Here is a 72,089-nt window from a genome sequence, read left to right on the forward strand (position 1 = left end):
AATAGTATCTGCTTCACTGTTGAATTAAGAGGAGACTCTTATCAAGAATGGATTATTAAAATGTAAACTCCTACAGACTGCCGATACCTGTAGTTGTTTTCTGCTGGAATAAAAAGGTATATGAACAATGCATATACAATCTCAGGCTACTTTCACACTAGCGTTCGATCGGATCCGTTCTGAACGGATCCGATCATATTAATGCAGACGGAGGCTCCGTTCAGAACGGATCCGTCTGCATTATATTGGCTAAAAAAAGCTAAGTGTGAAATTAGCCTGAGCGGATCCGTCCAGACTTTTACACTGAAAGTCAATGGGGGACGGATCCGCTTGAAGATTGAGCCATATTGTGGCATCTTCAAACGGATCCGTCCCCATTGACTTACATTGTAAGTCTGGACGGATCCGCACGCCTCCGCACGGCCAGGCGGACACCCGAACGCTGCAAGCAGCGTTCAGGTGTCCGCCTGCTGAGCGGAGCGGAGACTGAGCGCTGGCAGACGGATGCATTCTGAGCGGATCCGCATCCATTCAGACTGCATCAGGGCTGGACGGAAGCGCTCGGGTCCGCTCGTGAGCCCCTTCAAACGGAGATCACGAGCGGACAGCCGAACGCTAGTGTGAAAGTAGCCTTAGATCCACTTTGTTGGATTTTTCTGCAGACCTTTTGTTCTCACCTGGGATGAGTGACCTAAACCAATAATCCAACGATACAGTCACAGTAGGTAAATCTTTTTCCTATTGGATGGCATCAAGGGCATCCATCCTTCAGCAAAGGAATACTCTTAGCAGCTTAGGGTTGTATTACAGATTATCTGACCAATTTCTGTCCGATCAGACCAATAGTCGGTGTGTATAACAAATGATCTGTGTGTGTAAACGGCCATCTGACCAATGATTGGTCGCAAAATCTGTTTGTGTAATGCAGCCCTTAGGCTGGGTTCACACCTGAGCGATTTACAGCGCGTTCCTACGCGCTGTAAAAAACGCTCAACAGGCAAGAACCAATGATTCCCTTCTTGGAATGGTTCTCACCTGAGCGTTTTACAGCGCGTACGATCGCGCTGTAAAACGCCCGACGCCCCAAGAAGTACATGAGCTTCTTTGGGGCGTCTTGTCGCGCGTTCCCGTACATAGACTTCAGCGGGAACGCGCGACAATGGGCGTTCGCTTGTCTCTGTATGCGCGATTGCAAACGCCCGTACAATCGCGCATACAGAGCGCTCCATTGCGAACGGTCAGGTGTGAACCCAGCGTTAGGGTACGTTCACATGAGGGGTTGCCAGATCTGGCAGGGTGTTCTGGCTACAGGAAGAGCCTGGCAGATTTAGTAATGCTACTGTGAACATACCCTTAGACGGGTAATTGCATCACTAGCTTAAAGGGCATCTGCCAGCAGATTTGTACCTATGACACTGGCTGACCTGTTACATGTGCACTTGGCAGCTGAAGGCTTCTGTGTTGGTCCCATGTTCATATGTGCCAGCATTGCTGGGGAAAATTATGTTTTATTATATGCAAATGAGCCTCTAGGAGTAATAGGGGCGTGGCAGTTGTAGAGAGAGCAGAGTCTCTAGGTGTAACAGCTACGCCCCCGTTGTTCCTAGAAGCTCATTTGCATTTATTAAAACATAATTTTATCAGCAATGCAGGCACATATGAACATGGGACCAACACAGATGCCTTCAGCTGCCAAGCGGACATTGAACAGGTCAGTCTGTGTCATAGGTACAAGTCTGCTGACAGATGCTCCTCAATGGCGTTTGTCTGTAGCTGTTTTTTTGTACAGTCATAAAAGGCCTGCCATACGATGGTCTCTGTTGTACCATATGCCACTGATTTCACATGGAGGTATTTTTGCTCACATCCAGCAGAAAATAAAAATGTGGCTTTCTCCACTGAACTTCGTAAGTATCGCGCTATTCTTCCGTAGAAGCACATGCGTCAATAGGAGAATATCTCCGTACAGCAGAGTATAATAGAGCCAGAATGGCTCCGTAGCAGCTCCATGCACCGATGTACATCCTTGGTGCCATTGAGCAGGAGCCATCACAAAGTCAACAGATGGCAATTAAATAAATGTACAAATATTAAAGACTTAGTCTACTTTCATACCGGCGTTTGGCTTTCTGTTTGTGAGATCCGTTCAGGGCTCTCACAAGCGGTCCAAAACAGATCAGTTTTGCCGCAATGCATTCTGAATGGATAAGGATCCGCTCAGAATGCATCAGTTTGCCTCCGTTCCGCTTTAGAGGCGGACACCAAAACGCTGCTTGCAGCGTAAGTCAATGGGGACGGATCAGTTTTCACTGACACAATCTGGCACAATAGAAAACGGATCCGACCCCCATTGACTTTCAATGGTGTTCAAGACGGATCCGTTTTGGCTATGTTAACGATAATACAAACGGATCCGTTCTGAACGGATGCATGCTATTGTATTATCGGTGCGGATCCGTATGTGCAGATCCATGACGGATCCGCAAACGCGAGTTTGAAAGTAGCCTAAGAAATAAACGTCTTGAGACATAAGATGCATAGCACAGCATGTAACTTTATTAAGCACAGATTTGGTTTTGAGATTTACAACCCTCATTCATAACAATAAATCAATTCTATTACAGCAAATACAAAAAAACTTTTAATGGAAAACAAAATAGGCTCCCTTTATATAAACCAGTAGAGAACACGATTCTTAAAATGCAATGAAAAATAGATTACTATTCAAAGAAAGAGGCATATAAATATTTCAAAAATGCAACCCAACACAAAATAAGTACACATTTGCCTCATGTCTGCGAATAAAAAAATAGTTCATAAACTGACCTGCCGCTGTGGAATTCCACTTATGGTATAGGTTTTTCCAAAAAGGAATGTAACATAATATTCATTAATTGCTTTATTAACCAAGTAACAAGGGTCGAGTACAAGTAGTTAGTTACCCTGAGACAGAAAACTTTATTTAAAAGAAACTAATTCTTAAGATTGTAAAAAAACTAAAAAAATAATAAAATAACGGGCTTTAAAACAATTAAACACAGACAGGATGGGTATGACATGGTCCATGGCCATTATATGGTGGCACAGTTTTGTCTCCAAAACACTAGGCTACGTGATTATTAAGGACCGAGGACCTGTAACTTCCCATGACATGTCTGTTTTAGTAACTACTTGCATCCCCCCCATGTAATAACAATTCTGGATCATCTATTCTTATGACTATGTTGTGCCATCCCTCTGTAATTCCTGCAAGAAGTTTACAAATAAATTGCCAGCAGTCTGCAGAAAAGATACTGCTGGGTGTTACCATTAGCGCATGTATCTGACTCTGTCCAATCAGTGCTGCTGGTGTCAGACTGTGCACACACACCCAGACTGGTAACCCCCATCTGTACCTTTACTGCAGGCCGCTATTCAGAACTTTTGGCAGCAATAACAGAGGAATGTCATACCAGAGCCATAAGAATAGATGCTCCAGAATTACTATTACATGGAGAATGCAAGCAGTTCCTACAACAGTCATGTCAGGAGCGGTGACAGGTCCTCTTTAAAATACCTGGGTCAGGTGGTGTCAGACGACACCCAGGGAGCAGCACATGTTCCACCCCACACATGAAGTTTACTAGGCACAACATATAAATCAGTTTTGCGTGGTATATGCCTTTAATTGAAACTTTTAACCACAACAGAAACTGGTTCTTAGCCTCCACAGATTTTTACAATAATCTTGATGGATATAGCAGTTAGCGGAGTAACTGCATTACATTAACAGGTGAGGCAGACGATGGTCGGCTGCTCGTCAGTGGAGGAGACTGCTGCTATTACATGCAGCGATCTCCTCCACAGTATGCCATCGCTCGTCCCAATACAGAATCAGTATCTGCCGCCTGCAAACAATGTTTTTTTTAACCTGCGATTGCCGGGTGGACAAGCGTTTGCTCGTTCATTGGCAGCACTATTATGCCTCATTCACACATCAGTGTTCGGTCAGTGATTTCCATCAGTGATTTGTGAGCCAAAACCAGGTGCGGCTCTAAACACAGAACAGGAGCAGATCTTTCCCTTCTACCTCATGTCTGTGGAGGCTTCACTTCTGGTTTTGGCTCACAAATCACTGATGGAAATCACTGAAGTGTGAACGAGGCCTTACACAGGCTGTTCATCACTAACGAGTGTTCCTACAAACACTTGTCAGCTAAGATCTGCCTGACAAGCGCCTGGTGTAATACAGCCTTAAGACATACTTTCACTATAATGAAGACATGATGAGATCAGTGAAGGCGGAATAGGAACTTGGCAGCAGTACCAGTCTGTGGTAGGGTATTGGCAACAGCTTCCTATAAGTCTTTATTTTTTTAAACATATTGGTTGCATTTGAGGACTTAAACATCAGGATTCTTTGGTATCTTGTAATTCGAAACTGATCTGTAACGTTCATCATATGCTTAATGATAAACGGTCATAGCCATTAATGCGCAAAATTTTGTGTTTAAATAGATCTAGATAATAGTAATCAAGGCTACACTTTTCTGTTAGGAGCTCCAAATCCTATACATTGCTTAAAGGGGTTTTGCCAAGTTTTGAAGTGGATAATAAGCTGATTGACCAGGGGTCCGATAAGTACTTGGGTATATCAGACGCTCTCAAGGGGAACAGGACCCCCTTTCTCGTGATCGGTGGGGGTTCCAACAAGAAATAGGCGCCTGATCTATGGGAGTCCAACCGCTCGGTTCCCCACAGATTATGAAAATTGATTCCTGTGTGTGTGTGTGTATATATATATATATATATATATATATATAAATAATGTGCCCATATACACCCCTCCCCCCTTTCTTGCTTTAAAAATGGAGGGGTCAAACAAGGAAGGAGGAAAAACTAATCATAAGACATTCAAAATGGTTTTGATCTGAATGCCCATAATTCACAGCTTTGCTTTCCTAGAGGAGTTTAAATATAATTGACATTAAAAAAAAAAAAAAATATATATATATATATATATATATATATATATATATATATATATATATATATATATATATATATCTGTTAGGTGAATAAACAGACTTGAACCTAGGGATAGGTTCACATGGAGTTTTTTTGGAGGAGGTTTTAATACAGATTTTCCTGCAGGTTTTTCAGCCAAAGTGAAAAGTCAGGATCCAGCATACTTCCAATTCCTTTCCAATCCACTTCTCACTTTGGCTGAAAAACCTTCAGGAAAAGCTGCCTCCAAAAATCTCTGTGTGAACCTACCCTAACATTCACTGCATGGTATAAGGCTACTTTCACACTTGCGTTTTTACTGGATCCGGCAGGGTTCAGCAAAAACGCTTCTGTTACTGATAATACAACCGTCTGCATCTGTTATGAACGGATCCGGTTGTATTATCTTTAACAAAGCCAAGACGGATCCATCGGGAACGCAACTAAACGGAACGGAATGCATTCTGGAGAACTCCGTTCTGTTCAGTTTTGTCCCAATTGACAATGAATGGGGACAAAACTGAAGCGTTTTTTCCGGTATTGAGCCCCTAGGGCGGATCTCAATACCAGAAAACACTAGTGTGAAAGTAGCCTAAGAAGTATATTCACAAACAGAAGTGAGCCAGGTGGTCAGGAACACTGTACATACACCCAATACGACCTCTTAATGACAAATATAATGAAAAGGCGTCAATTCTGAGCTTAGAGTATAAAATAATAGGCAAAACACGTACAAAATAGAAAACGTTCTCCTTACTCCAAATGGCACAGTAAGTTACAGAAAATGTAGACTGCCTCTCCGAAACAAATACGGACAATGTACTCCCAGATCCTATGGCACATGAAGACAGATGTGAAGTTGGCTGCCCACTGCCCTTAGAAAAGAAAGGGAAAAAATGATGACATATTACCAGCCAGCATAACCAAGCTTGTTCAGGTCTGCAAGGACAGTTAATCTGTGCAGTACAGGGCAACAATCCATCACTCTACAAACCAAAGAAGAAAAGTCCAACCGGTAACGTATGGTAGCCTCCATCAAAACTAGCCGTATACATAGAGCTGAATAACTGGTATGAAAGCAGATACAAGCCACAGTTCGGACAGCTGGCAATTCACTTGTGTTAGAAGGTCTTTCAACCCAAGTAGGCCCCGTCAGTTAATGGTGAACCACAAGAGTTGTGTCCGTTTAGAATATCAACAAGGCAGAAATGATTTTCTGTTGACCGCATGGAAATCATAAGGATTAGCCGTATGCCTTCAAATATGCATTGGAAATCCCAAAACCTGCATTGTCTATATGCAGATTACATTTAGACTAGATAGAAGACATGGTAAGACCTGTAGTTAATTACAATAAGAGATTCTCCAACTTCTGTAGATGAACAAGATGACAAGGATGCTCGTTTCTCACTAATGCACCAATGCTGGTCAAAAACAAAACAATAAAAAAAAAATATTGTTGCATTACTGTACAATTCCTTTTAAAAAAATAAAATAATCTATGGGCCTCAGTTTTCAAAACAGCAATGCCACCTTAGTTGCCCATAGCAACTAATCAGAGGTCATTTTTTTCAGAACACTTTAGGCTACTTTCACACTAGCGTTCAGAGCGTATCCGTCTGAGACGGATCCGCTCATATAATGCAGACGGTGGCTCCGTTCAGAACGGATCCATCCGCATTATATTGTAAAAAAAATTCTAAGTGTGAAAGTAGCCTGAACGGATCAGTCCAGACTTTTACATTGAAATTCAATGGGGGACGGATCCGTTTGAAGATTGAGCCATAGTGCGTCATCTTCAAACGGATCCGTCCCCATTGACTTACATTGTAAGTCTGGACGGATCCGTACGCCTCCGCACAGCCAGGCGGACACCCGAACGCTGCAAGCAGCGTTCAGGTGTCCGCCTGCTGAGCGGAGCGGAGGACAGACGGTGCCAGACTGATGCATTCTGAGCGGATCCGCGTCCACTCAGAATGCATTAGGGCAGTACGGATCCGTTTGGGGCCGCTTGTGAGCCCCTTCAAACGGAACTCACAAGCGGACACCCGAACGCTAGTGTGAAAGTAGCCTTAGAGGGGTATTCCCATCTTGGACATTGGGGGCACATCGCTAGGCTTCAATTTCTGATAGGTGGGACTCACACCTATACTTAGAATCTAGCCTTCTCCACACATGCGCATTCGCCCTCAATTAATTTCTATGTGACTGCTAAAAATAGCTAGATAATGTGCTCAGCTATTTTCGGAAGTCCCATTGAAATGAACAGGCAATGCACAGCGCAAGCGCGGACAACGCTCCATTCACTTCTATGAGGCATAAATAGCTCAGCCAGCACTCAGCTATTTTTGGCAGTCCCATAGAAATTAATGGCTCTGCTCTAAGTAAAGGTGCGGACCGGCACCTATCAGAAAGTTTGGGTATATCCTAGCAAAATGCCCCCAATGTTCAAGATGGGAATACCCCTTTATGAAATTAAAGGGGATCTCTGATTGGCTGCTAGACACTTTTGATAAATGAGGCCCTCTATTTTAAGAGAGGTTATCTGATGTCTAAAAAAGAAAAAAATATTGCTGCAAATGTTATAAATTAAAAAAAGAAACTGTACTCACCTCTTCTTTCCCACGGCGATCCAGCGTCACTACTCCTGCAGTCCCGACGGTCTTCGTTAACAAGTAGCCAGTCGCCAGAGCAATCACATGCTGTACTATTCTGGAATCACTGCTCAGTGCTGCCTCTTAATGCCAGCAGTGTGGCATGTAATCACTGCAGCCACTGATTGGCTGCAGCAGTCATATGCTGGCCACTTGTAAACAAAGACTGGGAGGACTTCCAGTGCTGGATCATCAAGGGAAAAAAAAAACAAAAAAAAAACCGGTGAGTACAGTTTCTTTTTATTTTAGAATATTTGCACACATTTAGATTTTTTTTTTAAGTTGGTTAACCTCTGTTCGCACTGGCATTAAAAGGATTTTCCATAAGTTTAAAACTGATTGCTTATCCTCAGAATAGGTCATCGATATCTGTTCGGTGGGTATCTGATACTCGGTTCCCCCACCAATCAGTTTGCACTCCAGCCTCCTCACAGTGCCTGTGCTTGGCATTGGAGCCCAGGCACATTCACCTGAATGGGACTGGGCTGCACACAGGACATGTGACTGATGAACTTGACGTCACTGGCACTGGAGTGCCATGGCCTCTTCAAACAGCTTATCAATATTAAACTCTTGGAAAACCCCTTTAATATCTGTTTCCAGGATTCTGTTCCAAGCAGAATAATGAAGGCTTCAGAAAATATAGAAACCCGATGGATCCCATTAAGTCGGTGACCATCTTAAAGTAGAAGTCATGATGTCCAGACCAGAGGCCTAACATGGTTTGGAAATGAAAGACTTGCATACACATTCTCTCAATCTAACAACTACTATATAACTACGGTAATATTTACAACCCTGACCCAGTCATGTATATTTCATTCTAGCATGAAAGAAACAATGCAAAAAAAAATGACCAAGTGATACTGCCTGCGAGGAGACTTACATAACGCTAGACTGAAGAGGTGCAACATCAAGGGTTGGTGCTGACATAAGTGCTCTGGGGTATAGAATGGTAGGACACTCCTGACAAGTTCTGCACTACCACCACCACCATTTGGCCATGTAAAAGGTGATTCATGAAGAAAAAAAAAAAAAAGAAAGATAAATGGGCATCACAAAAACTACATATGAAAAAATAGTTTATTAAAAAGAAATCATGATGCCCTTTATTTCTCCAAGGTAATGTTCAGAAGGTGAAACCACCACTCTATATACTGCAACGTGAGTCATAGCCATATACTTCCACACCTTCTGTATGAAGCCAGTGTAGCAGATCTACCTCAATCTTGTGAACACTTAAGGGTATGGGTGGGTAAAGGCGCAGGGATTTTTAACCTTATACCAGACTGCTTTCTGGACTTTCCCTTAGCATAAAAAATTATATTCAAGACATTTAGACAAGACATAACCCTGCAAAAACTAGCTTAAAAACATAAACTGATGCAAAGAATGCCAATATAATAGACCTATGTATCTCAGCTCTTCGCACTTCTAAACAAACCATCAATTTAGCAGGTTTTTTTTTTTGAAGGCCACTTTGTCAGCTGACAGCTCTGTATCCACACTCCACAATTAACAGTCTTAGCCTATTGGAAGATGTTTACGCTGTATTAAGTCCCGAAAAGCTTCAGGGATGAATGTAAATATCCATTAAGGCAAGCTTCCAACAAAATATCCATCGGTAGTCCAGTAAAAATGCATTTCCACAGTGAAGAAGAACACCCTTTATGTCCTTATGTCTAAGAACTATTGGCGTTGGAGATTTCCTGATTCATTTTTCGAAGGTTGCCTTTGACTTTGAGAAACTCTGGCTTGTTCTCCTGTTCTTCATCCGTCTTATGCTTTTCCATTTCCATCTGTAATGAAAAGATAAGAAAAAAGTAATGATCCTAGGTATTCCACATTTACAAATTTATTTTTGCTACTCTGTCAAGAGGAAAGGTGCATTATAGTGATTGTATTAATTGGATTGTATGACAAGTTATTTACATAGGCTATGTCTGGACTAGGGCTGCAACGATTCATCGATGTAATCGATGCAAAAAAATTGTTTAAATCATGTGACCACGGAGCACGAGTGAAAAGAAGCCTCTCACTCGCCGCTCCGTGGCCTCCTGTCCACACCGCACTGCCAGGGACAGGGCCTTACATGCACATAAAGTCAGCGCGCTGGCTGGCGCTGTGTGTGACGTCAGGTCCCGCCCAGTGCATGCCGGGAAGTGGGAAGAAGATGTGGTCTGTCTCCTGCGGACTCCATGTCAGCGCACTGCCAGGATAGGTAAGTATGAGTTAGCAGGGGCCCGAATCTGCCAGGGGAATATGGATGGAAATGGCATAGAAGGGCTGATGGCACATGGGGGATGACATAGAGGCACTGGGGGAGGGGGACAGAAGGCATTGGATGGCATGGAGGCACTGGGGGAGGGGGACATGGCAATGGATGGCATGGAGGCACTGGGGGAGTGGGTGACATGGTAATGTATAGCATGGAGGGGCAGATGGCACTGGGGGAGTGGGTGACATGGTGGATGGCATGGAGGCACTGGTTGAGGGGTACAGATGGCAACGGATGGAACGGAGGCACCGGAGGTGGGGGCATGGCAATGGATGGTATGGAGGCACTGGGGGAGAGGGACATGGCAATAGATGGCATGGAGGGGGAAGATGGCACTGGGGGAGATGGTACTGGGGACATGCCATGGAGGGGCTGATCTGATGGCACTGGGGGGAACTGATGCACTTGGGATGAAAGCACAGGGGGGGAACAAAGCGTGTTGGGGGGGTCTGATGATTTTTTTTTATAAAAAGGAAAACAGTCTATTAATTCATTTTTTTCTTATTAGAGTACTCGATTAATCGTAAAAATAATCGGTAGAATACTTGATTGCTAAAATAATCGTTTGCTGCAGCCCTATTCTGGATCCTGGATGCCTTCTAATTTGGGAGAAAAGGTATCACCAAAGCATTTCAGAGCTTTCCTTAATGTGTACACAAGGGTTCTACGGAAGCAGCCATAGACTGGTCACATGGACTGCATGCTTCGCTTTTAGTTCCCAATACAAGTAAATATTTCAGAAAATCCTTAAAGGGGTTGTGCCACCATTAAAATGTTATTTTAATAAAATTTAGCATGAAAAACGAGTTACTTTTGTAACTTACATCTGTTACAAAAATACTCTGGTTTTAAGATATTTTTTTTTTACTTTATTATAATAGCACCCCTGGTGTTTATTCTGTATAGTAATGTACACGGCCTTTTACGGAGATGGATAAGCAAGGTCGCACATCCTCAGTTCCATCCTTCAATTTGCCAACAATCAGATCTTTTTTTTAGAAGCTGTGACAATTACAGGAAGAGAGCTGCAGCATAAAGGACATCCCCTGAGAGGTGACAGGAAGAGAGCTCCTGAAAAAAGGATGAGCCCCCTGAGCTGCCAGCTTGAAATAGGTGTAGCAAAGCAGTTGGCAGAATGAATGGGGAGATCTCTGGATCTATATGAGGTACAGGGCTGGTTCTAGCTTTGTTACAAAGAGGTTGTCATGTATTATATTGTAAATATGTCTGATTTAAAAAAAAAATTATAAGCCCTCTAAAGCAGGAACATTTATTGACAATACTGCCAATGACAACCGTCTTAACACCCAGTTCACCAAGTTATGTAAATGCAAGTCTCACCTCTTCCAGTTTCTGATGTCGCTTCTCAAGTTCCAGCTCAAAGTCTGTTTTTTTCTGTTCAGCTTCTGCTTTTTGCCTGTTTGACAATTTGATCTCTTTTCCTTTTTTCCATCACTTTCTGAAGCTCTGGTTTGTTCTGGGGTGAGAGACCTCTAGAAATACATATAATTATAGGAATTAGTAATAAAATGAAAATTAACAAAAAAAATAAAAAAAGTCATCTTAAAGTTAGCCTTACACCTAAGATTATGATCAGCCAGAATGCGACCGTTTATATGAAACAATAACTGACTGATTAGGGACATATAAAAAATAAATAAATAGGCTTGCGCAAAGTGACAATCATGCCATACACAAAGTTTTAGCAAACCATGGGCATGGGTTAAAAATCAGACAACTTTTATTAGTATGGGCAACTTAACTAAAAGTGGTGCTGTATCTAGTAACAGCTGAAAAGTCTTGTTGGGCGGACTGTAGTTTGTAGCCTCTTACAAGCTGATGATCGCTAATGAGCGTCCGTAGTGACGCTCATTAGCGATCATCTGGCAGTCTAATACTGCCGCTGATTGCCCGATGAACACGCAAACACTTGTTCATCGGGCAATCCAAATCTTTTGACAGGTTAAAAAAATATATAAATCATCGCTTGCAGGCGGCAGTTCATGGTGTCTAATCACAATCTGCTGCAGGAAACAATGATTCAGTATAGGGAAGAAGCCATGGTATAACGATTACTCCTCGCTATACTGAGGAGGAGATCGCTGTATGCAATATCAGTGGTCTTCTCCGCTAGCAAGCAGAAGATTGCCGGGAAGGAAGCATTCCTTCTCGACAATCGTCTGTTAAAAGCAGCACCTGCAGTTTTTCATTAAAATGTATCTGTATAGCGCCATATACAGTATGTTATTTTCCTTATTTCTCCATCCACCTCAGTGAACATTGCTGAGGTGGTCACACGTGCCCAGTTCCATCTTTCAACAGCTACCAGCGGCATCTACTGTAAAGCTACTTTTTTGCTGGATTCATCATGGATCAGCAAAAACGCTTCCGTAACGTAACGATAATACAACCGTCTGCATCCGTTATGAACGGATCCGGTTGTATTATCTTTAACATAGCCAAGACGGATCAATCGTGAACTCTACTGAAAGTCAATGGGGGACGTATACGTTTTCTATTGTGTCCGAGAAAACTGATCCGTCCCCGTTGACTTACGATGTGAGTCATGACGGATCTGTCTTGCTCCGTACCACATGGCGGACAGAAAAACGCTCCTCGCAGCGTTATTCTGTCAGTGATGGGGACGCAGCCAAATAGAACAGAATGCATTATGTTTTGTTCAGTTCAGTTTTGTTCCCATTGACAATGAATGGGGACAAAACGGAACAGTTTCCCCCGCAATTGAGATCCTATGATGGATCTCAATAGCGGAAAGGGAATGCGCAGATGTGAACGTAGCCTTAAATGTTAGAAGCTGTGAAAGTCCAGAGCTTCAGCAGAAAAGACACAACCCTTGAGTTGTGATACAGAGAGGGCTGCAGCAGAAGAGACAGTTATAAATAAATCTAACAGAGCAACATAGATCCATGTGAGGTACAGAGCTGGTTCTAGCTTTCTTAGAAAACAATAGTCAAGTACTATATTATGTAAGTTATATAGTTTTTCATTTTTACATCAATCACGGAATTACCTGATTGCTGCATTGGGTAAATGACTACAATGTGTTCAGATAAGATAATATCCAGCTACAATAAAGTAATGGCTACCTACATAATCATAAACAAAGTGACCCTCACCCTTATTTCAATCATTACCTTTTTTGGTTCATTAATAATTCTCTGTGAAGATCCTGGTGGTTTCTGGACCCCTTTACAGGGTTCACTAATTTATGGGGCTTTACTAATTCTGGATTATCCGATTCAATGTAGTCTGGCTCAGCCATTATGCTCTTCACAATTAGGCAAGTGTCCCCAAATTCCGAATCTGTCAGACAGTGACCTACAACAAAACCATAGTCACAAGTTATTCTTAGCAATCAACGTAAATATTTCAATGTTATCAGTTTCTCATGATACTTGGCCACTTCCCCAGAACAGTTATATCTTTAGGTTATGATAGTCCAACAATAGTTCTTTCATAAATACAAGTTAGCTATGCCGCCCTAGACAGGTTCCCTTTAATAGAATGACACAATAGCACATCTAGCAACAATATGCAGGCTAACCAAACGGTTAAACAGAATTCAATGTGACTATTTAAAACGTCCTACAAACAGGGTTTTTATTTAATGTTCATTAACACGTATTCAAATGGCTTTTCATCATAAGGTTCTGCACTAACACATACGTAACTTAGAACTAAGAACCACAGAGAGGTGGCCAAACATACTTGTAGATAGGTTATGATATCTACAAGTCCTTGGGCAGTGGAAATCTCAAGATAGTGCTGGAGGATCATCTTGTTCAAAATGGCCTGGTTCAGGGAGTTACCATTTTTAAACAAACTAATGGAAGAAGACACAAATCTAAGTCTGTGAGGAACCCAACATGTCAACTTTTTGGGATCTCCAATACAAGGGGCACATGTGCCAGCTAAAGATTATGTCGTGCTGACTATATGTCGCCTGTGTAGTGTTAAAGGTAATATGTCACCATGTTTGTCCTACACTATCTGAGGGCAGCATAACTGGTGAGAGAATTGACCCAATTGTTCTGTAAAATCTGTATCGAGCAGCTCCAGTACAAGCAGAACACTGGAGTCCACTCAATACAGAGCGTGCTAAGGAATCTTCATATCCTTGAGCTGCTGAACATGGGGATGCATTCGGCATAAAGCAGATTCCAGCACTCAGCTTGCAATGGAGCTGCTAAATACAGAGCAAAACAACTGGGTCAATGCAAGTGAGTAACCTAGCATTTTACGCAGGTTATCTGCCACCAGTTTTTGCTGCCCTTGGATAGAGCTGATGCATACTTTATGGGATGAAAGTAAGAATACAGGTACTTAAACACATGGTTAGCCCATGACTAGAGATGAGCGAACTTCTGTTTTGAATGCGGGGTCTAAAGTTCGGCTTCCGGTTAGCGGAGAATCCCGATCTGGAACCGGATATGGATTCCGACTTCCGTTGTGGTCCGTGGTAGCGGAATCAATAATCGGCCATTATTGATTCCGCTACCACGGACCACAACGGAAGTCGGAATCCATATCCGGTTCCAGATCGGGATTCTCCGCTAACCCGCCCCCGAACTTTAGACGCCGAACTTAAAACAGAAGTTCGCTCATCTCTACCCATGACAAATTATTCAGGGACATTGGAATAGCTTCCTCATATCAAGACACATGTTGGCTGCTAACAAGGATGTTTAGCTTAAAAGGGTTTTCCAAGATATTTTTACAGATCATCAGTATATGATCTGTGGACACCTGGGACCTCCGCCGATCAGCTGTTTGAGAAGGCATGAGCGGTCTAAGTAGTGCCGCAACCTTCTCCGTGCTTACCAAGCACAGTGCGTAAACTGTATAGCGGCTGACCTCGGCATCACAGCTCATCCCCATTCACTTCAATGGGGCTGAGCTGCGACTAGGCCATGTAATCAATGAGGTTATCAAGGAAATAATATTGATGACCTATCCACAGGATAGGTTATCAATATCACATCAGCAGGGGTCTGAGTCCTGCCCCCCCCCCCCCCCCCCACTGATCAGCTGTTTCGGTAATCTGGTGAGCGTGGTGGCCTCCCTGGCGCTTACCAAGCACAGCGCCCTATATATCGTATAGCTGCTGTGCTTGGTATTGCACTTCAGCCCCATTTACTTGAATTAACAAAGATTTTGGCGATTCTTGGGGTCATTTATCAAACTGGTGTAAGGTAGAACTGGCTTAGTTGCCCATAGCAACCAATAAAATTCCACCTTTCTTTTTCCAAAGGAGCTGTCAAAAATGAAAGGTGGAATCTGATTGGTTGCTAAGGACAACTAAGCTAGTTCTACTTTACACCAGTTTGATAAATGACCCCATCTGTTTTTACTTTGCAGGGTTATAATGCATTGTTTCCAATGGCTGAACATCTCTGCTTTGAGCAATTACAGTGCTGGCATGTTAAAGCTCCCTAATTGCCCAGGTACTAGAATAACACCCAATTTTTCGGCACTCTGCATACACACAGATAGCACTTCATCAGGAACACACCACTATAATACATTATCCTGCTAGCTGAAGTCTGAATGACCTTCAGTGTGCTGAGGGAAACTTCATATCATTGGACTTCAGATGACTCCGGGCTCATACTCAGGGCAGATACTTAAGGCTGGAAAGTTGAATAGCTGGATTCTTACTTTTTAAAAACAAAGGAAAATCTAGACCGGACACAAGCTCATAGCAATGAATCAGGGATATGGAATGTGTAGTGGCAATAGCAACACTTCTGCACACAGTAAGACAGAAGGAAGTTACATAATGACTGGGGAATGGCACCGACAATTACTAAAGTCCAATCAATTACGATCGTGAAGACAGTAAAGGAAAGCAAAGGAAATTGAATCAATACGGTAAATGCAATAAAACTTTGAATTATTTAACAAGAAGAACAGTAAACCCCAGAAAAATATAAGCCACTTAAAGTTAAAGGGAACCTGTCACCATGAAAATGCAGTGTAATCTGCAGAAAGCATTATAGAGCAGGAGGAGCTGAGCAGACTAATATATAGTTTTATTGGCATAGATTCAGTGTAACTTGTATTTCAGTCATTTAAATTCCTACTTATTCTGGCCTTTGAAGTCCAGGAGGCGGTCCTATCAGTGATTGACAGCTATCTGTGTATACAATCATAGAAAGAAGGCTATCAATCACTGATAGTATTGCCTCTTTGAATTCAATGCCCAGAATGAGCAGATATGTAATAGAAGTTTTGCTGAATCTTTCCCATAAAACTATATATCAATCAGCTCAGCTACTCCTGCTCTATAACATCATGCCTACATCTCAGACACCATCTTCAACATGTCAGGTTCCCTTTAAGGTCTTTTTGCACAGACCAATGCTTTAGGCAATTATTGGGAACGACCCAAACGTTTCTGATATTTGCCAGATTATCATGCAACATTCACCTCCTCTGTGTGGAAACAGCCAATAGACTCAACGATTGCTTGTCCTTCTAGAAAATAATTGCTCCTGAGCAGCAGATCCCATTTTACACAGCACCATTTGCTGCACAGCAACGGTGATTTTTGGTGCTGACAGAACAACAGGACCATCTGAAGAACAAGCATTTGCTTTTTCATCGGTAATCACCAGCACCTTTTACACAGGCCAATCATCGGGAGCAAGTATTTTGAGAAACACTCATCCCCGATAACCTGCCCGATTATCAGTCCATGTCAAAGGACCTTCACAACCGATATATACATGGTGAACACCCTGCTTTACTAGCAGACACATAATGGAAAATCTCAGTGTATGAAAAAGAAAATCATAGTGTTCACATCTCGTGTAGCTAGTAAAATATGTACGATTTCCTAGATGGTCCAAGCTTAGTCCTATGAGGTCCAATGGTACAATTTCCCTAGCTAGGGCTGTGATTGCCTGCTACTGGTGATTCAGATACTGTATTTGACACAGCCCGTTTAACTCCTCTTCTGTTCCTGTCCCTACTTTGCCACATACCAGATTCTGCTTGACTACCATTATCTGACCTTTGGCTCTAACAAATAAAGGCCCCCATATATATTCAATAGCTGTCGGACGAACAATAATTTGACTGACCGCCAACTCTCCCAACTTCTACATACACATACAGGTTCTGTTCGGCCCAAAATGTATTTGTATTCAATCAAGTGAGAACACAAAGCCACTGCCAGACACCTCTGGGGGCAGCTTGTCTTCTAGAAAAACAAAAGGATCGGGCGAAAATACCGATTTCACTTCATCCTTCTCTCCCCTGACAGATTAGGTTGGAAGCTCCCCATACACATTAGACAGTCGGACAAACTCGCCAACATTCCTGGCTGGTTAAGCTGACAATAAACTAAGAATACTTTCATGTCTCCATCTGTACTCTCCAGCAGGCTGTCCTGGCATCGCATGCCGGGAAATCGGCACGCAGTGGTTTCTGTCTGGCCAATTCCCGGCATATTTACCTGGTAGCGGCCAGATCCTATTATAGTCAATAGGGTCTGGTGGGCAGGTGGCAGTATTCAGCAATGCCAGATCCAGAGGACAGACTGAGATGTGAAACTAGCCTAATGTGTATGGGAGCCTTGAGGCTGGCTATACACATGCTGAATATATAGTCCATTTTCAGGTAATCAAAGAAATAGCAGCTCTCACCTGTTGCGAGCACGGACACCAGCCTGGACACGGCTGCTGCTGCAAACTAATGAAAAATACGATGAGAAAATCCAGCTCTTTAACAACAGGAGACACTTTACTGATGCGGTAAAAACTTTCCAATCCTCATTGCTTATGAGGATTGGAAAGTTTTTACCGCATCAATAAAGTGTCTCCTGTTAAAGAGCTGGATTTTCTCATCATATTTTTCACTAATTTCCAGGTAATGTCTATGACGACCCTTTATTTGTCCTACAGACTTCTGTGAAAGCTTGTTTTATTTATACTAATTAATCATTAAAAATACAAAAATAACAAACGTTCCCTGCATAAAATAGCCAAGAACAATATGTTCAGTAATGACTGTAGTCTGCCGATTTACAAGACGGAATAATTCTGTCTAGTGAACTACAATATGCCCGTTGGTAAAGGAAGCAATTTCCAATGGTGAATGTACAGTCTGTGTGAAATTAAAGAGCAGCTGTTAAAATAACAGCGGATTTTGTTATTGTACTAAATGTAGCCACAGCATATGTAACTACACATAGATAAGAAACCGGACAGGTTGGGCAGAGTCCAAAAGGAATCAAACCAAATTAAGCAAAGCCAACAAGCAGATGTCAGCAATTATAGAATCCGGAAGCGATAATGCTATAATGGCTCATAGTAAGGGTGCTGTCACACATGGCGGCCGCCGCAGGTCCCTGCTCATTGCTGATGAAAGAAGTGCTTACTTGTTGCAGTTTGCTAATGGCTGCGCAGTTTGCCCAAAAAAAGAAAAAAAAACACATGGCTATCAACAGCCAGCAGGTCTTTCATTAGCAAGCCGTGCAAACCAGCAGTTCCTGACCATATTGTGGTTGCGACTCGGTCATTTGGCGGACACTTCATCTGACGGTACACCATTATTTAAACTAAACAGATGATCTCAAACCAAGACAAACATTCACTAGCTGAAATTTAATAGAGAACGATCGTTGGAGCCAACTGATACCACACTATGAAAAGTGCTGTGTTTGCGACTTTTCAAATGCCACGGCATCAAATATTGGTGCAAGTGTCGTTTGTGGCAGAGGCAGTGAGCCTGGCACGTTTATCTTATTTTACCCTGGTTTTTCGACGTAAATAAAAAGATAGAAATCTAGATTTTTGCTTAAGAGCATGGACTGCTAGAGGATGCACCTAGTATATGAGCAAGCCTGCACCAAATAAGTTAGGCGCATCCACTAGCAGTGCAGGGATATCAGAGACCGAAGTAAAACCACAGTCTATGATAAATGCCCCGCCATCTTCCCAGAAAGATTGTTCGCCATTAGCCCAGCATCACTGAATGTGTATGCCCAGTTTAAAGAACTAGAATACAGTTAACATGGGCTAAAATGTGTGTTGTTGCATTTGTGAAATAATCGTCCATTTAACACTTGCTCAACCTACTCCTATCTATTCATATGTCCAGCTTTAGACATGCCACATGTCAACTGCAGTGACAGACTCCCTTTAAATGGGGTTGTGCAGCCTTTACCAAGTGATATCCTATCTTCAGGATAGGTCATCATTAGCTGATTGGCAGGGGTCTGACAACCCACAATCCTGAACAGCTGTTCGAATGTTGCTCTGTCACCAGAAATTGTCACTAGAACGACATAGTCCCGTCAACCTTGTGGTGGAGAGAGGTCATTACTACACTGATGCTCCAATTAAAGTTCAGTTATGGCGCTACACTTCAACAGCTGATTAGCGGGGGGAGGGATCAGCTAGTGATGGCCCATCACTTAGTTAAAAAATAAAAAAAGTAATTCTCAAGTGAATATAATGAGTCCCAATAATTTAAAGAAAATAATCGAGAAAAAGTAATAGAACCCTTAGTAAAGGCTGGACAACCCCTTTAGGGCTGCTCATGAATCTTGAGTATTGCAAAAAAAAAAAATGTATACTGTTCTCCTGGTTCATTATGCATTCCTTACATAGTGCTGGCCTTTTAGAACCAAGTTATGTAACATGTTTTTGTATATTATTATATTACAACTGTTTAAATTTACTTCGTAAAATGCTTCGTGCTCACACAGCAAACACAGAGCATGCCCAATATAATATATACATTAATTATATAATAACGACTGCAGAGAAAAGAAAATTGTCTACCAGTCCTAGCTGAATAAAATATATACAGTTGAAACCAGAAGAGACACACCTGTGGTTGTATTTAAAGGGATTCTGTCACCAGGTTTCACCCCTGTCAGCTAAACATATGCCGATGTTCAGGGCCTCATCAGGATTCCTAATGTGGGCTTCTAAATGTGATCCGTAGCCTAATTTTGCTAAAAAACAGGTTTTACTAACCTGTCACTCAAAGAAATAAGGTGCCCAAGGGGTGTCAAGGGATGCAAGGTGCCAGCCGCACCCACCGCCACCTTTCCAGACTTCTGCACCACCTCCTAATCCTCTGAGCCGCCTCTCGCTCTCCCTCCTTCCCCCCTCCTCCTGCTGCAAGATCTCGCACATGCGCACAGGGCTCTGCCTGATGCGCCCGTGCGGACTTCTCTGCCCTGATGCACCAGTGCAGAGCCCTGTGCACACACGCAAAATCTTACAGCAGAGCCCTGTGCACATGCGCAAAATCTTACAGCAGGAGGAGGGGGGAGGGAGAGCAAGAGGCGGCACAGAGGATTAGGAGGCGATGCAGAAGTTTGGAAAGGCGGCGCTGGGCACGAACGGCGGTGGGTGCAGCCGGCACCTTGCATCCCTTGACATGCCCTTGGGCACCTTATTTCTTTGAGTGACAGGTTAGTAAAACCTGTTTTTTTAGCACAATAAGGCTACGGATCACATTTAAAAGCCCACATTAGGAATCCTGATGAGGCCCTGAACATCAGCATGTTTAGCTGACAGCGGTGAAACCTGGTGACAGAATCCCTTTAAATGCAGAAATTAATAAACATGCCTTAAAACAAACATTCTCTCTCTCATTATTCTGGCATTTGGCAAATAATAATAATTATGGTAATTCTAATTGACCAAAAACAGGAAAGGTTTATTCTGATTTCATGTCCGATATTCAGAAAAACACGCATATGTGTATTTTTCTATAGTGTATGTAAACTTCTGGTTTCAACTGTACATTTTGATAAAATTTGGCACATCGTGCCATGTGCCAAGGCATGTTTATTACTTTCTGCAAAGTCAAAAGTTTATATACATTTCATTAATATTTGGTACCAGTGCCCTTGGGTCAAACGTTTTGGATATCCTTCCACAAGTTTCTCACAATAGTTGGTCAGCATTTGGACCCATTCCTCCGTACAAAACTTATGTAACTGAGCCATGTTTGTTGGTCACCTTGCTCGCACTGCCTTTTCAGCTTTGCCCATACATTTTCAATAGGATGGAGATCAGGGCTTTGTGATGGCCACTCCAAAACATTGACTTTGTTATCCTTAAGCCACTTTGTAACCAGTTTGGCAGTATGCTTCGGGTCATTGTCCATTTGGAAGACCCACTTCCGCCCAAGCTTTAACTTCCTGGCTGATGTCTTGAGATGTTGCTTCAGTATTTCCACATAATCTTCTTTCCTCATGATGCCATCTATTTTGTGAAGTGCACCAGTCCCTTCTGCAGCAAAACCACACCACAACATGATGCTGCCACCCCCATGTTTCACAGTTGGGATGGTGTTCTTAGGCTTCCAAGCTTCTTCCTTTTTCCTCCAAACGTAACAATAGTAGCATTATGGCAAAAAAGTTCAGTTTTACTTTCGTCAGACCACAGGACATGTCTCCAAAAATGTAGGTCTTTGTTCCTGTGTGCAATTGCAAACATTAAATCTGGTTTTATGTTTCTTTTCGAGTAATGGCTTCTTCCTGGCAGAGTGGCCTTTCAGCCCATGTTGATACAGTACCCGTTTCACTGTGGCTATTGACACAATCTTACCAGCATCCACCATCATCTTTACAAGGTCTTTTGCTTTTGTTCTTGGGTTGATATGTACGTCGGACCAAAGCACGTTTATCTCTCGGACACAGAACCTGTCTACTTCCTGAGCGGTATGATGGCTGGACTTTCCCATCTTGTTTGTACTTGCGTATAATTGTTTGTACAGATGAACGAGGCCCCTTCAGGTATCTTGAAATTGCGCCCATGGTTGAGTCAGATTTGTGCAAGTCCACAATTCTCTTCCTGATATATTGGCTGAGTTATTTAGACTTTCCCATGATGCTACACAAAGAAGCAGTGTGTTTCAGATGTGTCTGTGAAGGTTCTCATTTATCCAGGTCATGGTATATCTGTAAAGAATAAATCAAGGCAACTGGACTTACTGTACATTTCTTGAAAATGTTTCACTCGTTCTTCCAACGAGCTTTCTCAATTCACTCAGAATTGAGAAAGCTCGTTGGAAGAAGGAGTGAAACATTTTTCAAGCAATCTACAGTAAGTCCAGTTGCCTTGATTTATTCTTTACAGATATGTTTCAGGTGTGCATTTAAATACAACCACAGTTATATCTCTAACTCAGATGTTGCCAACAAACCTTACAGAAGTTTCCAAACACATGACATCATATGGGCAGTCCAGAATTGTTTAAAGGCATAGTAATCTTAGTGTATATAAACTTTTCACATTGCATAAAGTAATAAAAAGGTCTTAAAACATTATCTCTCTCATTATTCTGGCATTTGGCAAATAATAATAATTATGGTAATCCTAATTGACCAAAAACAGGAAAGGGTTATTCTGATTTCATGTCAGATATTGAGAAAAACCATGCATATGTGTCTTAAATAGTGTATGTAAACTTCTGATTTCAACTGTACATTTTGATAAATTTGGCGCATCGTGCATCACTACTGCATCCATACAGCTGCTTCTATGGATCTGCTGTATACACTGATCTCTATGTACACTCAGGTTTTAAACAATAAAAGTAAAAAAGAAATCACTAATTAGCATCACTCATTTTATAACAAAAACACTTTTTTTTATCAAAATCAACATTACAGGAAACTCTTGTAGACATTAACTAGATGTTACATAACAGATCAGTGGCCTAACTGAAGGAAGGAAATAGTAACCACAAGGTTTTACATCTGCTGAAACAGAACAGCATCGTCCCTCAAGAAGGGCCTGGATGTATTTCTGGAGTGTAATAATATTACAGGCTATAGCTACTAGAGAGGGGTCGTTGATCCAGGGATTTACTCTGATTGCCTGATTGGAGTCGGGAAGGAATTTTGTTTCCCCTTAAGTGAGGAAAATTGGCTTCTACCTCACAGTTTTTTTTTGCCTTCCTCTGGATCAACTTGCAGGATAACAGGCCGAACTGGATGGACAAATGTCTTTTTTTGGCCTTATAAACTATGTTACTATGACTGATACAGTTCAGGTACAGCCACAGAATATACAAAATGCTTGATGAGATCATTCATGGGGGAAATGAGATTACTGCAGATCAGGGATAAAATAAACAACTGTGGCCGCTCCTCAGCTTTCAAGGGGTTATAATGCCATCTCCAAACAACCTAAACTATTCTAAAGTAAGGACTGTTTATAAATGGAGAGATTTTAACCGTTTTTTACAAAGGCAGAGAGGCGCATGATTTGTCAAACAGCATCTGCCTCTTAATAAACTAGGCACATCTCTCACCATTGCAGGGAGATCAAGACTGGTGTATGGATACACTAGTCTTGATAAATGTACCTCATTATGTTTTTTTATATGCAACACTCGAAAAGGGTTTGATTTGAATTCATATTCATGTCTAAAAAATATTTTAGTCTGCTTAGGAGCCTTGAGCATGAGATAGTATACCATTGCAGTCTATTGGATTGTTACTGGATGCCTGCCAAGCCTTGCCGTAGGCAGGGCATAATAGGCAGTTTACTATGACAGGCCTGGGAAACTTCACAAAACCGGGATGTCATAGCAACTGATCAGAGTCCCGCGTTTTGCTACGGACCACAGTATCTAAAGAGGTTAAATCTGCGGTCCTGGTCATTGAAGACAGAGGTCAGCTGTACTGCACAGCAATTTATTTATTTTAGAATTTTTGGCTGTATTTTCTTTTTCATTTCAGCATGAATACACTATTGAAGTTGAAATTGACATACAAAATATTGTCCTTCGGTAGTAAAATTGTTAAGACCACCAAAATAGTAATTTATTGCCAGTGTACTGCTGCTGTAAGGGGTAGAAGACAATTGGACTGATTAGTGTAATAGGCGAGTTATAACAGGGGGGCCCTCTTATCGCAGTGATGGTCTGACTGAAAAAGTAAAGGTGGATTTACACGGGAAAAGCAGATTCCTTCCCAACAGATGGATGCTCATTAAGTGGAGGTAAAGCACTGCATTTACATGCCGCGATCACCTCCACAGTATGAGGACGAGAGATCGCTATTGCTCATCCCCATACAAAATCATTGCTCCTGGGTAGCAGAGTGTGGTTTAGAAAGAACAATCTGCTGCCCGGGAATTATGATTGAGGTGTCCACACGCTCATCGGGTGATCTGCGGCACCTTTCGATGGGCAGATTATCGGGAACAAGCGTTCGTAGGAATGTTCATTCCTGATAATCAGCCCGAACATTGGGCCATGTAAATCCACCTTAAAATGAGATTGTTTACTGTGCTAGAATTGCAAATGAAGAAGTTAAAAGGGGCTGTGCAGTCCTTAGATATTGATATCAGTTCGTCAGGGATCCGACACCTGGCACACCCTGCCAATCAGCTTTTTGACGCGGCTGCGGCACTCTAGATCATAGCGGCGGTGCAGTATAATTACACCTTCCTCTCCCGTTCATCAACATCTACGTTTCCGACTCCCTGCAGATCAGCTCTCTGAAGAAACCGCTGCGTTCATGCAAGCGAGGTGTCCTCTTCACTGCAGAACAAGCAGTTGAATTTACAGCGCACAGACATCTAGTCTGTAGCAGCGGCGCTGTGCAATTACAACAGCTCATTCCATTCAAGTGAATAACACTGCACCTCCGCTACAAGTTAGATGGTGTGCAGTTAAACAGTGAAGAGAAGGCAGCACTCGTACAGCGGTCTCTTCACAACAGCTGATCAGCAGGGGTGCTAGGAGTCGGACCCCTGACGATCAGATATCCTCAGGAGAGGTCATCAATATTATGCCACTGCATGACCCCTTTAAAGAGCCAGGACAGGATGTAGAATACAAAAAGTGACTTCAAAAATTGTTCCAGAAAACCATCCATTCTTTTAAAATTAAAAACAAAACATGGAATAGTCATATATAGGTTATTCATATTTGACATAAAAAAATAAAAAATAATATATATAAAATAAAAAGACAGCTGCTTATCTTCCCAAGAGAGCGCATCCCAGCAACTTCCATCTACGATCAGACTGGTTAATGCATTAATGCTCAGAATTGGGTCTAAAATAAAATACCTACAGCCAAACTTGCAGCAGTAAAAGAGATGCCCTGGATATTTTTCTTACAACTGTTGTAATGTGTGCAGACAGTAACAAGCACAAAAACGGTCACAACCACCAAAGGGTGGAGGGGAAATAGGCGGGCTCTTTAAACCTTGCAAAGCGTGCAATTTCTAACACACAGGATAATACATTTCATTACGAGGTGTCACAAATAGCCCCCATCTTCTATTGTTCCAACTATGTCACGTCCCTTGGCTCCTACTGTTCCAGCCACTCCTTGCATCAACCACCCAATTCAGTCATCCGCTCCTGCAGTCTGAGAAGAATCACTTATACAGCATCATTTGGCTCCAATGGCTCAAGATGCACTTCTGAATTTGTTGAAAGGTTGAGGATGAGAAAAAGACACATGGCCAACAGATGGAATCATTTGGTCTAGACTCTAGAGGATGTAACATGTTTAAAGCAGCAACATATCATCTCTCCATGTTCAGGAATGGTTACATTCTCAAATTCCCAGTACAAAAGGGACTATTGCTCTTGGTAATGAACCAAACCACTTTTGGTTGTGATAATTCGGTTACCTCAGAAATCACCTACAAAGTGCTTTCTCTAAACATAGATTTTAACATCCCCACATCTCATGTATGGTCCACTTAATACAAAGTGCATTCTTCTGTAAATCAGAAAATCCTAGTTTTTTTTTATCCACACTGATGTCAACACCTACACTACTATATCAGTGGGTGCCATTAGATTGTATTATTCATATGCCAACAGCGCCCAAAAAGGAACAGTACTACCATTTAGGTTCCATGAGGTAACAATATATGTGATGGAACCCATTTTAAACTATATTAACGTCAGAATGGGTACATATTCTTGAGAACACGTTTGGTCTATCTTGTATTTCTGGTAGAAGACTACATCTTACACGTCCTCTAATAAATAAAAAAAACACAACTGGAAACAAAACCTCTATAAGCACTTGTACAAAGGTTGCTGACGCATCATTTTGGTGGCCACTTTACAGATACACTCAGACTGTACCAGTATAAACAGGCAGGAAGATCAGAGGTTGGACCTTAGATCTCAAGCTGTTTCCTATTTTGTCCTCCATCCTCCACTCCCTTTATAGGAACTTTCTGACCATACTATTGTGAGGATGAGAATGTGATCACTCCCAAGGCACGCATTACCAAACCCTACTCACACCAACACAGTTTGTTCTGAAAATACACAAAGTTAGCAAGTTCTCCGGAAACAAAGAAAACAAAATGTAAAATTAAAACTAGCGACAGCACTTCACGGTTCACAGTTAATGTGCCATTTCCCCATGATTTTGAGCTACTTTATAAGGCAAGATGTGAATACTAGGAAGATATTTCAGTATATGCTATACAACAACCACATTTATGGAAGGACCCAGAGCAAAGAACAAAGTAATTTCACTAATTTAGGGTGCATTCACACAAGTGTGCCCATTTTGCGAACCACAAACCGCAGATCCGCAAAACACGGGCATTGACCATGTGCACCCTGCATCGTGGACCTATTGACTTCTACAAGATGCGGCCAAAGATAGGTCATGTCCTATCTTTCGCGGCACGGACCCGGAAGGGCATTATTGTGTTTGCATGTAAGGTCAATAGGTCCGCAAGGCTAGAGTCTCTGTTTTGGAGATCCAGGGCTTGCGGTCCACAAATCGGGCAAGGCCATAACACGTTTATGTGAATGCACCCTTATCCTAATAATGACCATGCGCCATATGGCGTTTGGTTATAGCCTTTAGCTTTAATTGCTGTATATATATATATATATATATATATATATATATATATATATATATATATTTTATATGTGAAAAAAATCAACCAGCAGCACCACAACTGAAACAAAAACGGGTGCAAGGTCCGAGTACGGCAACTGGAGCTTACCCACTGATAAACAAATGGAAAAATCGGACAGCAATCCAGACGGTTTCTTCGGTAAAGCAAGTAAAATTTAATCACCCATGTGGTGGCAGCAAAAAAGCAACGTTTCGGCTCTACATGAGCCTTTCTCAAGCTTGAGAAAGGCTCATGTAGAGCCAAAACGTTGCTTTTTTGCTGCCACCACATGGGTGATTAAATTTTACTTGCTTTACCGAAGAAACCGTCTGCAGTGCTGTCCGATTTTTCCATTTGTTTATATATATATATATATATATATATATATATATATATATTTTTTTTTTTTTTTTTTTCACGGTCCCTCCTATGACAGAGGTGAGAAGATCTGAGAGACTGGTGGCACGTGAGGGTATCTGACATTCTCTCTGTTTTCTTTTTGCAGTGTTGTTGTTTGGTAATGACCAAAACTTCATCAGGTGCAGCTTGCGGTCATTACTGAGGCTCTATTTAGTTCTGACTCACACGGCTTACCATGCGGTTGATATTTCCTGCTGGAGTTGGTTGAGCTGGTGTGTTGTTCCTTTGGATCTCCTGCTCCTCCATTAGTCTTTAAAGGATAACTTTATTATTATTATTTGCCATTTTATTAGAGCTAGGCATGTATACCCGAGTTAGTCTGTCAATGATTGACAAAAAAAATCTGTAATTACTTATAATACCAGCTTTCATTAATGTCTCCTGTCCCTTTCCACTGCACCCTTAAAAGACCGTTGCTAGGGCTCATCTGTCTCCAGCTAGGAAGACGGAGGGGCGGTCCTTCACACTGCATGCCTGCATTAGGCTTCAGAGTGAGGAGGCGTGTCTCAGTAGCCCAATCTGATTGGCTGGCAGGAAGCTGCTGGCCACAGCAAGTTTGTATGTGACCTGAGGGAATGCAGTTTTGGCCTCAGAAAACTGGCAGAAGAGCCATCTTGAGAAGATCCTCATAATGAAGGATTTAAAACAGCCATAACCAAGGAGAAAACTCAAGGAAAACAGTGGTAAGTGTAGAAATTGAAGACTTTATGCATAATGCTGCTGCAACAGTAACATATGCAAGAATTTCTTTTTTGATAAAAATATGACAGTTATCCTTTAAGGTAAGAGCATTTTGTTTTGCATTTTGTTGTTCACTTGTGTTTGTTGTTTTCTACTCAGGGAGACGCTGGTTCCTTCATCTGGGAAGGAACCAGTAGTCTCATTCCCTGCCACCACTCCTAGAGCTTTCCAGGGTCTCCAGGGCTAAGGTTCCGGTGTATGAGTATTTTCACCTTCAGGGTCTACTCATATTGGCAGGAGTCAGGGAGAGGTCTAGGGATTCCTAGGAGATCACCATCCCTCTCCCTTAGCTTTGAGGCCTAGACTCTGGTCTATTTCCTTCTGTTTGTTATCTGGTGTTTTTCCCTCCCCATTAGGTAACTTCCATACTCGCGTTTGATGCGGAACTGTCATGGATCTGCACAAACGCATCCGTTCAGATAATACAACCGAATGCTTCCGTTCAGAACAGATCAGTTTGTATTATCTTTAACAGCCAAAACGGATCCGTCTTGAACACCATTGAAAGTCAATGGAGGATGGATCCGTTTTCTATTGTGCCATATTGTGTCAGTGAAAACGGATCCGTCCCCATTGACTTAGATTGTGTGTCAAAATGGATCAGTTTAGCTCAGTTTCGTCAGACGGACAACAAAACGCTGCAAGCCAAAGCAGAATGGAGGCGGAACTGAGCCAAACTGATGCATTCTGAGCGGATCCTTTTCCATTCAGAATGCATTAAGGGCAAAACTGATCTGTTTTGGACCCCGTGTGAGCCCTGAACGGATCTCGCAAATGGAAACCAAAACGCCAGTGTGAAAGTAGCCTTACCTGTGACAATATGTATGTCATGGCACAAAAACCCTGCAATTAGCAGAAGTAGGTTGAGTGCCAAACTATCAGACACAGATTGCTCTATGCTCATAGTTTGTGTCACACAAAGGTTTTTTTTTTCCTGGCATTTTTGAGGTCTTTTGCAGTTTTTGGTGCTTTTTCAGGAAAAGCATTTCAGGAAAATAAACAGCAGTTCTACATGTTGCATGGAAGCCTATTAGAAATATTAAATGCAGGACAGACATGCTTTTTTGTTATTTTTTTGATTGGTTTTAAATCACAGCATGCTTTCCGTCTGGTGTTTTTTTTCCCCATTGTCTGGCATTTTTCTCCCAAAGACTTCAATCTTTGCAGCTTTAAAAAAATAAATAAAAAAATGCCATGTTCACCCAAATGTGCAGAGGCTGATTACCTCAGCCACACCATACCCCCTTTTCTGAAAGTGGCGAAGGTGGCGTAAAAATGCCACTTGCTTCTAAATTTAGGTGCAATGGCGTTAAAAAGGTGGCCCTTAGTTTGCAACTTTTTGACACAAGAAAACTGGTGTAGTGGCATAGTAAAGGACCTCCAGTGTGTTTTTTCACAGCTGTTTCTTCATGGCGGTTTTCCCTTACATAAAGAAGGCATTTTAAAACATGTAAAGAAATGTCAAAAGCTCCAATATGCTGCTTTTTTTAAAAAAGAAGCAAGAAAGACCTGTCCTGAGGATAGGTGATCAATATCATGACACAGAACAACCACTTTTTTTTTGGAGTTTTTTTTTTTTTTATTCTTAGGCCTTATTCACATGTCTATGATGAAATCTGTGATAAGATGGTCAGTGATTCATCTGTGAAGAATCCGTATTTGGTTTGTGTGTCCGTTTTTAGCTCTCCATGTGTCATCCATGTTCTACTGACACTGTACAGCTAAAAAATTATTTTCAGAGCATCTCCTATAATTAACCTGTGAAACACAGATGGCATCCGTGTTGAGTCTTTGTTTTTCACTGATACATAAACTGTAATGGGCGTGATGGATCTGTAAACACAGACAAAGTAGAGCATGCATCTAGGGCTGCAACGATTAATCGATGTAATCGATAATAATCGATAACTGGATTCGTTGTCGACAAATCCAGTTATCGAATAATCGCCGATTCGTTGCTATGCGGGCGGGCGGTCACTGCATCTTTATTTTACCTTTTACAATGACGCTCCAGTAACAGGCAGAGCGGACAGCGGCGTAACGTCACTTACTCACGTGACGCACCTGCTCCGCCTCCTTTATTCATAAAGTGTGCGGAGCAGGTGCGTCACGTGAGTAAGTGACGTTACGCCGCCGTCCGCTCTGCCCGTTACTGGAGCGTCATTGTAAAAGGTAAAATAAAGATGCAGTGATTAGTCTGACTAAGCAGCAGGGCCAGGGCTGTTATGGGGAGGATCTGTCTATGGCACCACTATGTGGAAGGGGGGGTCTGTGTATGGCACTGCTATGGGGAGGGGGATCTGTGCACTGTTATGCCCCTAACAGTGCACATATCCCCCTCTCCATAACGCCGCCGCCCACAGATCCCCCTCTCCATAACGCCGCCGCCCACAGATCCCCCTCTCCATAACGCCGCCGCCCACAGATCCCCCTCTCCATAACGCCGCCGCCCACAGATCCCCCTCTCCATAACGCCGCCGCCCACAGATCCCCCTCTCCATAACGCCGCCGCCCACAGATCCCCCTCTCCATAACGCCGCCGCCCACAGATCCCCCTCCCCATAACGCCGCCGCCCACAGATCCCCCTCCCCATAACGCATAACGCCGCCGTCCACAGATCCTCCCCATAACAGCGCCGTCCACAGATCCTCCCCATAACAGCGCCGTCCACAGATCCTCCCCATAACAGCGCCGTCCACAGATCCTCCCCATAACAGCGCCGTCCACAGATCCTCCCCATAACAGCGCCGTCCACAGATCCTCCCCATAACAGCGCCGTCCACAGATCCTCCCCATAACAGCGCCGTCCACAGATCCTCCCCATAACAGCGCCGTCCACAGATCCTCCCCATAACAGCGCCGTCCACAGATCCTCCCCATAACAGCGCCGTCCACAGATCCTCCCCATAACAGCGCCGTCCACAGATCCTCCCCATAACAGCGCCGTCCACAGATCCTCCCCATAACAGCGCCGTCCACAGATCCTCCCCATAACAGCGCCGTCCACAGATCCTCCCCATAACAGCGCCGTCCACAGATCCTCCCCATAACAGCGCCGTCCACAGATCCTCCCCATAACAGCGCCGTCCACAGATCCTCCCCATAACAGCGCCGTCCACAGATCCTCCCCATAATAGTGTCGTCCACAGATCCCCCATAATAGTGTCGTCCACAATTTGTTTTAATATGGCCTTTGAACATAATTTTTCAAGTAAGATCATATAAACCTCTGCTTTGTAAATTTGTCGTTTTTCCCGATTAATCGTAGAAATTAATCGGCAACTAATCGATTATTCAAATAATAGTTAGCTGCAGCCCTACATGCATCTGTGCTAAAACCACGGACTGTGCTAAAACCACGGATGTGTGAATACACATCAAAATGAATGGGTATGTGTGCTGTCTGTGGAGAATACTGAACACGTCCGTGAATCACTAAGCTAAGGCTTTATCTACATTTGCTGGTTTTGTAAAACTCAGATCCACAGTGGTAGCATTCGCAGTGAGAACATACCCTAAGGACTCTTGCACACAAACGTTTTATTTTTTCAGTTTCTGTGGGTTCCGTTTGCGGAACCATTCACTTCAATGGGTCTGCAAAAACAATGGAAGGTACTGCGTATGCATTCTGTTTCCGTATTACCATTCAAGGATAGAACATGTCCTATTATTGCCCGCAAATCATGTTCCGTGGCTCCATTCAAGTCTATGGATCCTCAAGAAAACGGAATGCATCCGTATGTCTTCTGTATCCTGTTTCGTTTTTTGCAGAACCATTGAAAATTTCTATGCCCAGCCCAATTTTTTTTAATGTACTTACTGTTTAAACATTATTGTATGCTTCAGTTTCCGTTTCGCAAAAAAACAGATAACGAACGGCAACCGAAATGGAAGCGGAAACACCACTAAAACAAAAAAACACGGAAAAACTGATTCGTTTAAAACGGAACCCAAAATACAGAAAAAGCCATACGGTCGTGTGCACGAGGCCTAAAATACAGGGAAACTCAAATTGGCTGAGACCGTTTAGGAATCAGTAACGGCTAACCTCAGGCACTCCAGCTGTGGTGAAACTACGACTTCCAGCAGAAGAACAGCCCAGCAAGTGTACATCTTGGGAGTCGTCGTTTTACCACAGCTGGAGTGCCAAAGGTTAGCCATCACAGGTCTAGGTCTTTGCAGGCCGGATGCATGACAGCTGCTGTACTAGAGTTAGACAATGATGACACTGGAACCTTCTCCCAATCCTGGGAATGGGTACTATGTGTACTATTTACAAGGTTCAGTCAGATACAGTTCAGACTCAATGGAAATATTTCTAATGATAGAACATTCCATACACTTTTCCAGCTCTAGTAATAAATTGCTTTTAGTATATCTTTTATGTGAATTGTTAGCTTTTCTAGGCTCTTAAGGATGCTTGGAATCTAGCATTTTGGCAGTGATCACATGTGAACACTGTAAAATATGTGACAGAAATATCTGTCTGGAGCATTTTCTGCACCAGAAAATTTAGGGCAGACCTCGGAAAAGGTGCAGGTAAATTCTCTGTCTGTTTTATTTGATTTCAGTATAATTTACGTGGAACAATTGAAAAGTCCTGAACAGCTGAATTTTCCATTTTCCAAGGTCAGGGGAAATCAATTCTGTCAAATATTATAACGACACAAGCCTCCTGCCAACAGTTCCAACAACCTCAAATCAATTAGTTGTGTCAAGAATAATTAATACAATAATGTAATAAGGAACATGAAGATGTAGCACAAGCACCACTAGCATCACAAATTAACCGTGACAAAAATTAGCTGACGTCACAGACAACAAACAGGCTGGCTCCATCATCTAGATGGGGTTGTCCAGCCACTCTTAATTTTAACCAAAAACTCAGAATGGTCCAAAATATGAAATTAATACTTTACCGGTCTCCTGCTGCGCCTCGAGCCACCTGTTGGTGTTTGTTTCCTGGCCTTCATTGAAGATGTTTCAAGGTGGTCTTGTGATCATTGCCACCAATGACTGGCTACAACTGAGACTATTAAAAGGTCACCACTGGATGGGTCATAACGTCATCAATGGAGGCAGGATAGAGAGAGTGTCAGGGGACCCATAAAGAGGCAGCACAAGAGCAGCAGGGATTTTTTTTGTTATTTTAGACTATTCTGGGGTTTTGATAAAAAAAATTCAAGGGGCTGGCCAACCCCTTTAATGATATTCACTCTAATACACTATTTTCATTGATACCTGTATAGCTGTGCTACATAAACTATCTCAATCAGCAGGGAAGAACCCTGCTCTGAACGGATGATGGGCAAGAACCTCAAGACAATATGGTCTACAGAAGAGTCTCTGGTTTGGCTGGTATAAGCTAATTTATATCTGTAGCTTCATGCTTTATCGTATTACACCAGTTCATAGATCATTTCAATAAAAAAAATGCAGAACTGAAAATATAGAATGGTAGACAAAGAAGATGTTTTATGTGGACTTGAATTTCAAGGTTTTCACCATCATTACATTTTTTCCATAGAGGCTGTCCTGGATTAGAAAAAGGGTATGTTTGATTCTGAGAAACACTGTCACTCTTGATCATAGCTTAGTTTCACTGATTTCAATGGCGATGAGGTGTAAAATCAGACACAGCCCATGGACAGGTGTGGTGCCACTTCTGGAAACAATGCATATCATTCTTCCTTACAATCCCTAATTAGTGCCTCATGGAGGCATATGTCATATGCAGGTCCATGGCGTCAAGACTAGTATACAGATCATCCCACCTGCAATATCACTACAAGTTGTGACTAGACTGAACCCATGGTATGCATGTCCTCATTCCTCTACAGTCCAAGTGTACTGTAATTACCAATAGTACACATCCTTAAATAGTTCTAAAGGAAAGTTTCCCATGGCAGATTCCAGCAACAATACAGGACAAAATACTACTGCATACAGGGATATAAAGTCCAGCAGAATTTGAGCGAGCATATCAGAAACACGACAGACACATTATAGTCAACAAGGTCCTGCCAGGCACTGTAGGTTTCTGGTATATGCCACAGAGCTGGAGCGCCGAAATCTCGCGATGCGTGAGCTAGCGCATGCGCAGTGTCGGCATCGCGAGATTTCTGCGCTCCAGCTCTGTGACGTCAGCCAGCAAGGGGGAGATTCGGAGGACACGGGGCGGTGCTGGGCTCCTTTCCGCTCGACTCATCTCCGGATACAGGACACATATCAGGTAATTTGCATATCAATCAAAACTGTTTTTTAACACAATAAAAGCGCAGAGAGCTATGGGACCTGGGTACTGCAGATGTGCTAGCGGCCATCTAGCAGCCCATGTCCCCAGCTCTATGCGCAAAATCCTGGTGACAGGTTCCCTTTAAGGGGAGTTAAATTTTTATTTTATTTTTTTAACCCCTCCAGCGCTATTTTACTATGCATTCTGTATTAAGAATGCTATTATTTTCCCTTATAACCATGTTATAAGGGAAAATAATACAATCTACAGAACACCGATCCCAAGCCCGAACTTCTGTAAAGAAGTTCGGGTTTGGGTACCAAACATGCACAATTTTTCTCACGCAAGTGCGAAACGCATTACAATGTTTTGCACTCGCGCCGAAAAATCGTGCGTGTTCCCGCAACGCCCGTGTGATTGAGGCCTAACTGACAAGCCAGAAGATCTTCCTTGGGCCCTACTTCAGCATGACACAATAGGCACAGGCTGGTGCATCAATCTCTCCACTATATGTATTTGAAATGATTTCAGTTTGACACTGAATGACTCATGATGATGACTACCATCCTACAGTCATCTGAGATGGGATGATAAAAAAATAAAATAAAATAAAAAAATTACAGAACAAATTGCATTTCTTTTTGATGCTATAACAACTGGCTACAACATGGATAGACACAGACATGTCACCTGCCAAAAAGACCAACATGAGGGACAAATGAAAACCAAGAGGAATGATCCAATTTAGCTGAAGTTCAGCCAAATTCTTACAGTGCAGAACCAGGCAGATGTGAAGCCTTCCAGCTCTTCTGATCAATATCCTTCCAGTCTGTCACTGGGAAGCAGTTCAAGGAAAATGGAAAAAGTTACTCATGTCACAGAAATCTTGAAGACTCCACTAAACTCTTACTCACATAAGTTACAGGAAACACTTTAGTAGATCAGTTATTTCAACTGCTGAACTTCTGAAGTTCAAGTGTATAAGCCGTGTTTAATCTCTCTGCCTGCCATCCACTGATGAAGTCTATCTACTCGTTCCCACATGCAGACCCCACACCACTCCCCCCCCAGACATTTCCATTAGTTCCAGATGTTCCAAAAGGCAGCCAATAAGCTCTTTAGTGAACCTCATCATCTGAGAGCTTGGAGCCAATGATGCACACGTAGGCCTCATGCACATGGCTGTAGTTTCTGTCTGCGGATCGGATGCAAACCCATTGATGTCAATAGGGCCCGCTGCCCTGCTAAAGAAAAAAAATAGAACCTGCTCCCACCTCTCCGCTGACAGATCATGTCGGGGGAAGAAAGGGATCTGGTGAAGTGATTATTTTTACACAGTACTTTTGTTCTCCCAGGAGATGAGCTGCCAACGGATTTCTCCTCTGCCCCCAATGAATACACATCGATGTTCGGCCAAGCCAGAAGAGATGGCGGCTGTCCGAACGATTGTTCAGCCGACAGCTATAGAATGTGTATGGCAGCCTTTGCATGGTAGCTTTGTGGAGCACAAGTTGCAGTCTTGATAGGCTTCGTTCACATCTCTGTTTGGAGATCCGGCGGGCTGTTGACGGCATGCAATGTTTTTTGTGGTCCAGTTCACAGTCGGCATTTGCGCTAGATCAGGCAGCTGGATCTCCGAAATGGAGATGTGAACGCAGCTTGACTGATATTAAGCATAAAAAGGTATGCGTGTCTGTGGGTGGGCAGACAGGATGCTTGGCTCATGCCACCACTGTGGCCCAGCTCAGTCACACACACACATTACTAATTTATGTTATAAGTTGGTGTTAACAAGCAAAGCAAATTTCTGATAATACAAAACCCTTGGAACAACTGAGGTGTAGAATTATACCGCAATATTACTACCCTGAAGGTACGGCCACTCAGGGCATAACTGGCAGGGATTCTCCACAGTGAAAAATCTGTAGCTTTTATAGTACAAGCAAAGTGGATAAGATTACAAAAATCTCATCCACATGCTATGGTAAAAACCCACAGTGTAAACTGGTTTTCAATCCACAGCATGTCAATTTATGCTGTGCGGTTTTCTGCAGCTTTCAAGATGGACCAGCTGCAATTCCTACAGTAATGCCGCCACAAAAACCAGCCCCTTTATGGGGGCTGGACACACTGTACCGGTAGATCATCACCATGTGTGGTTGTACCCGTATGCATACACAATATAGGCCTTTTGGTTGGCAGTGATCATTAAGTTCCAAAAGAACTGCCACCCAACAGCCTAAGGGCTTGTTCACACGGCCGTTGTGGTTCCGTGGCCGTATTGCGACCCGCATACGGCTGGTCCGCAATACACGTACACCTGGCCCGTGTGCACTCCGCAACCCTGGATGCGGACCCATTCACTTAAATGGGTCCACAATCACGGAGATGCGGAACGGAAGCACTACGGAGTGCTTCCCTGGTGTTTCATGTCTCTGCCTCCGCACCGCAAAATAATAGAACTTGCTCTATTTTTTTTGCGGTGAGGATGGATCACGGACCTATTCAAGTTAAATGGGTCTCGATCCGTCCCAGCCGCCACCGGAATGTTGGCCCGTGCATTGGGGGCCGCAAATTGTGGTCCCCAATGCACGGAACGGAACCACAACAGCCGTGTGAATAAGCCGTAATCCCCAGAGAGTAACCCACATAGAGCTCAGTTAATCTGATTGTCTGCCATATGCCCCATTATTGTTGTGTGGCAGATTATCAAAATATCTGGACTAGGGATGAGCGAATCGCATAAAACTTTGTATCAATACTGTACGGAGCAAGCGTATAGGACAGAACATCTCCATACTTACAGCATCCAACTGATCATGATGCATTTTCTTTTCTGTTGAAACCCTTTGTGTTCCTCAGCGTGAGAATGGAGGCATACTGAGGAAGAGTCACTTGTATGAGCACCATGTTCTACCTCATTGGGGGTGGGGTTGCCTTCCTCTGGATCAGATTTGCTGGATAACAGGCTAAGGCCTCATGCACACGACCGTTTTTCGGGTCCGCATCACTTCAACGGGGCCGCAAAAGATGCTGTCCACATCCGTTGCTCCGTTCTGAGGCCCCCGCAAAAAAAAATATAGCATGTCCTATTCTTGTCCGTTTTGCGGACAAGAATAGGCATGTCTACAATGGGCCGTCCGTTCCGTAAATTTGTGGTTTTGCGGTTTGTGGACTGCAAAAAACGGCACGGTCATGTGCATGAGGCCTAACCTGGATGGACCTACGTCTTTTTACAGCCATACAAACCATGGCACTGTGTTACTATGTTTTGGCTCCATTAAATCAGAGGCTTACAGAGTGTACGTGGCCTAACAGAGCTGGGTATTACATCCATGGCATAAAAGAAAAGGAGTTGGGTAAAGCATAAAACCCCTTTAAGGTAATCGGTTACATGGAAAAAAAAAAAAAAAAAAAAAAAAACACACCATTCATAAACCACCGCTATCCAAGTTTCAGACAAGTGCTTTTCTAAGTGCACTCAATATTGATTGTTTTCAACAGCTTTTTTTTTTTCCTTTTCCATTTTCTTGTACCTTATGGCTGTGTACATGGTCTAATCTCGTAATACATGCACACCTCATTAAATGTTCACGCCAAACCCTATGACTGCATCTAGGGACGACAACTGACAGTACAGACCAAAAGTTTGGACACACCTTCTCATTCAAAGAGTTTTCTTTATTTTCATGACTATGAAAATTGTAGATTCACACTGAAGGCATCAAAACTATGGAATTATATACATAACAAAAAGTGTGAAACAACTGAAAATATGTCATATTCTAGGTTCTTCAAAGTAGCCACCTTTTGCTTTGATTACTGCTTTGCACACTCTTGGCATTCTCTTGGATGAGCTTCAAGAGGTAGTCACCTGAAATGGTTTTCACTTCACAGGTGTGCCCTTGTCAGGTATAATAAGTGGGATTTCTTGCCTTATAAAATGGGGTTGGGACAATCAGTTGCGTTGTGGAGAAGTCAGGTGGATACACAGCTGATAGTCCTACTGAATAGACTGTTAGAATTTGTATTATGGCAAGAAAAAAGCAGCTAAGTAAAGAAAAACGAGTGGCCATCATTACTTTAAGAAATGAAGGTCAGTCAGTCCGAAAAATTGGGAAAACTTTGAAAGTGTCCCCAAGTGCAGTCACAAAAACCATCAAGCGCTACAAAGAAACTGGCTTACATGCAGACCACCCCAGGAAAGGAAGACCAAGAGTCACCTCTGCTGCCGAGGATAGTTCATCCGAGTCACCAGCCTCAGAAATGGCAGGTTAACAGCAGCTCAGATTAGAGACCAGGTCAATGCCACACAGAGTTCTAGCAGCAGACACATCTCTAGAACAACTGTTAAGAGGAGACTGTGTGAATCAGGCCTTCATGGTAGAATATCTGCTAGGAAACCACTGCTAAGGACAGGCAACAAGCAGAAGAGACTTGTTTGGGCTAAAGAACACAAGGAATGGACATTAGACCAGTGGAAATATGTGCTTTGGTCTGATGAGTCCAAATTTGAGATCTTTGGTTCCAACCACCGTGTCTTTGTGCGACGCAGAAAAGGTGAACGGATGGACTCTACATGCCTGGTTCCCACCGTGAAGCATGGAGGAGGAGGTGTGATGGTGTGGGGGTGCTTTGCTGGTGACACTGTTGGGGATTTATTCAAAATTGAAGGCATACTGAACCAGTATGGCTACCACAGCATCTTGCAGCGGCATGCTATTCCATCCGGTTTGCGTTTAGTTGGACCATCATTTATTTTTCAACAGGACAATGACCCCAAACACACCTCCAGGCTGTGTAAGGGCAATTTGACCATGAAGGAGAGTGATGGGGTGCTGCGCCAGATGACCTGGCCTCCACAGTCACCGGACCTGAACCCAATCGAGATGGTTTGGGGTGAGCTGGACCACAGAGTGAAGGCAAAAGGGCCAACAAGTGCTAAGCATCTCTGGGAACTCCTTCAAGACTGTTGGAAGACCATTTCAGGTGACTACCTCTTGAAGCTCATCAAGAGAATGCCAAGAGTGTGCAAAGCAGTAATCAAAGCAAAAGGTGGCTACTTTGAAGAACCTAGAATATGACATATTTTCAGTTGTTTCACACTTTTTGTTATGTATATAATTCCACATGTGTTAATTCATAGTTTTGATGCCTTCAGTGTGAATCTACAATTTTCATAGTCATTAAAATAAAGAAAACTCTTTGAATGAGAAGGTGTGTCCAAACTTTTGGGCTGTACTGTACATTGCAGGTGGTGAATAATAATTAAAGCACATCTGCAATTATAAATTAAATTACATAAGACTGTTGAAGGCTACATATGACTGATTCTGATGTGGAAACCAGCCTATTAGATAATAATCTTCTTTACAAGGGTTGTCCCATCAAGAGCAACTCTATCCACATGCACTGTTGGGGAACACTAGGAGCTCCATGGGAAAGTTACTGGACATCAGGACTCGGTAAGGACTTGTTTATTAATGTAGTTCTCCTTGCATCTTCCTTATAGGACAACTTCTCTGAAACCACTATTCTTCTCTCAGACACTAAAGGTATAATGTACAGGATATCCCACTGGCTGCCACATCCCAAATGCATTGATCCAAAAAGGATTATTTGTTAAAAACTATACTTTTTATAGTGCAAGTATTATAGCATAATAAAAACTTTATAAATTTGGCATCATTGTAATCGTACTGACTCACAGAATAAAGCTATCATATTACTTATACGCCACAACACCTTAAAATTAAATCATACAAAATAATGTTAAATTGCTGTTTTATCTTTCCCCTAAATATAAAATAATAAAAAATGTAAAGGAGTTTTCTGAGATTTTTTAACCAATGACCTATCCTCAGTATCTGATCAGTGGGGGTCTGACACCTGTGACCCCTGTTTCAGAAGGCAATGCCACAGCCTTCTCTCAGCGCCATACATTAAACAGCGGCTGTGCTTGGTATCGCAGCTCAGCCCCATTTATTTCAATGGGGAGGGGTTGAGATGTGACGTTACATGGCCTAGACAAAGCTGCGAGAGCTGGAGCCTTCTCAAATAGCTGATCTGTGGGGGTCCTGGGTTTCAGACCCCCAAAAATCTGATACTGATGACCTATCCAGAGGATAGATAATGAGTTTAGAAGCCTTGGAAACCACCTTTAATACTCTATATGTACCCTAAAATGGTTTAAAAAAAATAAAAACTACAACTAGACCTACAAAATTCAATGTCTCATACAGCTATGGCTACTTTCACACTAGCCTTGTTTAAATCCGGCGTTCAATTCGAACACCGCAACTGCCTGCCGGATCAGGAAAAACGTGTGAAAACGGATTACATTTGAATCCTGATCAGGATTTTGATCACAATGAAAAAATGCATTGGAAAAAACAGATCCGCCATTTGTGGACTTTAACTTTTTTTTCACATTTTTCCGGTTTTGCAAAAGCCTGATCCGGTTTGACTGAACACGCGGCGCCGGATCCGGCGTTAATGCAAGTCAATGGGAAAAAGACCTGATCCGGCGTTCAGTCAAAGTGTTCAGGATTTTTGGCCGGAGGTAAAAATACAACATGCTACGGTTTTCTGAAAAGCCTGATCAGTCAAAAAGACTGAACTGAAGACATCCTGATGCATCCTGAGGGACGGACTCATCATTCAGAATGCATTAGGATAAAACTGATCAGTTCTTTTCCGGATTTGAGCCCCTAGGACGGAACTCAGCTCCGGAAAAGAAAAACGCCAGTGTGAAAGTAGCCTTAATTGAAGAAAAATAAATAAAAAATAAATAAATAAAAACTATGATTGCTAGAGCACAGAGGGGGGAAGATTTTACTGATCCTTAAAGAGGACCTTTCACCAGAATAAAACTTCTAAACTAACTATACAGGCATGGACAGCGGCTCCCAGGGACCCCCCTGCACTTCCTGTTATACCTGGGCGCCGCTCCGTTCTCCCGTTATAGCCTCCGGTATCTTCATAGTTAGGCTCCACCCAGAGGAAACCTGCCGGTGCCTCCTTCTCCCATGCTGCAGCGCTGGCCAATCACAGCGCTCAGCTCATAGCCTGAGAGGGTTTTTTCCCCAGGTATAACAGTAAGTGCAGGGGGGTCTCTGGGCGCCGCTCTCCATGCCTGTATAGTTACTTTAGATGTTTTTTTCTGGTGAAAGGTCCTCTTTAAGGCTAAAATTAGTTATGTCACTAAGGGGTTAAAATGCACTTCCACCAGCTAGGTTGTGCAAAAAGTATATTTAATTCAGACATAAATTCAAAATCTACAATAAAAAAGTGACTTTTTTCAAATTTGAATGTGACTGTTCGGGAGAGTGGGGATTTAAAAGGTTTCTGTCACCAGAAATACCTAAATTAAACTGGCTGACATTAGCGATGTGCTAATGTCAGCTGAACCTAACTAGCCTATTCCTACGTTTTATCTATGACCCCGTTACTCCAGAAATGTAACTTTTATAATATACAAATTAGTCCTCTAGGAGCAGGGGGAGGGGCATTGCTCCTGCTCCTAGAGGCTCCGTTCTCCCACCAAGTCTTGATTGACAGGGCCAGGCAGCATTCGCATCTCGCATGGTACATCTCGCGCCTGCGCCTTGCCGTTCAGTATTCAGTAAAAATTTTGGAGAAATCTTGGCGGATCATAGGCCCCATCTCTTTTCCGCTAAACCATGTCCACCTTCTGCCAAGCCCCCGCCCCCCTTCTCAAGCATGTCGGGAAAAAGTGCAGAAACCATAGTTGCACCAAAGTGTGCTATTCTGCGCCACTTTTTAGGAAGATTTTTTCCCAGAGACACATTAGTAAATCTGGACCAAGTATTATTGCAAGTGTTGCCTTCTGAGATTTTGTTTAAAAAAAAAATATAAAAATATTTCTGGGAAACCAGTAGGAAGGTACACGGGCATGGCTATAGGGCAGGGATCAGCAACCATCAGCACTCCAGCTGCTGCGAAACTATAGTTCCCAGCATGCACACTTACTTAACTGTTTTTGTAACATAGAAGTGAAATGAGGATTCTGGGAGTTGTAGTTTTAGAACAGTTGGAGTGTCGGAGGTTGCTGATCCCTTCTATAGGGGGTGCAGAAGTAGTAGATACACTTGAGCCTGGGTACCCAAGAGGGAATTCTGCCACATAAGACACCAGTATTATAAATGGCACATAAGCCCTATTACATAGCCTTAGCAATTGGGTTCCAGGAGCTTCAAGTTCTGTCTGTGTCCATGAAGCATGGAAACATAACTCAAAAATCAATACACATTCTTGAAATAGCTTTCTTTCCATTGTTCATGAATTCTTCAGCATCCACCAGTATTCAGGAGTCCTTTACAGTTGTCCAGGGCACATCATTTCCCAGGTCAGCAGCCCCAGCCAGCAGACAGCTTTGCGTTCCACACACATGAGTAAGGCCCACTTTTCTTTTTTACTACAATCTGTGAATATTATGCCTATCTTATTTCCTTGGATATATCCTTTAGGCCTCATGCACACGACGGTATTTTGTTTCCGTGGCCGATCCGTTTTTTTTTTGCGGATAGGATGCGGATCCATTCATTTCAATGGGTCCACAAAAAATGCGGACAGCACACCATTCCGTTGCTCCGCAAAAAAAATTGTGCATGTCCTATTTTTTTCTAGTTTGCGGACAAGGATAGGCATTATTACAATGGATCCGCAAAAAAAACGCATCTGCAATTTGCGGACCGCAAAACACATACGGTCGTGTGCATTTAGCCTTACTCTCGTTCAAACTATATCGACTGCAAGTGATAGGTCTCATCCAGTGCTCTCTACATGGCATAATCAATAGGTATCATCATGACAACTCAAACAAGATCTATAACTGTGTTCACAAATAGACTGCCATGACCCACATGATCATGTCCATGTCGAGTATGCAGTCATCTCGTAATTAGCTGTAGATTTCAAGGTGAATGCGACCTTGTAATGAAACTGCGAGCTCGGCAAATAGTGTCTGCAGCTCTGCAGCATGTAATTAAAGTAGGTCATCAAAAACTCCATTGATGAATGTCTGTGGTCATCTCAAAGACAAATACTGTTGCCCATTTTTACTAATTCTGGGGGGAGTATATAAACCAAATCGCACAACTGTTTGAGACAGATTTTAGGGGCAGAACATTAGTAAATCTGTAAATACGTTACCAGAAAATGAAAAAAGGACACTAGAACGGGTTAAAATAAAAATAATGTAAGGTCCGTGTTTCCTTTTCTTTGTCCTCCGTATGTCATTCCACGGACAATGTTCAGCTGAAAATTCATTTCCAAAGCATCTCCTACCAATGGTCCATGAAAACCACAGATCAAACGCGGATGCCATCAGATTTGTGAACAAACACATTAAAATCAATGGGCAATTGTGCAGAAAATGCAGACAACACACATCAGTGAAAAACGGAAATGTGAACGAGGCCTAATGGTCGCATCAGTGTTCTGAAGAGCCTATTGCCATCATGCATAGTGTGGAGACATATAGGACCAACACCAGGTGTCATGGTGTGGGGAACCATTAGCTACCATGGCCGTTCCTGTCTGCCATTTGTGGCGGGAAGACTGATCAGCCTTCAGTATGTCCAAGATATGGAACCATTCAGATTGCCTTGTTTTGACTCGGGTCACTTTCTCACATTGTTTGGTCAGCGATTTTCATCAATGATTGTGAGCTGAAACCAGGCGCAGGTCAACAACACAGAACAGGTGCAGATCTTTCCTTTATATCTTATTTTTTGTATAGGATCTGCTTCTGGTTTTGGCTCAAAATCACTGACGAAACACTGATTGAGTCAGCCTTTGGAGACGCGGTATTCGCCAGCACACACACTGCCCACACTACAAACTACAGGGAGATACCACCCAGTATTAATGTTACCCTGCCTCAACATATACTCTGCTGCAGAACCCAAAATAAATGGTGCTCCATCTTGGCTGTATGATCATTCACCAAGCACCACTAGCTGTTCATATTTTCATACTTGTGAATCTCAGACTAAGGGCCTTTGCACACGACCGTATGCCCTCCAAGACAAATTACCTATCTGGATGTTTTTGTGGTGTGGGAGGAAACCAGAAGAAATCCACATAAAACGCCAGGAGAACATACAAACTCCATACAGATGTTGCCCTTGAATAGAGCTAAACCCCAGCTCTTCAAGATAACTGCACTACCCACTGTGTCAATGTGCAAGCGTGTGTATACACGGATTGTGTATTATGAACTGCAATTCCAGGTGGACTTGCTCTTCAACATTTGGCAAGCCTTATGTTTCTATATAAATATGCCAAAGCTTTCTATTAGCTCACCTCCAAACAAACCTCACAAGAAACTGGTGTAAAACAAACATTCCAAGGTGACCTCAAGGTTGACAACCCCGAATAGTGCCCACATGGTACAGATGAAAGTCATGCTCTAGAGCAGGGGTACTCAACTGGCGGACCACGGTTCGAATCCGGACCTGGGACACCAGCTGTCCGGACCCACTGAGAAGAGAAGCAGCAAAGGACCTGCCGTACAGCCAGAGCAGGACAGGACCTGTGAAGTGTTCCAGCCAATCGATGTGCTGCACACAGGCAGCTTTATCCAAACTACGAATCACTGGTAGGGAGGGAGGAGTTGGCTCTGCCTACATAGTTTCTACCCTGAGTGAGTCTGTGATGGCAGTCTGTGGATATGCAGAGCAGGTTTCTTCAGCTCCTTCACTGGAGAAGTGGCTTCCACATGTAAGGAGAGGTCTCCACCAGGTCAGGGATGCAGGGGAGAGGATGGCTGTCCAGCACTGGGAGGAGGAGGAGGTCAGTATCTGCACCAGGTCAGGGCTGCAGGGGAGAGGACTGCTGTCCAGCACTGGGAGGAGGAGGAGGAGGAGGAGGAGGAGGAGGAGGAGGAGAGGTCAGTATCTGCACCAGGTCAGGGCTGCAGGGGAGAGGACTGCTGTCCAGCACTGGGAGGAGGAGGTCAATGTCTGCACCAGGTCAGGGCTACAGGGGAGAGGACTGCTGTCGGGCACTGGGAGGAGGAGGTCAATGTCTGCACCAGGTCAGGGCTGCAGGGGAGAGGACTGCTGTCGGGCACTGGGAGGAGAGGTCAGTTTCTGCACCAGGTCAGGGCTGCAGGGGAGAGGACTGCTGTCGGACACTGGGAGGAGAGGTCAGTGTCTGCACCAGGTCAGGGCTGCAGGGGAGCGGACTGCTGTCCAGCACTTGGGGGGGGGGGAGGCTTCCCTCCTTTGTAATACATTTGGACATGTGCTGCCAGCAATCATATCCACTGTGTTATCTGTGGACAGAACTGAGGACTGTGGACGAACTCCCTGTGTGTATGACCTGTATGAGCCTGTCTGAGCTGTCATGCAATTGCCCCTAAAACACAAGCACTAATCCCCCCCCCCCCATACATTTAGCCAGAGTGCCCCCATAGTCAGTGAGTAGTCAGAGTTCCCTCTGTATGGCAGTATCAATAACAGCAGAGTGCCCCCACAGTTAGTGAGTGGTAAGTGGCCCTCCTAGTGGCATGCTAGAAATGTGAGGTAAATAGGACTATTCATTTAGTGGCCCCCAATGAGTGTGTGTGCGGTACCCGCACCTCTTGGTATTTGGTCTGGACCTCCACCTCACAGCAGATTTAATTATGTAGACCTTTACAAAAAGTAGTGGAGTACCCCTGCTTTAGAGGCAAGGGAAGAAGACTTTAGTTAGTGTCCAGCTGGGTAATTTGCCACGGGTATCACAGCACTGGAACACACACAGCCGCACAGCAGACTCTTCACTTTCAACATCCGTTTTACCATCCAAAATGCTTCCCACTCAGTCCAACTATGCTCAGAATGGCATGCTTGGGATCAGCGTTAAATACGGCCTGAGGTCAGGCGGGCGGCCAGACACGGGCAGCATTTTCCAGTTTCTATAATTAAAGGCGAATGCTAGAAATACACCGAAAACGAAAGTACAATAAACCGCAGTTTAATAAAATAAACATGGTAAGCCACATGAGAAAAACCTATGGCAATTTTACATAGGATTTAATTTTTTTAAATGATACCGACTTCCCATACTGCACCATCGAGGCAGCTGGAGATTTCAGAAGGCATACGCTATATCTTATCAGTATCACAAATCTAACACAAAAGAGCATTGACCCAGACAATAAATGAATTGCTGTAACGAATACACTTTCTGCCATGACCTACTGCTAGGGTGGCCACTGGCTTCACCCCAGAAAGCCAGACCTCACCGCCCACACCCCCAACCTCCGTAAAGCCCCCCCATTGCCGGCCGGGGGGAAAAACAGGGAGGAGAGGAAAGAACTTTCTGAATGGAAGGTGTGCTGCGGGCAGCTGGGGTGCTGGCAAGCACAGGGAGCCATGTCTGCGGCTCTAGTGACTGACGGGGGGGAAAGAAGCCTCAGTCAGTTGCTGCAGCTCACGCTCAGACAGCAGATGTGGATGGACTGCAGACCAAAAATATGGCTGTGTGCATGAGGCCTAAGCTGTTTGGGGGCCCCATACCTCTTGGAGCTGCTATTGGTAACCAAATAATGCTGAGAGCCAAGGAACAATGGCACACTGAAGCCTATTGACATTCAGCCAGCAGTTTTATTGCTTCCTACAGACTTGTGTTTGCTTTCTGTCTTATCAGTTTGCATAATAGGAACAGCAGGATATTGTAATCCATTAATCAGCTTTTTGGACTAAAATACAACTTGCACATAATTAATCACACCTTGTGCTGCACTTTATGAGCAATGCAAGCGGCTCTATGAACTCACTATGGCACGCCATGTCCATAATGGAACCAGCCCCAGCCATTACAGCATCCATCACACGCAGGACTGATCGCTGTGCTTCCCGGTATCAAAATCTTGGCAGCACAAAAGTTAAAAATTACCCTTTGTATCTCAGAAGTAATATGTGGTACATTAGCTAGATATAGTGTTTATACAAAACTAAGGCCTCATGCACACGGCTGTTGCCTGGCCGTATTGCAGCCCACAAACAGCAGGTACGCAATATGCGGGCACTGGCCGTGTGCTCCCCGCATCACTTGAATGGGTCCGCAATCCAGAGCTGCCATGCGGAACGGAGTGCTTTCGTGGTGTTTCTGTCCGTGCCTCCACACCGCATGAAAAAAAATAGAACATGTTCTATTTTTCTGCGGTGTGGTGCAGACGGATCACGGACACATTCAAGTTGAATGGGTCTCGATCCGTCCCACGGACGTTGCCCGTGCATTGGGGACCGCAAATGAGGCCTAAAATAAGTTTTCCAGGTTTTATCATCAATGGGGGAAATGCATCAACTCAGATACAAAGGAAAAGTGAAGCAGTTGCTGCTTTCATTTTCCAAAGGGCCTCTGAAAATGAGAACCAGTATATGACTGGTTGCCATGGACAAGATCTCCAAATGGCTTTGCTGACCATAGCAACCAATCAGAGCACAGCTTTCATTTGTTAAACTTCTGTGGGAAAATGAAAGCTGTACGGTGATTGGTTGCTATGGGCCATTTTTCTACTAGAGAACATTCAATTTAAGGAGTAAGAAATGGCTGTTTGCTAACAGAAACTGTGCCACACGTGGCCAAGGGTTGTGTCTGGTATTACAGCTCAACTGTACTAAAGGGAATGGGACTGAGCTATACATCAGAAAGAGCAGAGATTTAAATGTATAAAATACAAGTTTTTCTGAATCTTTTCCCACAAAACTACATAGCCTGCTCAGCTCCTCCTGCTGTATAACACGCTGCCTGTGTTTTGTGGTGACTGGTCCTGTTTAAAGGGTTTAAATAAAAGTCGCCCGCCGTTTCCAACGTTTTAGTTAGTAAAAGCGGGGTATCTAAGCCCCGCCCCCTGAGAACACTTCAGCCTGCACTGGAATACCCATTAATGCGCGGTTTGCACTAGCCCCGTCCATTTTCAGCCTGGGACAGTGCACATTTGCCAGGACGGGCTCTGCACATAGGCTCTATTGTGTACTGCTCGATACTGGAGGTGGTCTTCGAAAATAAATACACCAGTGTCGGCAGTCAAGGTGTCCATGATCTTCTGTGCACTACTGCAGGTGTTTATTTGATGTAACATTGGGCTTAAAGGAGTTGTACAGGATTACGTAAAAATGTCTGCCTCCTACCAGAAAAAGGTGCCACAACTGTCTTCGGATAAGGGAGGTAATGAAAACTTTAAATGTTTGACCTGATGTATATGAAACCCCACAGTGTCCGCAAATGTTATAAAATAATAAAAGATCACATACTCGCCACTTAATCATCCACCATCTCCAGCTCTGCAGTATATGGAGCAAGACTGCTGGAGCCAGCGATTAGCTACAGTGCTCACGTGTACGCCATACTTACCAACTCTGAAGTTGGTAAATTCGAGACAAATAGGCCCTACCCCCGAGAATGCTGAAAACCACATGCGATCACCCATTTATTGGCAGGAATTACATAAGCCCCACCCATTTTGATCCAAAACAACCCCGCCAAATTCAGGACGGTTAGCAAGCATGCACTGCAGCTCCAGGCGTCACCTCGTGTGTTTACAGGCTGCAGCGGTGACATAGCTGTATACTGTACCATAGTTGCCAGCAGTCCCAAATTTGCAGGGGCTGTCCTAGATTAAAGTGGGTGGGGCTTATGTAAACCCTGCCAATAAATGGGTGGTCCCATGCAGTTTGGAGCATTTGAGGTTGAGGTTGAGCCCTATTTGTCTCGCATTTACTTTTAATAAAATTTTAGTTGGGAAGTATGCCGTGCACGTTAGCACTGTAGCCAATCACAGGCTCTAGCAGTCCTGCGCCATATACCGCTGAGCTGGAGCTGGAGGAGAGTACGTGATATTTTATTTCATTTGTGGGCACTGGGGGGCTTTTATATATGTTGGGTCAAAGTGTTCATTACCTCCCTTAGAATCCATTCAGACATCCGTAGTGCATTGCGGATCCGCAATACACCCGGCCGGCACCCTCATAGAACTGCCTATTCTTGTCCACAATTGCGGACAATAGGACGTGTTCTTTTTTTTTCCAAAGCCACGGACCAGAAGATCAGGGGCGGAAACGCAAATGAAAATCCATTCCGTCCCCGCAGAGAATTAATGTGTCCGCAATTTGCAGAACGGATGCGGACCCATTATACAGACGTGGACAGGTCAGGCACTTTGTCTGGTAGGAGGCAGACATCACTGTACAACCCCTTTAAGCCCAATGTTACATTAAATAAACCCCCAAAGTAGTGCACAGATCATGGACACCTTGACTGCCGGCACTGGTGTATTTATTTCCGAAGACCACCTCCAGTATACACCAGTACACAATGGAGCCGATGTGCTCAGGAAATTCAAACCTACAGCAGCTATGAGAGTGTAAGAGCTTAATAAATATGCCCATGTGAACCTACAGAATAAGAAATCACACGCAAACATAATTTTTCCAAAAGTCGCCACTAAAGCGGTTAGAATACAAATGGACTGCAGTCCGTCAACAGCTGAGGCTAATGTGAAGTTTCCACTGCAGAGCTGGCACTGTGGAGGCTGAACCAGCTAAGGCCTGGAAATGCTATTCTGCACTTTGAGGGACGACTGAGATTTTGTGAAATAATGGAAACCTCATAAGTTTCCATATACTGACTACAAAGCATCAGTCCACAGTCCGGCATCCTGTGACTCTGCGATATCAGCAGTAAGACATGCTGGGACTTATAGTTCTCTTGGACCACTGCCCAGCACATGCTGAATACAGCACCCTACTAGTGTTTCTGCGTCTACAGACAAGCAGTTAGATGGCAGTACAACTATGTGCAGGATCATTAGGCCGCCATGGAGAAATGCCATCATTTGCAATCTCTTACCTTCTGAATTTTCTCACTTTGACAGCTATGATTTTTTTAGGCATACATTATTATTTTTTTTAATTAATAAAGAACTCCTTCAAATGGAATCCATGCAGAATTAGGGCCCTTGCCCACGACAGTATGCCCTCCTAGATATACGGTACGTGAGCGGGCCATATGTCCTGGAGCGGCATTGATCATGTGCAGGGGAACACACAGCATTAATATGATCTTATAAGTGCAGGACAATAGTACCGCGGGCGGCCCGATGTGCACAGCATCATAGTAATCTATGATGCTGTGCGCGCGATCAATGCCGCCCCAGGACATATGGTCCGCTCACGGAACATATATCTAGGACGGCATACTGTTGTGTGCAAGGGCCCTTAGATGAAAGTAGATTTCAGTATCAAGATAATTTGCACCCTTTTTATCCTTTCTTAAATTTAGCCAACTATCAGCAAATCACACAGAGCAGAATTGAGGGGAAAAAAAATGTTAAACAGCATCTGTCAGCAGAATTAACCCTATTAAACCAGGCATACTGCTTGGTAGGGTTGATCCTGCTATTTGAACAATATCTGTCTTTGTGAAAAACTGTTGCCATGCATTCCCAAGAAAAAAAATACTTTTATTCAAATAAGGGCTCCAGGGCACAAATGAACAGAGCCTAGCCCCTGGGTGCAACTCAGCTGTGAGCCATGCTGATTTTCAGAAGACCGGTATCATTTTAGACAGTGTGTCTGGTTACGAAGGGTTGATCCTGCTGACAGGTGGTCTTTAAAAGCATTTTTTTTTTCAGATGGGGTATGACCACACTGTGCGGTTGTGTTGTGTTCGAATACCGCACGGCTCAAAAGATCTGTACTGTCAACAGCCATGCAGAATTTACGGTGGCGTGTAGCAATTAACAATACATACCCACTGAACAGTACGGGCTTCATTAGCTGAGTCATGAGACACTCAAAACACAGCACGGCCAAGTCAAAACCAACCAACCGCGCCATGTGGATGTACCCTTAAGGGGACACTGACATATGAGATCATGGCTGCTCATTTGCCATACAGTATCGCTGTTTGCCACCAGAACATCCCTGATTACACAGGACGATATGTGCCAATACTTTATGCCCCATAAACGATGGATCGCACAACAAATGAGTGTCTGCTCCACTATTAGAAAACCAATGAACAAGAACGGCGTTCATGGAAGGACAACGCTGTCCTAGAAAAACATTGTCATCCACCTCACATTTGGCTAAGGCCACTTGGACATTCCACACTGCTTCTTGGAAAATGTGCAATGGATAGGCGAGACAAAAAGTGGAACTTTTTAGCACAAATGCCCAATGCTATGTTTGGAGAAGAAAAGAGAAAAAAATAAAAATAAAAAATGATTACTGCGTACCAACCCCAAAACCAAATTCTACTGTAGCATGGTGGAGGGAACGTCATGGGGAAGGGGGCCCAGGAGCCAGATCAGCAGATCACATCTTTAGCTACAGTACAAGTCACAAACATATGAAAACACTTTGCAACATAAACAATGAAAAGTCCAAACTATTCACTATTAAAGGGCATCACAGACAATGGGGGCATATCGCTAAGATATGCCCCCATTGTCTAATAGACCTACAACGAGAACGGAGCTGGGAGTTGTGGCTGGAGGACCCCGGGTCTCCCAGGGTCTAGCCACCACCAAGCGCTGCTTCCATACAGCGCATGCGCGGGCCCCCACTCCCATTCATTTCTATGGAGACGACGGAAATAGTTTGCTTGCTCGGCTATTTTCAGTGGCCCCATAGAAATTAATCGAGGGCGGCTGCGCATGCGGAGTGCGCCCCCAACAACTTTCCCCACTCCGTTCTTCGTGTAGGTGCGGGTCCCAGAGATGGATCGCTAGGATATGCCTCCATTGTCTGTGATGGCAAAACCCCTTTAAATAGTAACAGACAATACCTGCCACAGCAAGAATACACCTAGCAGCTTAACATGATAGGTAAAGAAGGATGCATTGCCCATCCCAGACCAAAACCTCAAATGGAATGTGCATTGTATGCATACCTCTAACATGACGTTATTAGGAAGCAAAAAAATCCTAAAAGCAATCACACACCTACACCCAAATTCACACCTGACTGTATAAACTACACAAGGATCTTTAACAGACGCTTGGGAGACTCTTAATATAGGCTTCACCAAGGGCTAGAGACCCATTATTACATAACCTAAGGTAGAGGGAGTGACAATGGCTCGTAAGCATATTTGCCAGCTGACTCAGGAGATTAGGGTGTGCAGTACAGGTATCGGGAGAGTCGCCAACTCTGCTGGAAGTCCAGCAAATACTGGCAAGATAGTGATACCACAATAGGAGTCTTTTGGGCAGCGCAATGAATCTGAGCTAGGCCGGACTCCCATGTCCATGTTCTGGCCATATTATATTTTGTATTAGGGTCCATTCACACATCTGTAGTGTATTGCGGATCCGCAATACACCCAGCCGGAACACCCATAGAACTGCCTATTCTTGTCTTCAATTGCGGACAAGAATAGGACATGTTCTATTTTTTCCCGGAGCCGCAGACCGGAAGATCGGGGGCGCGCTCCGGAAATGCGGATGCAGACAGCACACGAGAAAGTTTTCCGCACGGGTGCAATGCGTGACGTGAAGCACTCCGTAGTGGAGTTGTTGCGATACCAAATTTTTTTATTCGGTTTCGATACCATGAAAAAGTATTGCAATACTCGATACCACGCGAAAAAAATAAACCAAAAAAGCCACGTGCACTGCGCCACCAATGATAATTACCCCTTAATACAGGGGGCGAGTACTGGCAGATCAGCGGCAGTTAACCCCTCAGGTGCCGCACCTGAGGGGTTAACTGCCGCTGATAGCAGCTTCTTGTCAGGGGCAGGGTGCCGGCTATGCGATTCTGCTGCCGGCACCCACCTCCTGTATTATGCGTTAAAGTCTACTTTTCCTGGGTCCAGACTTTAAGTATTAGGCTACACAGAGCGGCGCCCAGGGAGCTCCCAGCACTTACTATAAGTCCTGGGCGCCGCTCCGTTCGCCCGCAGTGCCCCATTACTGTCTCCTTTCCTGCTCCATATGCCAATTACTATCAGAGCTGTAGCGCTGTCCAATCGCAGCGCAGCGCAGGGAGAAGGAACGCCCACTAGAGAAGCTGATGTCTCCTCCCCATTGCTCCGATAGTAATTAGCATATGGAGCAGGAGAGGAGACAGTAATGGGGCACAGCGGGCGAACGGAGCGGCGCCCAGGAATAATAGTAAGTGCTGGGACATCTCTGGGCGCCGCTCTGTGTAGGAAAAGTCGCATCATTGGTGGCGCAGTGCGCCCGCCCCTCCTCCGCTCATTGGTGGCAGCGGCAACACAGGGGGGAGGGAGACACTGCTTCCTTCTCCCCTGTGCTGTTGAGAGAACATGAGCGTTAAGGGAAATCCCGGTATCGTAGCGATACCGGGACAAAAGTGTCGATTGGGTATCGAAATTTCGATACCCGCAACAACCCTACTCCGTAGGGCTTCCGGTGTTCCGTTCCGTGACTCCGTTTCGCATCTCCGGAATTGCAGACCCATTCAAGCGGCAGTGGATTGCCGACCCGCCGTTTGCAGGCCGCAATACTGCCGCGGCCACATGCATGAAGCCATATTCTGCGTTTTTTCACGCAGCCCTGGCCCCATAGAAGTAAATGGGGCTTCAGTAAAAAACACATTGCATCCGCAAGCAAGTCCGGATGCATTGTGTTTTTCACTGATGGTTGCTAAGAGATGTTCATAAACCTTCCGTTTTTTATCACGCGTGTGAAAAACGTATCAAAACGCATTGCACCCGCACGGAAAAGAATGACTGAACTTGCTTGCAAAATGGTGCGAGTTTCACTGAACGCATCCGGAGCCAATCCGGATAGTTTGTGTGAAAGAGGCCTTAGTGCATAGGATTGGGATTTCATTATTTCTCGTCATGTCTGGCTATAAGCACATCATGTACATGACTGACCGATTTCTAACTTCTGCTGCTACTACTACTAAAATGAATCTGACATGCAAAATATCGTGTGATCGGCAAGGCCCTATTGTGGCGATCAGCACTTGTATGCAGTTTTTATTTTCAGGGGTCAGCATAGTAATGACTGGCCTCAGCGAGCACACTGAACTGAACGTTATGAAGGACCTAACTGTGGATTTGCCACAGAATGCATTGCACAAGGGGAAATGATCTGCGAAAACCAGCAGCATAAGGCCCCCTTCACACAGGCGAGTATTCTGCGCGGGTGCAATGCGTGAGGTAAACGCATTGCACCCGCACTGAATCTGTACCAATTCATTTCTATGGGGCTGTGTACATATGCAATGTTTTTCACGCATCACTTGTGTGTTGCGTGAAAATGGCAGCATGTTCTATATTCAGCGTTTTTTACTCAACGCAGGCCCCATAGAAATGAATGGGGCTGCGTGAAAATCGCATAGCATCCGCAAGCAAGTGCGGATGAGATGCGATTTTCATGCATGGTTGCTAGGAGAAGATGTTAGTAAATTTATAAAAGTCAATTTACTGTATTATTTTCCCTCATAAGGCTACTTTCACACTAGCGTTCGGGCGGATCCGTTCTGAACGGATCCGCTCATAATAATGCAGACGGAGGCTCCGTTCAGAACGGATCCGTCTGCATTATATTAGCAAAAAAAAGCTAAGTGTGAAAATAGCCTGGGACGGATCCGTCCAGACTTTCAATGTAAAGTCAATGGGGGACGGATCCGCTTGAAGATTGAGCCACATTGTGGCATCTTCAAACGGATCCGTCCCCATTGACTTACATTGAAAGTCTGGACGGATCCGCACGGATCCGCACGCCTCCGAACGGCCAGGCGGACACCCGAACGCGGCAAGCAGCGTGAAGCTGTCCGCCTGTCCGTGCGGAGGCGAGCGGAGCGGAGGCTGAACGCCGCCAGACTGATGCAGTCTGAGCGGATCCGCCTCCATTCAGACTGCATCAGGGCTGGACGGCTGCGTTCGGGTCCGCTCGTGAGCTCCTTCAAACGGAGCTCACGAACGGAAACCCGAACGCTAGTGTGAAAGTAGCCTAACATGGTTATAAGGGAAAATAATAGCATTCTGAATACAGAATGCTTACTAAAATGTGACTTGAGGGGTTAAAAAAATAAATAATTAACTCACCTCGTCTTCTTTCAGGACCTGCAAAAGGCCTCTTTCACACGAGCGAGTTTTCCGTGAACGCATAGCAACCGCACTGAATCCTGACCCATTCATTTCAATAGGTCTGTGTACACGAGCGTTTTTTTTTTTCTTCACGCATCAGTTCTGTGTTGCAGTTTTTCACGCAGTCCTGGCCCCATAGAAGTGAATGGAGCTTCAGTGAAAAACACATTGCATCCGGAAGCAAGTGCGGGTGCGATGCGTTTTCCACTGATGGTTGCTAAGAGATGTTGTTTGTAAACCTTCCGTTTTTTATCACGCGCGTGAAAAATGTATCAAAACGCATTGTACCCGCGCGGAAAAAACTGAACTGAAAGCAAGCGACAGTATTTGTAAAAGACCCCCAATGTTTCATCAGAAAATGACCTATTGTTTAAATCATGTTTTTATGTTAAATGCTTGATGATGTTAATTTTCTATGTTAACATCTATATTAAAAAACAAAACATAAAATCCTGCAGTTTTCGCACAGGCCACTAGGCCTAATAACAGGTAACTTCACTACAGTTATCTGCTTATCATTACAGGCAGGAGTACAATGACAGATATCACCTCTATATAGATAACACAAGGTCCAACAATCACAATAGGTGACATCACAGCTTATCTACTCCATCCTGACCTCTGCACAGGTCACACAGAATGCCTAGAAAACTCTCCCATGGAAGTCAATGAGGTTCACTCCTGTCCATTGTGTCCATGGCCCATGGTGGCTGCTGTAAAGAATATAGGATAGGCCATCAATAACAGACCAGTGAGGGTCCACCTCTCACAGCCCTCACTATTCAGCTGTTTGAAGGCGTCACAGCGGGAACGACACGTCCATCAGTCACATGGCCGTTCTGCAGCTCAGTCCTATTCAAGTGAATATGATTAGGCTGCAATACCATACACAGCCACTATGCAATCTGAGGCACTGTGCTTAGTAGGCTATTAAGAGGCGGCAGTGGGTTTGCCTGGAGTCAAACCCCCCCCCCTATCAATCTGATACTGATGGATAGATCATTAATATAAAGTTCCGTTACTAAGACAAGATGGAACATAGTCCTGACCACCAGCCGGCCGGGAAACAGTGGAGCGCTCAGGGGCTCGCTGTCTCAGCTTCCATTGCAGTGCACGAGATCTACGGAAACAGCGTAGCACAGCAAACTATACCGTTTCCCAACTTTAAAACAGCATAGCTTGCTGTGCAATGGGAGCTACTGAATAGTGAAGTGTTTCCCCGCCACCTGGTGACTTAGGCTACTTTCACACTGGCGTTTTGGTTTCCGTTTCTGAGATCCATCTAGGGCTCTGACAAGCGGTCCAGTTTTGCCCTAATGCATTCTGAATGGAAAAGGATCCGCTCAGAAGGCATCAGTTTGCCTCCGTTCAGTCTCCATTCAGCTTTGGAGGCGGACACTGAAACGCAGCTTGAAGAGTTTTGGTGTCCATCTGATGAAACCAAGTCAAATGGATCTGTCCTGACACAATGTAAGTCAATGGGGACGGATCCGTTTTCACTGACACAATCTGGCACAATAGAAAACGGATCCGTCCTCCATTAACCTTCAATAGTGTTGAAGACGGATCCGTCTTGGCTATGTTAAAGATAATACAAACGGATCCGTTCTGAACGGATGCAGACGGTTGTATTATCTGAACTCAAGCGTTTGTGCAGAACCATGGCGGATCCGCACCAAACGCGAGTGTGAAAGTAGTAAAATAAAAATTGGCATTTTATTTATTTTTTTACATTAATAGGGCGGTCTATTTATAAGGTGGAGCAAACATGGCGAGATGTATGTGTGCATGTGTTTTTTACCACTTTTACAAAATAAAATTACTTTTTATGGAAAAAATTGTTTTTTAAATAAACTTTATTAACGTTTAAATATTTTTTTACCCTCACTAGGGCCATTGTTTTTATAATGCACAGATATGCCTTGTATACCAATGCATTATAACCCATCACTGTACCAGTGACAGGCAGTCTATTACTGCTGCACAGCCTAATAGACCTACAGCCATGGCAGTCTTGGGGGCCATTGGTATACCCCTTGCTGCCATGGCCAATGGTGGCAAAGGGAGCCCTGTCCCTCTAACTGTAGAGATGCTGTAGTTGATATTGACTGTTTGGTGATTAATAAGTTACTGTTTCCGTTTCTCAAAAAATGGATCGCATACGGAAACCATAAGGATATGTTTTGTGGAATAACGGAACGGAAGAGGACTTAGGGCACTTTCACACTTGCGTTAAACTTTTCCGGTATTGAGTTCCGTCCTAGGGTCTCAATACCGGAAAAAAACTGATCAGTTTTATCCTAATGCATTCTGAATGGAGAGCAATCCGTTCAGTATGAATCAAGATGCATCAGTTCAGTCATGCTGGGGTATTTTCTCCGTCCGAAATTCCGGAACACATGCCTGATCTGGCATTATTTTCTATTGACATGCATTAATGCCGGATCCAGCCCCAAGTATTCCGGAAAAACGGATCCGGTTTTGCGATCTGTGCATGTGCAGAGCTTTAAAAATGTCAAAAAGATAAATACCGGATCAGTTTTTCCGGATGACAACCAGAGAGACGGATCCGGTATTGCAATGCATTTGTGAGACAGATCCGCATCTACAAATGGTAACCGTTTGCATACAGATTGCCGGCAAGTGTGAAAGTACCCTTAAGGCTACATGCACACGACCGTGCCGTTTTTTTTGCGGTCCGCAAAAAACAGAAGCCCATTGTAGACTTGCATATTCTTGTCCGCAAAACGGACAAGAATAGGAAATGCTATATTTTTTTGTCGGGGCCTCGGAACGGAGCAACAGATGCGGACAGTGAAATCCGCCCCGAAAACTGACATGCCACAGATTGGAAAGGCAGGTCAGTTTCCACATGGAAGAAAAAAAAGCGTATATTAGATTTGCCTAGTCCCATACACTTTGCCGCTGCTGCGTTTCTGCGCCTGGTCTGCAACACGTGCCATGTGACCTACTTGTAGATTTCTTACAAAACTCTGTGGTTTGGGAACTTAGTTCTTTGCAGCAATCATTGACGTAACTGAAATGACCCCAGTGTGCGGTGATAAAGCTGCAGCAACCGGTTGTCACATTGGGGTTTGCTCTGCAGCCAGTTGACGGTCACATGAGCGCAGCGCTGATCTACACCACATTACACTGGATCAGCAGAGATGGATCCAGAGTAAACCTTTCACCACTGTCCTCTGATTGTCCTTTCCATTTGCTGCTTTGATCCTGGAGAAGTGATCCGCTCTCTCATCTGCTTCTGATGTAGACGCAATGAATGGTTTATGGCAAGGCTGGGGGCTCCCATCATCCTCTGCCTCCTGGGATGATGGGGGTGATCAGATCACTAGTGCACACCACAAAGTTCCCTTACATCCCACCTCTGGGCACTAGATGACAACGTGCCACCACCATATGTTACCCTGTGTAATCATGTGCAGATGTAGCAGTGCTGAGTGTGTCATTCAGTGCTATCGCTGTGCAATCAGCCTTACGTCAGCTCCATGTGTTCTCATTACAGACAATGCAGCCCTAGAAAGATTGCGAACTTCAGCTCTGCTACATCTGTACTCCAGATTCCTGCCTAAACTCCACCGTCATGATGACAATTCTCCCCTCCCCAACCCCATCAGCCTGACAATGAATCAATACTACTCCATGGGCTCGTGCAGTAGAAGGGCTGGCTATGGGCGCCCACTTACCGCCGTGTCCCCGCCGATGCTGTCACACCGTGCTCCCCGCAGCCGCTTCCCCCGGACACTTCTGCTGCCTCTTCCCTCACAATAACCTCCCGCAGCAGCTCCAAGGGGAGGAGAGGGAGTTCCCGGGCCCGCCCCCGCCACGGCCCCGCCCCCTCCGACCGGCGCGTTCCCATCAGCAGCAGAGACCTCAGTGTTTGTTGTGATGTCTGTAACTAATTTACCTCAGCCCCGGTCTAGAGAGCCGCCATGTGCGCAGCCTCCTATCACTGCCGTCACTACTACATTTCCATCATCCTTAGTAGCTCAGGTTTTACAGCAAATGCTGGGAATGAGTTCTTATCAGTATACTAAGCTGTAGACCCGAGCTATCTTTTGCATTCATTAAAGGGAGTCCGTCACCACATTTGAGCATATTAGACTGATCAAATAGCGTTATATGTGCCACCGAGAACTTAAAAACGGTACCTTTGTTGTATCTAATGGAGTTTTCTTTCAGCCAAAAATGAACTTTTAAGATTCTGTAAATGCGCCCTCTCAAGTGCCCAGAGCGGCGTCTCAATCGTCTGAGCCCCAGGCAGCACCTCCTCAACGGCTCATAGCCCCGCCCTCCGTGTGCCTTTGCCCGCCCGTTTACTCTCCTCCTCTCTCCTTTTACACTGCGCCCGCTAGGAATTTGACCGCGCAGCCGCAGTGGAAAAGGAGAGAGGAGGAGAGTAAATGGGCGGGCAAAGGCACACGGAGGGCGGGGTTATGAGCCGTTGAGGAGGTGCTGCCTGGGGCTCGGACGATTGAGACGCCGCTCTGGGCACTTGAGAGGGTGCATTTACAGAATCTTAAAAGTTCATTTTTGGCTGAAAGAAAACTCCATTAGATACAACAAAGGTACCGTTTTTAAGTTCTCGGTGGCACATATAACGCTATTTGATCTGTCTAATATGCTCAAATGTGGTGACGGACTCCCTTTAAAGGGAGTCTTTCACCTAAAATGACCATTATACACCACAAACATCATGATATCCATTACATTCCCCATATTATAATCTTACCTTTCATATTGCTGTCCGTCGCCTATTCTCTCTTAAAAACACTTTTAATCCATATGCTAATTAGGTTCTGAAGGTGCCCAGGGGCGGCGTTTATGCGGCCGGTGCCCAGGCTCCACGGCACTGTTCAAATCAAACCCCTCCCCTTTCACCCCTCTGGCCCACCCTCGGTTCTTCAGATACCATCCTCCAGTCAATGACAGATCCGGCGCCTGCGCACTCCATTACCCACTAGGGCAGAGGCAGCAGTGCATTTAATCCACATGCGCGGCCCGATCTAGCAGGCGGAAGTAAACTGGCAAAATATCGGGATGTACGGGCCGGCGCATGCGCATTAAACCCTCTGCTGCCTCTGCCCTAGTGGGTAATGGAGTGTGCAGGCGCAGGCGCAGGCGCAGGCGCCGGATCTGTCATTGACTGGAGGATGGTATCTGAAGAACCGAGGGCGGGCCAGAGGGGTGAAAGGGGAGGGGTTCGATTTGAACAGCGCCGTGGAGCCTGGGCACCGGCCGCATAAACGCCGCCCCTGGGCACCTTCAGAACCTAATTAGCATATGGATTAAAAGCGTTTTTAAGAGAGAATAGGCGACGGACAGCAATATGAAAGGTAAGATTATAATATGGGGAATGTTATGGATATCATGATGTTTGTGGTGTATAATGGTCATTTTAGGTGAAAGACTCTCTTTAAGGTTTTTCAATTTGTCCACAAAAAATGTTGGCTGTCTGTGATATTGGGATAAGTTGTTCAGAAAAAATAAAAATTAATGGGTTCAAGCGCAGCTTGAACCCATTAAACTTTGCCATCATTAACACAGAACAGAGAAAAAAAACTGAAATGAGTTAGGCTGTACGTTTTTTGCCTCCGTCTGACATATACGTTAGAAAAAAAAAGATACAAAAACGCAGCACCCCACCTTCTTGTATCCTGCAGAGTCCGGTAAAAAAAAGGTATACTTTTTTTTAGGAAAGCGCAAGGGGCAGTCATTGAAGGAAGGTATGTGTCACCGAGGTTCCTTGCCTCGGTGAGGTAGGTAAGACCCGGTAATTTTGTGTGTCAGCGGCAGCTAATGCTGACTGACACTATTGGTTATTTAGTGTGGCTGTAAAGCCGATCCGGGCCGGCTCTTACTGGGAGCAGCCCAAGGGTCAGGGTGGGTGGCTGTTCCCCACGTTCCAGGCCGGGTTTTGGTTTGGGATAAAAACCCAGCGAGCAGTCTCAGCTGGGAGGATTATCCTCCATCTGACAGTGGAGCTTTGTCAGTCTGGGTGTTTGGGCCAGGACTAGGGCCTGCTATATTTGAGAAAAAGCACGCAGACTTCTGCTTCACCCAAGGACTTATGTGCTGCAGCCTGGTGTGAACAAACACCAGACTCAAGGTGACTGTTTTTCCTTGAAACTGCCTTTTTGTTGTCACTTTACTTATGTGTAAATAAAACACTGCACTATTTAAGTTAAAGATGTTATCGTTGCCTCTGTACTGCGTCCGCAAGCCTGTCTACCAGAGCAAATCCCCACAAATGTTATATATTATTTTTGGGGGGGAACTCGATGGTGAACAGATACCACTGTATAGCATCTGTTTGATGTATGTGTTAAACAGATGAGATAAACATGATGTGAACCCAGCCTAAGGCCTCATGCACACGGCTGTTGTTTGGGTCCGCATCCGAGCCGCCGTTTTGGTGGCTCGGATGTGGACCCATTCACTTCAATGGGGCCGCAAAAGATGCGGACAGCACTCCGTGTGCTGTCCGCATCCATTGCTCCCTTCTGCGTACCCGCTTTGCGGACAAGAATAGGCATTTATATTGACGGCTGCCTGTTCGGTTCCGGATCTGCGGACCGCAAAAAACGGAACAGTCGTGTGCATGAGGCCTTAGTTGTATACTACTGCAGCAGGCACATGACCGCTTGGTTCAAACCACACCGTGCCAGGGTTGCCAACCTTTTTCTGGACAACTTATCTCAAAATCACGGACAGCCAACCTTTTTTATGGACCAATTGGAAAACCACAATGAATGATAAAGATTATAAGTAATACATGTCTATAGCTCAATAGACTTATAAATATCTCATTACCAGCATTTACTGTGAGCTGGAAAATAAAGGTAATTACCACCAAAATAATCTAGTAAAGCACCGCCAACCTCAAAAAAATCAAGAACACGTCTAGTTTTTTTCACGGACAGAGAAAAAAATTAAGTATTTTTACAGACTGTCCAGAAATTTCTTACCTGCATGTGACCAGTGAAGGCTCGCTTGGGGAGGGACACATCACCACTGCAGCCAGTCATTGGCGGCAGTGGCCCACATGACCCAGTACAGGCCAAATGTTCACATGCAGCGCCTAAATTCCAGAAAACAAAAAATTGTTAGGTCAGCACTACTCACTGGAGTCCCAGTATTCTGATTCGTGGTGGTGCCTGCAGTGTTGGATCCCGGTCTGGGGGTTCCCGTAATAGATAGCAACAAATGAAGAAGCCGCGGCACTCAGATGGATCAATCCCAATTTCTTTTATTTCACCTCTTGTGGCAACGTTTCGACCAAACGGTCTTTATCAAGCACCTTGATAAAGACCGTTTGGTCGAAACTTTTCCACAAGAGGTGAAATAAAAGAAATTGGGATTGATCCATCTGAGTGCCGCGGCTTCTTCATTTGTTGCTATAAATTCCAGAGACGATAGCGCTGGACTGTAGCAGTCGGACCAAGCATCAGGTGAGCAGGTAAGTACCCATCAAGGATTTTTTTATTTTTTGATCAGAACCTTATTGTTGTTGGTGTCCCTTAATAAACTACTATGATATGACAAATGTCCATGAGATACTATGTCTGTCAGTAAAGTTACTGTGACATTACAATGGTGGAACAGAAGTTAGCTTCTGTGGCATCACAAATTGGTTTCAGGCTGGCAAGATATTGTGATGTCACAGCTCTATTTCTGTCAGGTTAGCCATTGTGACATCATAACTGGCAAGAAAGCTGTTGTGACATCACCACTCTGTTTCTGTTAGGTAAGCCACAGTGACATCACCACTCTGTCATGTTAGCTGCTGTGACCTTACAAGTGGGTTCCAGGCAGGTAGCCACCGTGACATCACAACCCTTGCTGTCAGGTAAGCCACTGTGACATCACAACTCTTTCTGTCAGGTAAGCCACTGTGACATCACAACTCTTTCTGTCAGGTTAGCCACTGTGACATCACAACTCTTTCTGTCAGGTAAGCCACTGTGACATCACAACTCTTTCTGTCAGGTAAGCCACTGTGACATCACAACTCTTTCTGTCAGGTAAGCCACTGTGACATCACAACTCTTTCTGTCAGGTAAGCCACTGTGACATCACAACTCTTTCTGTCAGGTAAGCCACTGTGACATCACAACTCTTTCTGTCAGGTAAGCCACTGTGACATCACAACTCTTTCTGTCAGGTAAGCCACTGTGACATCACAACTCTTTCTGTCAGGTAAGCTACTGTGACATCACAACTTTCTGTCAGGTAAGCCACTGTGACATCACAACTCTTTCTGTCAGGTAAGCCACTGTGACATCACAACTCTTTCTGTCAGGTAAGCCACTGTGACATCACAACTCTTTCTGTCAGGTAAGCCACTGTGACATCACAACTCTTTCTGTCAGGTAAGCCACTGTGACATCACAACTCTTTCTGTCAGGTAAGCCACTGTGACATCACAACTCTTTCTGTCAGGTAAGCCACTGTGACATCACAACTCTTTCTGTCAGGTAAGCTACTGTGACATCACAACTCTTTCTGTCAGGTAAGCCACTGTGACATCACAACTCTTTCTGTCAGGTAAGCTACTGTGACATCACAACTTTCTGTTAGGTAAGCCACTGTGACATCACATGTAGTTTCCGGACAGGAAAACTTTTGTGACCTCACAACTCTGTTTCTGTCCGGTAAACCTGTTTCTGTCCGGTTAGCTGCTGTGACATTAAAATTAGGTTTGAGGTAGGTAAGCTGTCGTGTTCAATAGTTTTATTATAACAAATACTTAGTATTGATTTATTTGGAATAGTAAATTTAGCTCCTCTCATTACTTTATTTTTTATACTTCAAATGCACTACCTATTTGGACATCCTCAAATTCGGTTGCATATTAGTGTATTACAGCAGTAACACCAGGACCCTCTGCTCTTCCACTTTACGAAACTTAGATGCTATACAAGCCTCAGCCGGAGCAGCCATTTGCTGTGTCGAGAGGGACCAGGAAGCAGAGACCAGCAAGGAATCGGTAGGTATTAAACCTACAAACACCTCTCTGTCCAACCTAGACAGCAACACATACCACCTGTATAGTATCTGATCTATAAACAAAAAAGCAAGTGGAGATAATATACCAAAATATCACTTTATTCTCAAATATAATAAATAGGGGAAAAGACAGGATGGTAAACAGTATACAGAGAAACATAGGGCAATATACACAATTGCGTGACCATGTATGTCCACACGAGAATAAGCATGGATAGCCTACAGGTAAAAATAATTATGGTGCATGGACAACCAATACTGCATAGCAGATAGTGAAATTAACCCAAAAGAGGGGGTATATGCTATAAAGCAGATTCAATAAATCACAGATTGTCCATAGACCTCACATCGAAAAATATATATACATAGACATCCAAGACTAAGACATATATAATAAAATGTCACAAATAGAATCGGTCACTGGATATCAAGATATAATAATGCCCCACGGATGGTATCCTGGGCCTAATATGGATGTGCTATGGGACCATGTATAGATATACCGTAGTACTATACGTGGAACGTACCTGAGGACATGATGAACGCAATAGGTAAGCCCAAAGCACAAGACCTCGACGCGCGTTTCACCTCAGCGGCTTCGTCAGGAACTTGTTCCTACAGGGCTTTTAGAATCGCCTTTCGGACCCCCCCTAGACAAAATCGCACGCCTGTGTTCATTTGGCGCAGGCGCTCTGAGATGAGGAGGCTTGTCTTCTCTTTCGGTGATGTCATCGGCGCACTGAGGGAGTGCTGAGGAGGCGAGCCTCCTCATCTCAGAGCGCCTGCGCCGAATCAACACAGGCGTGCGATTTTTGAAAAGCTGACAGGGCCGGCCGGAGGAGGAGATCGCTGCTGGCCCTGTCAATCAACACGACAAGGGGGCATTTTTTTGCGGCGGCTACCAGCAAGTAGACGCCCTACTTGCTGGTAGAGACCTAATTTACATATTATAAAAGTTTGTTTTTATCAGAAACTGCTGAAGGAAAGTAAGTAACACTATTATATTTTCATATATCGCAGTATAACGAATTTAACTAGCCCAAAAAAAAAAAAAATACTTTAGTGGGGTGACAGAAGCCCTTTAAATGGGTCATCCAGCCATGATAAATAATTTTCCGAACATAATGATAAATTCCATTTAATTTCACTATGGCTTCATGTACATAGGCATACTGTAACTGTATATTTACAGGGGTTATTTCATAAAGACAACTTCTTTAGAAACAGGCCAGTGCAGGGGCGTAGATAGGGAAGGGGGGGGGGGTGTCTGTCCTCCTAACCTGCCAGAGAACGGCCCGGGCGTGTCGCTGCCTGCAATAGCGGTGCGGGCAGTGCGGCACACAGAGAGGTGATGGAGGCTGCAGGGCGGGGCAGGTACGGCGGCACAAGTAACTCACAAACACACACAGGGCAGCCAGGCCGGAATGACGCTGATGATCACATGGCATGCACGCTGCCTTCAGGCTCCGCCTGTCGTACGTCTGGACCCCGGCCAGCTTCCTGCCTGCGCGTGCCTGCTACTCCTGGGCGGCGGCTGACAGAGCACAGAGCCTGGAGATCTCAGAAGATTAGAAGAGAGAGAAGAAAGAAAAATAAGTAGTTTGAGATAGACAGAGACTCTGGAGCACTAGTGTAAGTAAAAGTAATAGTTAAAAAAGAAAATCAAGAAGATTCAAAGCCCACCCCCCACATCAGGCTACAGACAGTGTAAATTCATATATTTAGTCCAGCCCCCAGACTCTTATGAATTCAGGGAACTGGCCACCACCATGCTGGTCCACATCACTTATTGTGCAGGCTGCATGGTTTGATGTATTTTTTCTAGTCTTCTCAACAATAAAGAAACGCAATTTCTTATGGAAATTACAAGAGTAAGCTAGCAGGTGATGGGTCATGCGTGCCATAGACTGTCACTCCAGACTGGTAGGTACCAATTACGAGTCTTTTTAAAACATGTTTTTTCCATATGGTGTCAAACAACTAAATCGGTATTGCTCAAGGTAAAGGATTGGTTGAGGAATGATATGGCTGGTATATTTTTTTCAAAGCCTGGTGTGTCTGCTAGATAAAGTCTTACGCTGGGTTCACACCTGAGCGTTTTACAGTGCGTTCCTACGCGCTGTAAAACGCACAACAGGCAAGAACCAATGATTCCCTATGGGAATGGTTCTCACCTGGGCGCTTTACAGCGCGTACGATCGGGCTGTAAAACGCACGACGCTGAAACAAGTGCTTGAGCTTTTTTTTGGGCGTTTGTCGCGCGTTCCCGCACATAGAAATTCGGGAACGCGCGACAATGTGTGCACCCCTGTCTCTGTATGCGCGATTGTAAACGCCCGTACAATCGCGCATACAGAGCGCTCGTTTCAGAACGCTCAGGTCTGAACCCAGCGTTATAATTTGAGAAAGCTGAACCCCCCCAGGAAAAAAAATTATCTACAGCTCTGGGCCAGTGCAATGGTCATCTGATTTCTGCAGGTCTGGCATCTCTATCCACCTGTAATCAGAGGTAAGCCATGCTAAAGGGGATCTCCTCTTTTTTTTCCTATATGGAAATACATGTATAAAATGCACTACATACATGGCTTTTTGTGTATGGCCAGTGATGTTTTTTTTTCCAAGCAGCAGCACACTCTGGGTATGGCATTTATGTGCCATTTTTCCAATAGGCTTCACCCCAAGTGTTAAAAATGCCATGAAAATCACATATACAAAATGACACCTTAAAAAAAATACACCATAAAGACACGTCTCATAAAAAAAATGCTGATATGCATTTTTCATGCAGTTTGAAAAGCGAGAAGAATACTTTGAGTGAAGGAGGCCTGAAAGGGTCTTTAGATGTTAAGCTGCTCCCAAAGTGTCCTGTTCCTGGGATCCCAAGTGATGAACTGTAATCTGTGAGGAATCAAGGCAGTAAGAGTTCAGTTTCCCTGCAGCGCCACCATGGTTCAATGCAGTGTAATGCAGGCCAAGTCCTCCAGGGTATGACATGTTGCCCATTCTCATGAAGAAATGAGGTTACTGTAGAGTAGGTCCCCTTTGTATTAACTCAGTCTCAGAGTTCTCTGATTTTGGACAAACTCTTGTAGTACATACATTTTACCTGCAGGAGGAAGAATGTAAAATCTTATTGACTTAATGGGGCATATGGATAGGTGGTCTTGTGGTGAGACATGCCCTCAACAACTAGACACTCAACAGTTCTACTGAATCAAACTTATAGTACCAGTGTTTTGAAGTGGATGTGGATGCACTGGGGGTGATCAAACTGGTGTGAAGTTGAACTGACTTAGTTGCCCCTAGCAACCAATCAGATTCCACCTTTCATTTTCCAATAGACCTGTGAAAAATAAAAGGTGGACTATGATTGGTTGCTATGGGCAACTAAACCATTTCTACTTTACACCATTTTGATAAATCTCCCCCACTGGGTCTACTGAATGTACAGGGCCTTCCTGGTCTTTACCTTCTAACCCATGCGCAAGGATCTGGACTCTGCTGCAGGGGAACCACCAGACCACTATCTCTTTCAGTAGTCTCTGTTCCATTATATTGCTGACCCATGGGGGTAAAGAGACACTGAAGCGAAACACTGTGGGGCTCAGAGAAAACCATAATCGGGGACAAGCCGCGATAAGGGCAGACAGAGTTTGTGCAATCCATAGTCACTTCAGGGCAGGGAGCTCAGGGTCAGAACAGACATCAGACTGAGATCAAGTCAAGCAGAGAAAGGTCAAATCCAGGGATCAGGCAGAAGTTGGTAAGTGGTAGACAAAAAAGAAAATGGCACACCTTTGCAGGACACTTGAGTACTAGAACCTATTACTCAGACATGCTCCTTCAGGGAAAGGTGCCTTAAATACCCTAGGGTGGCAAGCCATAAGCTAGGGAAGATTAACCCTATAAGAACCAGAGAGAGAGAGAGCATGCTCGTCATATGGGTAGTGACTGGCACAGCTGGCAGGGAGCAGACCTACGGGAAGGATGAGGACAGAGTAGTGCTAAGGAGCAGAGTGCTGTCATTTAGCATGAGTTGCGAGGGGAGCAGAGCAGGCAATCAGGTGTGCACTCTAGCAGCCATGCCCAAGAGGGAGATGGCGGTGGGCACAGACCACTGGAGCAACAACCAGAGATGGCCACTCTGTGTACATACAGCCTAGATTTGGCTGTACACTTTTTGGCAGGATCTGCTGATGATCTAGTGTGTAATTGTGGCCTCTTTCATTCATTTGTGTTCTGTCCGCATATTTACACAGTGTAATTTGGGTGAAGCATTTTCTCACCTGTGTCTGCTGTGTTTCCTTATGCAGTAATCCAGCCCTTGTGACATGTGTTGACATTCTGGCGTCACAGGACTGCACTACAGTTGTGACATTCACCCTGTGTACACAACCAACATTGTAAAAACATTTTGCTGCTAAACGTGTGTATACAAACCTATGAAGCGGAATACTGTGTCAGAAACTTTGCAGCACTACGCCCACTTATCCTTGTTACACATGGGCCTATTCCATAAGTGGATTGCATACATAGATCATTGTACGCAGCTGGTCAATATATCTGTATACATGGACGCAGCCAAGTACACAAAGACTGCCACATGACCTGGACGCAGCCAAGTACACAAAGACTGCCACACGATTTCATTTTCATGTTATCTAAAAACAATCACAAAGTCTGAACATGATATTTCTGTCTTGATCAGGCCAAACGAAGGCAGAAGTGCCTAGACACGTACTTTAAAGTGAACCTGTCAGGTCCCATATGCTGCGCACCCTGAGGCCAGCATAGTGTAATGGCAGACATGCTGATTTCAATCATCTGTCACTTATAAGGATTCCTGTAGTTCCTTTAAGAACTTACGTTATCTTCCTTAGTGCAGGGCCAGCAAGGAGTCTGATGTAGTTCATGAGATATGGGCTCACCCTGCCCTCCCGCTGATTGACAGGTTTCTCTGTGTGCTCAGTAATACAGAGACCCCTGTCTATTAGCTTGGGGAAGGTGGTGGAGCAAACAAATCATAAATGTCCTCAAAATCCTAGGTTCCATGTAACTTCTAAAAACAACTACATAAATCCACATAAGCGACAGATCACTGAAATCCGCGTGTCCGTCATTAGACTATGCTGTCCAGCATCATGAGGGACCTGGAGAGTTCCCTTTAGGCCACGAAATAATCCTATGGCTTCTTATTCTTATGGCCAATGGCGTTGTTAGGTCAAAACATTCGGGGCTTGAGCCCCGGATGTTTTGTCCAGTGCCTAGAATGTTATGCTGGACTGCTGGTAGCAATTCCAGGGCCCTTTAATATTGATTGGACCTGGGCAACCCCACAGATCATCCCCCACCACCCTTGTACTTGTTCCGCTACTTTTCTGTTGCGCCGGCATGAGTTCAGTCACTTTGGTGGCATCAGTGCGCAATCCCGTCCTGCAATGCGTAATCCTGCTGAGGGAGGTCACGGGTCTCGCGGGATTACGTGCCGCAGGACGGGATTGCGCACCGATGCCACCGAAGTGACAGAACTCATGCCGGCACAGCAGGAAAGTAGCGGATCAAGTACAAGGGGGGTGGGGGGATGATCTGTGGGGTTGCCCAGACGGCTAGGCCCTTCACATTAGTTATTAACCCCTTTCAGCAGTTCCCCCATTCACTGAAGGGTGAACTGCTGAAAGCGGTTAATAACTATTGTGAAGGGGGGACTGCTGAAAGGGGTTAAAAACTACTGTGAAGGGGGGACTGCTGAAAGGGGTTAATAACTACTGTGAAGGGTTAAAGTACAAGGGGGTGGGGGATGATCTGTGGGGTTGCCCAGATGGCTAGGCCCTTCACAGTAGTTATTAACCCTTTCAGCAGTCCTCCATTCACTGAAGGGGGGACTGCTGAAAGGGGTTAATAACTACTGTGAAGGCCCCCCCAGGGTGTGTGGTATAGTGGGTTTGTGCCCTGGATGTTTTCAGACCCTAGCAACGCCTCTGCCTGTGGCAGACAATCCATAAATATACTATGGCTTCTTCTGGCAGTCCATCATAAACCAGGGGAGTGGAGAAAGGTGCTCCAACTCTCGGCACCCCAGCCAATTTGCGAGTTGAAGAGGTGCAGGACTCAGGTGAGCGCAACAGCCTCTTCCTAGGCTATTGACTTCACATTCATTCAGTCTCCTTTAAGTGAATGGGCCCGGGCTGCAATGCCGAGCACAGCCACTATACAATGTACGGCACTGTACTTGGTATGCTGTGAGGCCACAGTACTCACCGGAGAGCCGTAAAGCTTAATCCGCCCCCCTTTGACCAGATATTGATCACCCCTCCTGGGTATAGGCCATTGAATTCCCAGAAAGTTTTACTGAATCTTTTCCCACAAAACTATATATAGTTGTGTTTAAAATAATAGCAGTCAGACATCACTAACCTGATCAATCACTGTTTTTAGTAGAAATTATATTTCTACATGGCAAATAATTTGCAGGTGTAGTAGAGTAATAGAAACCCAATAGACCCAACATTCATGACATGCATGCTGCTGATTCTCTGTAATTCAATCACTTATTGAAAGGGGCATGTTCAAAATAATAGCAGTGTGAAGTTCAATGAGTGAGGTCATTCATTCTTTGAAAAACAGGTGGCAATTATTGCCCTTATTTAAGGAAGGAAGGCAGCAAATGTTGTAGATGCTGGTTACCGTGCATTTCTCTCTGAACTACTGAGGAAAATGGGTCGTTCCAGACATTATTCAGAAGAACAGCACACCTTAATTAAAAAGTTGATTGGAGAGGGGAAACATATAAAGAAGTGCAGAAAATTATAGGCTGCTCAGCTAAAATGATCGTAAGTGCTTTAAAATGGCAACACAAACCTGAAAGACGTTGAAGAAAGCGAAAAACTACCATTCGAATGGATAGAAGAATAGCCAAAATGGCAAGGCCTCCCTGTCCACTCAGAACAGAGCCTGCAAAGTGAAGCGGGGCACACCGTGCATGCGCAGCCGCCTTCCATTCATTCCTGTGGGTGCGCCGATAATAGCAGAGCGGTGCGCTCAGCTATTTTCGGCAGTCCCATTGAAATAAATGGGAAGCGCAAGAGCATCCACTGCTCTATTCACTTCTATGGGGATGACGGAAATAGCTGAGCCAGCGCTAGGAATGTACTAATGGAAACAAGCAGTGTATAATGTAATGGAAGAATGAATCAAGCCTAGCAAAGGAGGCAATATGGATAATAACAATACATTAGTAAGTGCCTTGTATTAACTTTCTCTACATGATATGACATTTGCAGAAGTGAGATGACTCCTTTAATCCATGTCTGGATAGACCACTTTGTACCTATAACTATGGTGGCTGTATACTGTATGATCTTTCCCAGTTATTGCTTCCTTTCCCTTCTGCTTATCATGTCATCAAAGTATACTTCTTTTCAGATGGTGGCATGGGTCAGGTAAACAGAATGGCTGTGAACCGCTCAGCTCTTACCGTTCTGTCAGTATGTGTCTAATCACTGATAACACTTAAGGTAACACTGATTGCTCTAAGCACTGGATGGCCTTTGGTGATGTGAATACCATAGGTCACAGTTCAGGTTGATGACAAGTATTGATGATAGGCCACAGGCCTGGGACAGCTCAAATGTTTAGTTATACATTACCAAGAGTCTAAACCTTTTCAATGGAGGATACAATTTTGCAACTTCAATTTTATTTCAACTTTAATCTAGGGAATTTTATGTGGGATGATAATTCAAGTACATGATGCTTTTTTGTAGAAA

At 44.2% G+C, this 72,089-nt stretch overlaps 1 protein-coding gene across 1 annotated transcript; it reads right to left on the reverse strand.

Annotated features, from left to right (window-relative positions):
- Positions 1–8,705: 8,705 nt before the first annotated feature.
- On the reverse strand, positions 8,706–59,126 carry FAM107B (family with sequence similarity 107 member B). Its single transcript, XM_044280104.1, is given in 5 exon segments — positions 8,706–9,439; positions 11,260–11,334; positions 11,336–11,411; positions 13,074–13,257; positions 59,001–59,126. Coding segments are annotated over 4 exon segments (396 nt in total). The 5' UTR covers positions 13,202–13,257; positions 59,001–59,126; the 3' UTR covers positions 8,706–9,322.
- Between the last annotated feature and the right edge of the window lie 12,963 nt (positions 59,127–72,089).

This window comes from Bufo gargarizans, chromosome 2 (assembly GCF_014858855.1).
Source record: "Bufo gargarizans isolate SCDJY-AF-19 chromosome 2, ASM1485885v1, whole genome shotgun sequence".
NCBI classification, from domain to species: Eukaryota; Metazoa; Chordata; class Amphibia; order Anura; family Bufonidae; genus Bufo; species Bufo gargarizans.